Source organism: Bidens hawaiensis, unplaced genomic scaffold (genome assembly GCF_021521415.1).
Source record: "Bidens hawaiensis isolate Kalapana, Puna unplaced genomic scaffold, B.hawaiensis_p1.1 tig00017158_1, whole genome shotgun sequence".
NCBI lineage: Eukaryota > Viridiplantae > Streptophyta > Magnoliopsida > Asterales > Asteraceae > Bidens > Bidens hawaiensis.
Window position 1 is genome coordinate 173,209 of NW_027492595.1, and position 60,948 is coordinate 234,156.

Sequence of the window (60,948 nt, forward strand, 5' to 3'; positions counted from 1 at the left end):
AACGATCGAACCATGCCCTGGCCGCTCCAACCAGTGTCATCTGGAACATATAAAACCACGTGGGTTCCGTCCAGTTACTGACGGTTGCCCCCGCAATGAATCTGTTCAAGTGGTCGTCTGGGTCGGATAGACCATCATAAGTGCCGATGTTGGACATTTGTTTGGCACTTCTCGGGGCGATTGCTTCCGCAATGTCCCTTGCAAACTTGGACTTTCCTGCATTTGCAGCAGTTGGTCTAAAGGTTTTGGAGAAGTCACGTGGGTTTCTCCCCGCGTTCGTTGGTTTAAAGGTTTCTCCAAAATTCCTTGTCGGTTGGAAGTCCGTTTCCTTACGCTTCCCTTTTGCCTTATGGCGAGGGTTTGTGTCGGTATCGGATTCTTCCCGCTCATCGTCCGAGTACTCGCACTCACTGTTCATGTTGAGATGTTGGCGAGTACTGCCGAATTCGTCAGCCTGTTGAAGTGAACGCAAGCGTTCATCCAACTCAGCTTGGAACTCTTTCTGACGTGCTTCGGCCCACGCCTTAACTTGATCGAGTGTTTGGCGAGGGACCCTCGTCCGTTTCTCCAACTGGGCATCAGTGAACCCCAGTGAAATATTGTTTACTGCACTTGTCCCGGCTTGGGTAACCGGGGTAGTGTTCGTAAAATTTGTATAACCGCCGGTGTTCCCCCCAGTTGCTGGGGTTGTGGTTACCGGGGTTTCTTGGTCACTTATTGGCTTTGGGACCGGAGTAACGTTAACCATTTCTTCTGAAATTTTGAAGAAACTAAGAATTAGTTCTAGCTTTTATGCACGGATGGCGCCAATGAAGAAACACTAATCGACCCCGGGCAGATTACGGATAATCTGGGGGTTAAATAGATGTTTCCCACGAGGATGAGGTCCAGCAAAGAAAGTTGTTCTTCAGGTGACCTGCAAAACAGACACCGTAAGCTCGTCACTGAGAAGGGGGGGTTCCTCCTTGTGACCACCCTCCGGCGTGAGAATCAGACTAGATTGCTCTGAATATAAGTGTATATTAAGAGATTGCTAGAGAAGATAAGGTAATGAGATATCAGATAATGTCCTTACCATTCCAAGGTGTTGGAGTATTTATAGCCGAAGGTAGGTTTCCAAGAAGGTATAGCCGGCTGAATAGTATTCCTGTTCTACCAACAGTGGGCTACGCACAAGCCATGCTGGTTGGTGGATAGGCTGCGGCCGATAGTGACAAGGCCGGCTGTATACTGTTCCTTTACTGCCGGCTATGCACTGTTCCACCAACTGTAGGCTACGCACGTCCCACAGTGAGGGTTGGTGAGTAGGCAGCGGCTAATAGTGAAACAGTACTAGAGGGTGCTCCTCCTCGTACTGTTGTCGGTGAGCTGTCACCCTGTGATTGGTTCTTGGGCTGTTTTGGTCAGATCGTCTATTTTGCCCATACCTTGGCAGGTATAGTACAAAAGATCTTCCAGAAGCATACGGACTGGCTCATTTGGGCGGGAGTATTCCCGCTTTGCTCATTCCTTCAGGTGACATTACTGAAGTATCAAGAGTTAGTGCCTTGTGCGTGTAGCTTTGCTATTAGTGCGGGTAGCCTTCCCTGATGGCTTGTATCCGCAGCTGCGGGAACAAGCGGGGTACTTCACCATTGGGAGGCTTTCCCTGTGGGAACAGCTGGCGTACTGCGCGTAAGGTCTTCATCTCTGAGCATGGTGGGTCCTGCGGAAGCAGTTGGTCCTTGCGCAGACGTCCCTCTTCAAGGTGAGTCTTGCGGGTCCAACTGGACTCTGCTGGGACCTACCTCTTCACGTACACGACATAAATATTTGTTGGTTAGCATAAACATGACCTGTTTAACACAGTTTTATTTCTATGTTATCATTTAAAAGTTACAACTTTAAAAGTTGTGTATATAAAACAATTACATTTATATTATATGTCATCTACCATTTTAAGTTCTAAATTTTGACTCAAAATATAGCCACCAAACTATTTTATACTATAAAACACGTTTTAAGATGGTTAGACGAGACAACTCGTGAACTTGGCGGGTTAACTCATACACACCTTGTTTGACTAAACATGTGCATGTGTTGTGTTTATATTCACAGTTTCACACCCTTCTATTTAAATATTTTCAGCTAGTATTTTTGTTGATTGATAATTTCATTGTTATAAGCTATTAAAACTGAAATGAAATGTAAAATTAATTTATTTTTCTAATATATATATGCTTTAAGCATATTTGAATTGTGAAAACGTCATGTCTATTTCAGAGAAAAGTTTACAATATAAAATGACTTTGTGTGTCACATGATATAATATTAATAATATCTACATAACACGCAAAGAACATGTGGTGTCCAAAATAATTGTAGATATACAAGTCACCTTGTGTTACTGTACTTTAAAGATCCTACTAACGTAGCTATATCTATGTCATAATTTATTTTAGTATAGTTAAATGATAATATGATATTTACTCGCGCAACAAGCTTATACAATTTTCAATAACTAACTTTTTCTTAAACTTTAAAAGTGTTTTTTTATGAGGCATACGAGCATCTACAGCACAGAAAATGTATTTTATGACGAATGTATTTTAAATGTGTTTTTAAAGAAGTGTTAAACTCATACACACCTTATAAAATAAAATGTTATTTTAAATGTACCGCTTCAGTGATTTAAATATATCTCATCATTGCATTATAATACATATAATGCAATTCATTCATGTGTTGGAACGTGTTGGAACCCTAATTGAATCGTGAATGATTATGTGAGGGTTCGTGTGTTGTTCTAGAGAAGAATGGGTGTTGTGTGTGTTTGAGTGTTATGTGTGTGCATGTATGAGGTTCCCCTGAGTTAATTTCAGTGAGATTCCCTTAACAAAATAGAGTAAAAGAGAGTTCTATTATTTTTTGTTGTTTCCCTTTACAAAGAGAAAATGTACATATATAATAGTCTAGGGGAATCTCCCTTCCAGACCGTTACTCATTGAGTTCTCTCTATTGACCGATGGTCCCTTAGACCCATGCAGGGGACTGGCTATTATCCACTGGACACTCTTTTCCCTCTAAGACTTGACACTCTTTTCCCTCCAAGATTCTGTCAACCTCATCTCTATGATACTCATATCAACAAGGACAGATCGATAGTTGACCTTGGACCTTGCCTGAAGTACTTGGGCTGCTGTTGGGTTGGGCTGGACTTCTTGGGCTCTGCTTGGGCTCAGTTCGACCTAGTCTCTTCAAGTCCCCCAGTCTATTATTGTTGTTATTTATGACAACGGTAATATACTTGTTTCAAGTCCGCCTTCCTTCTCCTTTTTTCTTTTTGTTGGGTCCCGTGGGCTTTCCTTACTGGTCTTATGTTAACCTCTTCATCCATCTGGGCCGCCTCCGAAGCCCAAGCCCGAGGTAGGCTCTTCAAGTCTCCCCAGTCTGTTGTGCTCATTATTTATGGCAAGTATAATGGACTTACAACAAGTCTCTATTCTACCTTTGTAGTGACATCTTGCGTGATCCACCCTAAACTTCAATTGGATGTTGATTCTTGACCTAGGAGCTTTCTTTCGGAACAATTGCTCTCTTTGACTTTGCCTCATCTATTCCAACAACATGGCCTGGGACATGTGTTGTTCTAACCATTTCTTTTAGGTTGATATTACCAACTTGTTTAGATCAATTGGATAAGACCTTAACACCCCCCCCCCCCCCCTTAGAACCTTTGATTTTGTTTAGTTATTTTGAGAGATCTTTTAAATACTCTCTTTTGGGCTCTCTTACTTTAGCCATACTTAACCAGGGCCAGTGTTTGCCACTGGGCATATTACTCTTATCATTCGGAGAACCCATTTCTAATGTAACCTCTTCAGCCCATTACTGGCCCACGCCTGAGCCGACGACATTTTGAAAAAGCCTCTCATACTTCCCTCAATATATCATGATACCTTTCGGATCGTCCGCATTTCTCTTAACTGTTGGCTCCCTTTTCCCACTTTCAAATTTACATTTCATGTCTCCTTATCTGTCTAGTAGGATGTTTGGTTGGAGTAGTTGGTAGTCTCCATGCATCTTGGTTTCTCCTGGGCTTTCTTGACTTGGTCCCAATCATGGGACGGAGACCCATTTTCATAGGAGGCTTTACAAGTCCCCTTAGTCCTTATTTTTTATGATAAGGACAAAAGACTAATGTAGTTCCAGCTCACCTTTCTCATAACATACGGGATAGGTTCCTCCCTTCTAGACTCATTCATTAGGCTAGTTTCGGACGAGATCATTTTTCGGTATATGGCTGAGGTAGATGATATTTAGTTTCCATGAGCCTGACCCAGTTCTCATGGTAGTTTAAATCTACCATGACATAAATGCACAGCCCCTCTTCTATATAATAAAGGATGAGTAAACCATAAACACCATGGGTTGATTCCATTTTGACTCATCAGATTTGGACCCAGTAAGGTTGAGATGGCGGAGTCATGGGGTGAAATAAAGACCAAGCATTATGCGCTCGTCTCCACACAATGGCCCCAGTTCTGTAATTATCTCTTCAAGTCCCCCAGTCCCTTATGCTAATTATTTATGATTGGGATAAGGGACTTTGGACCCGAGTTTCTTTGACATAACCAAGAAAAGGTTAAGTTTTCTTTCTTCGGTAGTATGTAATCTCTTTCTTTTTGTTGAGCAACCCTCCCAAAGTTGTTAGCAGCCCATTAACATACTCTAATAATGATCTTGCTATTCTTGCTTTACTAGTAGTGGACATAGAACGAAGACACATACAATTTCCAATGCGATAATATATGATGAAAATGTATCAAACCACCGACAATAATCATGATGATTTGAATTATTTCTATATATTTCTCCTCTTGCTCCCGGATGTATCATGATGTTTTCAATCTGTATGCGGATGGATTATAAGGTTTCCAACCTGTGAGGTAGATGTAGTAGGTTAGCTATCAATTTGAAGTCGGGCTTTCCTTTCACTCGTTGTGAAGAAGATTCGATTGTCTTTTTCTCTTAGGGGGGGCGTATATGCATGGTGCCCCATTTGATGGGAAATATATAAGTTGTGAGCCTTATACAAGGGGCCATATCTCACTTGGGGGTAATACAAGTTCTAAGAGTCTTAGAAGGGGCTATTTTCCCCTGGGGAATTATGATTATTGAGCCTCATGGATGGGGCTATTTTTCACAGGGGTAATTTTAAGTATTGAACATAATGGACTAGGTTAATTTTGTATATGGATCCAAGCCCCTCAGCCGGGCCTTCCTTTCACACTTGTGAAGGAGTATTGATGTCATTTTCCCATTACCGGGAAATTATAAGTGATGTGCCTCTTAAAGAGGGCTTTATCCCATCTAGGGGAGTTATAAGTATGGTGCCTCTTTCAGAGGGCTTTATCCCATCTGGGGAATTATAAGAATGGGGCCTCCTTTGGATGGCTTTATCTCGTCTGGGGTAATTATAAGTATGATGCCTCTTTTAGAAGGCTTTATCCCGTCTGGGGTAACTATAAGTATGATGCCTCTTTTAGAGGGTTTTATCCCATCTGAGGAATTATAAGTATGGTGCCTCCTTTAGAGGGCTTTATCCCGTCTGGGGTAATTATAAGTATGGTGCCTCCTTTAGAGGGCTTTATCCCGTCTGGGATAATTATAAGTATGATGCCTCCTTTAGAGGGCTTTATCTCATCTGGGGGAATTATAAGTACGTCGACCCATTATATTTGTTAATCATAAATATAAAAAGCATAATTAGTTTTAATACCTATTAGAAGTCTTACACATGAAGATGATGGAAGGGGCTACTGGTAGGGGCCCATTCCCTTCTTATAAAAGTTAATAAGGATATGAAAGTTTCTTCTCCATGGAAAATTTTTGGAATGTGAAGTGTTACCACATGAGACTTCTTTCCTTTCATAGCGACTTTGTCAATCTTTAGAAGGGAACTCTTCTTCTCATTCATTGGAAGGGAATTATTTTTCTTTGGAAGTCTCTCTAAAATGGTGATCTCTTTATGAGATAAGTCTTCATGCATAGAAGCTGATGAACGGGTCCCTCTTGTCGTATTAAAGAAACTTCAATGACGAAGACCCACGACACAATGACAAAATGTCAAATTAGTCCCTCAGCTCCATGTTGGTGTGGGGGGGAGGGTTCCTTCTGAATGGAATTGACCTTTCACATATGTCGTCCCCTTCAAACATTCCATCCCTTGGAGGGGGATTATTCTCCTTCAAATAAAATTTTTGTAATGCAAAAAGCTGTTGTAGAATGCTCTCTTTCCTCACATGAGGGGTTTCTCTAATACCTCGTCCAATGGAAGGGGATTAATTTTCATTTGAGGACAATCTTGCCATTTAAGAGATGTTGTTGTAGAATGCTCTCCTTCCACATGGGGAAAAACTTTTCAAATACTTCCTTAACTGGAAAGTGATTACTCTTCTTGAGAAGAAAATCTGGAAGAGGTTGCTTTCCTTTGCAGGGAACCCTTGCCCAAATGATACTTTATTTTCTAGAGGAAATTTTTAAATACCTCCTCCCTTGGAAAGGAAGTCTTATTCTTTGAAAAAGATTCTTGTAATATGGCAAGGGGCTTCAGTAGGGATTGTATGGGAGGAGTGTTTGTAATGAAGGGATTGTTTTGGGAGGAGCCTCATTATATACAGATTATCTTGAAATGAGGTTTCCCCCTTGGAAGGAAGCTCTGTTGTGACTTGCTTATCTTGGAAGGGGTTTTGGTAAGAAGGATTGTTTGGTAAGGGACTTTGTCTAAAGGAATTATATTACACGGGGGTCAGGTCTGCATCACAAGATGAGCTTTCATATTAAAGTAAATGTCCCAAGACACCCCCTGGCAAAGTGCTCGGGGGCTTTGTTTTGGGGCATTTGTTCAGTAAGGGGCTTTATCTTGGGGAGATGGTCTAGTAAGAAACCCTTTTCTAGAGGAATTATTCGATAAATGAGTTTGTTCTGGAGAGTAAGGGACCTTCTGAAAAAATGATTTAATAAGGGACCTATTTCTAAAGGAATTATATTGTAAGGGGGTTTCATTGTGAAAGACCTCGTTCTGGAAAGGTTGTTTTGAGGCTTGTTTAGTTTTGGGTTGTTTTGTACGTGATTTCATTCTGAAGGGTCTTCTTATTAAAGTAACAGTTCAGTACACCCCTGGGAGGAGCTCACTTTCCAAACTTTTATAATGTATAAAGTACAAGTAATGTTTACATAATGCATAAATTGAGTAAATGTTTACCCAAAAGACGAATCAACTCTTAAAAAGAAATTTCCATTATCTCCTGTCACTTTTTAAAAGTGGCTTCCTATCAACCCACTTTTTTTTATATATACAGTAGGTGGGATACAGTGCACCTATTTATGAAACTTTGAGTTTATTTTATGTTTTTTTATAACAAAACACTGTGATACCCGATCCTCTAGATTTTAAGTATTATTGATAATCTAAAAGAAAATTTGGTTTTTTATCACTAAGGTCAAACCCTTTGACCCTATATTCACCTAGACATTGTTCTTCCTCATTCTTTGGTATAAGAACAGAAAACATAGTTAAATAGATAAATGGTTAATGATACCTTTTATGTGTTTATCCATATAGGGTCGTTGACCCTTTTGACCCCCCTTTCTATCTCGAAAAATTAACTGCAAACAACCGACTACGACTCACTAAGACATGCCTACGAGCATTCATGAAACCTTCATCCCATCTTTAGAGTTCAAACGTGTAACGATTCCGACGAAACCAGGGATACCCTAACCGGTAGACAGTAGTTACGTTATATTTAATGTCGGGTACATGAATTACCATAGTAATTATACGAGAATGCGTGGTTCACTGTATCGATTGTACGTGAATATATAATTCATCGTATTGAATATGCGATTAATCGATCGATAGTTATTGAAACCCGAACGAATCGAGGGTTCAATTATAGACGATATCTATAATAATTAGTGATGTTACGAAGCATTAATGCTTCGGGATAAGTAAAGTACGGCACAGAAAAAGAATTTTCGATTTAATGGTATATTGGTACATTAAACGAAACCTTTAATACCAAACCGAGCAAGAGACGATCGATCAAGCCGAAAAAGATGCGCAATTATTAATAATATAATGTTTTAAGTTAATGAAAGTCATGGTTTAAGTTTTTGAAGTTTTTAAATCGGTTTTATATAAATTTCATTTTTAAGCCTAAAAACGACCGTTTTAACCTCGTTTTAAGCCGAATTAGACATTTAACCGAAAAACGAACTTAACCAGATTATCCAAAACATTATCCGGATATCCGAAATCCAAACATGTGGCCTAGAATGGAGAGGTGGGTCCCACCCCACCCCCCTTGAAGACCGATCGGACCACCACCCCACAAACCCCACTTCATTTCTTTTTTTTACACAAACACTCCAACATTCTTCATCTCCTCTCAAGATCATGATCCAAAACCGAGATTTTGTAGTAAGAAAACAAGGTAAAGAATCGAGTTAATCACGTTTCCTTCTTCGTTTCTTGAGTTTATTTGCAAGAAAATGAGGTTTCAATGATGAAAACCGATTCTTGCATGAACAAGTGATGTATACGGGTTATACAAGGGATCTTGGTCCAAGAAAGGAGTTAAACGAACCAAGAACGAATTTTTACGGTTTAAATCTTTGTTTTTGAATCATAACCGAAACTATAGTGTAAGAGGCTTGATCGTGAGTGTAACTTGCTTGGTATTGTGGTATGTTGGTGGTAGGTTCTGTATTTAGTGGTAGATAAGGCGGAAAGACGAGTTTGTAGCTTGTAGTGGCGGAAAACGAAAGGTATATTCGGTTTATGTTCGGTTTTGGAGTTTTTGGACAGATTGTTGATGGTTTAGAGTTAGGTCATGAAATTTTACAGAGGTGTTAAACACATGAAAATAAGAGTTCTGTGAAATTTTGGTAATTTTTGGACAAAGGATGAATATTTGGTGAATTTAATGCTCGGTTTTGGCTAAAAATGGTGAAAAATAGTTAAATATCATGAAAAATTCTGGAAAATTGCAGATAAGCTTTTTATATCATGTATAAGTCACACACAAAATTTTAGGTCAGTTGGAGAAGTCTAAGTAGGCTTTCCGGTTAAACGAGTTCTAGGGTTTTCTAGCTCGGTTTTAGTGAAAATGGCATGTAAAAAGAGATTTTGGTTCTGGAAAAATTACAGGGGACTATGTGGATGGCAGGGGACATCCAGGAAAAATTTGGGATTTTTCTAAGGTCGTTTGGTATTTACGACATATTTAGTGTTTAAATGGTGTTTAAAAATAGATAAATAAATTTTAAATATAAAAATTATTTCTGGAAATATTTTTATAAATTTCCCCACTGTCAAAATGTTATTTGTGCAAAATCTCAAGATCCGAGGATGAACAGATATTTATTTGGAATAAAAGTGAACTTTTATAATATAAAACGCGTAAACCAGCAAAGTTCGGGTAGACGAGCTGATTGGTGTATAAGAACCCTAAAAATGAACTATTTTCATATAACTGAGTTAAACAAGTAAAAATAAATCATCCGAAAATAATTCGGATGATTTGGGTAATTTTAAACGATTTAACAGTTTCCGGTGCGCTAAAGACGGAAACGGGTCCCGCGGCCAAACGGGGCGTCTAAACCGAGCTCTAATTTCACAACTTTAACTAAATTATCAGTCAACAACTATTTTCGGGTCGTGTGTGACCAAACTCATTTTTGGAACGTAAAAACGGATAACCGTGCTAGGCACGCAAAACGGGAAAAACGACTAATAGTAATTTTGACTAGTAAACTCTAAACGAAATCACAATCTGAGTCCGGAGAAGTGTTTCTGGGTTAACATTGCCCCCGGAATGGGTACAGTACTGGGTTAACAGTGTCCCCAGATGTACCGGTTGATACGGTTAAAGTTATATTAATAATGAGTGTATAGTAACGATCGTAGGGATCATATTACAGATTGGACGTGTTAACTGATAATGATTGTTGTTACCTGCTTGCATGTGCTAAGGTGAGTTTCGCGAGCCCCCTTTTCTGAATTGTTTTCAAATATTTTCCCGGGCGGAAGCATGTTACTATTGAAATGTTTAAATACATACTGAACGCATGGATTTGCGTGTATTTATAAATATTTGATTGTACGGGAATCGTACGGAATGGGTACAGTACTGGGTTAACAGTGTCCCCAGATGTCTCTAGAAGTGTTTATGGGTTAACATTGCCCCCGGAGTGGGTACAATACTGGGTTAACAGTGTCCCCAGATGTCCCTAGAAGTGTTTCCGGGTTAACATTGCCCCCGGAATGGGTACAGTACTGGGTTAACAGTGTCCCCAGATAATATTATATTATGATATTGATTCATCAAGGTTTACTCAAATTGTGAAACTCACCAACTATTCGTAGTTGACCCGTTTTCTCACATGCTTTTCAGGTACAATTAAGATGAAGTGATTGCTTACGTGCTAAGTGCTTGATGTGTGTAAGATTTGCGTGCGGGATGTTAGGATACATTATAGTAAATAGAATTATGTATCGTATGGTATGATGTGTGTATCACCTAGACGGTAATGAAATACGAGATAATGTAATTTGAAGTATATTAATGTATTCAGTTTTCTTTATAAACAATGTGGTTGATATCAGAGGTGTCTGTTGCATCCCGTTTACGTTTCCGCTGCGGTTACGGGGTGTTACAGAACGTAAGCCTCACATCCTTCAAATGTACCTCATTAAACCGATTCACGGGACTCCGACAAGGCAACAGGTCCAGCAACCCTTGTTTCATTAAAGCATGTCTATTAATTACAGCCAGGTTGGACTATATCAGCCGTTATTAGCTCCGGCAGCCGGCGACGTCTACATCATATTCAAAAGTCTGGCGGCGAAAGCATAGTTGAACCCAACAAAAGAAGATGGGTATGTTTATTGTCGGTTGAAGGCAATCATCATGTCCGACTTTTCAAGGCACGCCGGGGAATATTAAAGACTCTTGACTTCACGGAATATTCCAAAAACTCGCAAAAGATTCCGGCAACGGAAAAACTCCGGCCACGGAAAAAGGTCCCGGCAACGGAAAAGCGCCGGCCACAGAAAAAGGTTCCGACGACTGAAAAACGCCGGAGAAAACTTGAACTAGGTTGGTACTTGTTTACCGAAACAGTGGACGAACAATGCCAATAACCTTTTTCCGGCTAGACAACGACAACAACGGTGTATTTGGTGGCGGACGTAGCTTGAGCCGGTAGGAAACGGTAGTGACATTCCCTTCAAGCTTTGATCATCCATTCTTCCAAGATTTTGGTGAGACCTTCAATCAAAAAGGTCCCACGGATGGCGCCAATGTTGGAACCCTAATTGAATCGTGTACGAGTAGGGTCGGGTACATGTTCGGGTAGTAAAAACCCGGGTATAAAAAACCCCGGTTTCAGTTTTTATTTAAGGCTCGGTTTCAAGTTCGGTTTTTTTTTCGCCTCTAGTGTAAATAAACTTAAGAATAAACACCAACGGCCCAACGTATATTCAATATAGGCAAGCCCAATGTTTAGCCTGCTTAGGCCCTTTTACCATTAACAAAAAAGAAAAAAAGAAAAAAAAAGACGGAACTATTAGTATTATTTTGGTATGTACTTAATTTATATACATTTTATAAAAAACGAAGAAACAGTTTTGGGCTTCTAAAATTTTTGGGCCTTAAATACACAAACCCTGATTTTGCAGAATCACATGACTGTTTTAACTTTAACCACAACTTGTTTTTTACCCAAAGCAAAAATTACCACTCCATAAAACGACCTGCATGTTTTGAGCAATATTTTTGCCAGGTATAATTGATAGTTAACAAGTAGTCCATGTAAGTTTGGTGTAGGTATGGCTTATTTAGTACTTAGTAGTGTGTATAATTCAACAAAACTTTATCTTAAATCCATATTTACACTTTACAATAAGTTGCTAGCTAAGCCTACTAAAGTCGGATATGAGATTTTAGATAAATTTAAAATACGGAGTTTATATGTGAATATGAATATGAGGGGAACGGGCCCAGGTGAATTATTATTACTTAGTTAACGAGTTTATATAAACTGTAACATTTTTTAGTGAATGAGTAACAAGTTTGATTTGAATGCTGAAAGAAACACCGAAAAGTTTGCGGATGTTGTTGCTGCTTTAAGAGTTCAAGGTACTTTAGGGAGATTGCTTGCTGACGAGGCAATATAGGCTGGTTGGTGGGCTTTGTTATCGGGTCTAAATGGACCTTTTTCTTAAAGTTGAAGTAAGACCGAACGGGTGTAAACGAGCCGAGCCCGTCTAGACTCAAGCGCGGCTCGTTTAACTTTCGAGAGTTTGGCTTGTTTTATTTATCGTTTAATTTATTTAGTTATTATCATCATCATTTTATGTATAATAATGATTATTATAAAAATATGTACTTAATATAATAAATACTAGATATAAAAATAATAGGCTCTTTTAAGCTGGCCTCACAAGCCAACTCGAGCTTTATAACTGAAGCTTGGGCTCGTTCATCAAACAAGCTTATTTTTAGGCTTGAGCTTGTTTAAGCTTTGTTTACCCCCCCTTGTTCAAACACTTTTTTTTATTTATTTTCTGTTTTTAATGTTTTCAGTAAATAATGAATTTGTTAATTTTGATTACAAAAACAATATTTTTATAATAATACCCTAACTCATTAATAATTCAATGTAGGTAGTTGTATGAATAGTGCATTAAAACATACATGGATGAGGAGTTCAATCAATTTGACCTTTTTAACCTACTTGATGTATGTGTTGAGTATTTGAGTCAAAGAAGTCAATTTCTAACTTCTGCAGTTATTTTTCAGATTTGAAAAAAACCAAAAGTAACTATTAGAGAATTTTATAAAATATATTATTAGAGTTTTATCATTTTTCAGATTTAAAAAAACCAAAAGTAACATCATATGTTCTGGACTTGCATATGACTGCAAGAGGCAGAAAATTATACCATTTCAGGTCAGCCTTCTTTTATTATCATGTTATGATAATCTTCATTAACATGTGACATGGCGTTTGCTATTGATTTTTTTATAGATTTTAAGTACACGCGCTCGCAAAAACGTTGTGATGAGTCATGAAATAAGAGGAACAACTTGTTACTAGTAGAGATGAGAAAACATGATAAACTTTTAATTATTATAGTTGTTTGGTAGCCAATAATATATGAATTTCATTTTGTTGATTTATAGTTTTTGTCAGTGGTTATATGAATGATTTGAAGAAGAATGTGGATATTTCCAGTTTGCAACTGCATAACGCCCAACGATAATTGGAGAAAATATAGACAGTTTTGGATACTGCTGTGAATGCAAGCCATGCATATTGTTAACTACAATCAACTTGACTCGTATTATAGTCTTGTTATTTAACCAGTTGTGAAGGTTAATCATTTTAAAACATTAATTCAAGATGCGACATACGAGCCTGCAAAATGATCAAATAACTGGCTCAAGTTAATGAAAGACTATATGTACAAGTATTCATGATTCAACAGTTTTTCTTCATTATTTCGTGTTCTCAATTCGTACCAATCGTACGTGTCTGACCCTTTAATAGTTTTCAGGTTGCTGATATGTATAATGCTCATGCAAGATGAATGAAGTCAAGTGGAACTTGATGGCCCTATAGAGGTGACACATTAAACGTCGGACCAGTCAAATTTTCAATTGGTATAATCATTAAACAAAGCGCGTTTTAAAGGAAATAACTAGTTTTATCTGTGGCAATTTAGATATAAAAAGCAACCATCAGTGTGATTTATCATTACTATTATTGCATAGAATCTTATAATGATCTTTGAGTCATGTCTGGTTTTTGTGTCGGATTGGACTAGACTATAACTATACTATGTAAACCTTGACATTATTTATAAAAATGGTATAACATAAGTAACTAAAAATAATGAAAACAAGTGACTTTTTGTTAGATCTTTATTCTGATTCGTTGGTCCCACATTTCCTACCTTCCGGTTGTTGGCACATTCATCTTGTCAAATCCCAATTAGTATCCAAAGCTTAATTAAGTATTGAATCCATCATTCATAATTCATCTTCCATCATGCATAATTAAGGACGGATACGTCTTTTTAGAACGATTAACTCACACGTCATTTAAAACTACTCTCAAATCTATACATACTATTATAAGACTAGAAACCTTAGTTATTTAAAAATGAAATAATTTTATTACACACCTTAATACTGTTGAGCTGCATACCTTTGATATTTGATATCTGTAGAAGAATCAGAAGAGCCTTCTGGAAATCCTCTTTTCTTATTAAATTTCCCAAGAAAGCCGTTGTCCGGTGGTGGAGATGGTAGCACCACCACCGGTGGCGGTGGAACCTGATACGTCTCTAGTGGTGGTGGAGGGTGCCGCCAATGTGGGAGTGGGCCCGACAATAGTAGGTTTTGTAACAAGGGCCCCGCTTTTATCACTGCTTCCAAAAACTTTCCCTTTTCAGGCAAAGCCTTCACCGGGAACCCCAATTCCCACTCTGGCATCACCACAATCGCCGGTGGCGGTGTAAACTGAATTATCGGTTCCACCACCGGCGATGAAACAATACTTTCTTCACAATCCGATGACGAAAACCCGCCATTGGTAATATGATCAAGATCATCTTCAATGCTTGATACCGTGGCATGTGGCTGTGGCACGGTGGTTTGAGCTAGCCCGAGACACTTAACGAGTGTTTGGTATCGATTTTGAGCTTCGAGATTTTCATTAATGGCAATGTTCAAGACTTGTTTGAGTTGAGTCAACTCATCATCTTTTTGCTTCAATTCTTGTTCAGCTTTGAATCTTGCTGCTTCAAGCTCCATTGTTGTGATCAAAAGAGACTCACTTAGCTCCTCCACACTCTATATCAAATTTCAATCCAATTCAATCAAAACACATAGAAAATGTACAAAATTTAACTAACATATATAACTGAAATTTGAATATAAAAAAAGATGGAATAAAACCTTTCCATTGCAGAAATATGTCCAATCAAGAAAATTGGTTAGATCTTCCATGTTTACTAGCAATTTTGCAAATGTTGATGATTTGATATGATTAGACTAATAAAGAAAGTGAATGGGTTGAGGTGAGTTATAAGGAGTGATTTTGGCGCTAAATGACATATTATATATTAAGCTACTGTATGTCTACAGTTTAAATGTGTTAGGCTGAGGGGTGTGGGGCTTCAGCGGGGGCGCGAGAGCCCATCCGCTCGCGCCCCGGGGCGCGAGCACCACACCACCGAGGCGCGAGAGGGGCGCGAGAGGGGCGCGAGCGCGGAATTCAAAGCAGGCGCAAGGCCGGTAGCGGGAGAAAGGGGGCGTAAAGGAGCATTGGGGTGCGTGAAGGAGCCGTTGGGATGAATAAAAGAGACGTTGGGCTCTTTAATTTTTTAAAAAAAACTCTGTGTATCACTATATATAAATCTAAACCAATTACCACACCCAAAATCACATACCACACCCAAAATCACATAAAACAATTACCATAACTTCAAAAAAAACCCAAAATCAACCCATCTTCCAAACCTTTTTTTTAAAACATGGCTGGAAATTGGTATCCAAACCTAGATTCAGGTTATAGTTACGACGATTTATGGTCGTCACCAGACCAATCGATGTTTTTTTCGGGGTCGCAAGAAACATCCGGCTTTCAACCATCCAACATACAACCATCTCCTAACTTTGTTGTTCCGGAGACACAAGAATCACAAGGTGATGCTACGGGAGCAAGGAGACGCGTCCACCGGAAAAAACAAGTTGCAACGGACGGGTCGGGTTCGGCTTCGACTCCGAGGACGAAACGGAAAACCAGTCCGTGGTCATCGGATGAGAAGGAAGCCCTGTGTCGGTCTTGGATAGTCATTTCTGAGGATCGGCGTTGCGGTAATTGTTTTAACGTTTTTAAAAATGATTTTTAATAAAAAAGTTAAATAAAAAAGTTAAATGACTTACAAATTTATTTATGCATTTTGCAGCCGACTACCAAAAGAGCAAGGTCTTTTGGACAAAGGTTAGGGAGACGTTCTATTCGCTCGTTGGGAGTACAGAGCGGAACGCCGATATGATTTCGGGTCGGTGGTCCGAAATCAGAAAATTTGTCGGCTTGTTTACTAATCTTTTCAACAGGAACGCCGGTCGTATGAGACCAAGTGGCAGTGATGATTTGGCGGTTTACAATTTCACTGTCGAAGAGTGGAAGCAGGAGTGTCTGCGGAGGTATGGGACGGTGAAGACGTGGGACGATGTAAAGTTGTGGGAGAGGTTGAGAAAGTGTGCCAAGTGGGTTGAGCTGGTGGCGCCCGACCATGATGCGGAAGTAGGGCCGAAACGGACTAAAACTAGTTCGTCTGGAGCGTATAGCACTTCTGCCGGGTCGGATTGCCGCGTTGGATTCGACCTAAACATTGCGGGGGAGGAAACGTCTTCACCGCCGAGGAGGCGGCCATTGGGACGGGACGCCAAGGGGAAAAAACCGGCTGAGGGGGGGAGCCGTAAACATCGTCGATCTTGTTGAATCCCTCAATAAATTCAACAAAACCATGGAGGTGGTCTCTAATGACAAAAAGGAAAAAAGCCGAATGAGAGATTTGGACTTCCTTACAAGAGACTTCAGTAACCTAAATCCGGTCGATCAAATGCTGATGGAAAAGCAAAAGGAACGTATCCGAAAGAGGTTGATCGAAGAAGACCAAGCCGAAGAATAAGAATAATGTTTTTTTAGTACTTTAATTTTTATTTTATTTTTAGATATTAATGTGTTTTTTTTAATGTGTGTTTTTTTTAATAATGTATGAGTTTTTTTAATAATACGTTTTTTGAATATATTTATAAAAAAATAAAAAAAAAACCCGCTGGAGCCCCTGCTCGCGCCCCTCCACACCAGGGCCAGGGGCTCCAGCGGGGGCTCCAACACCCATCTTATCCAGTTTCTCTCTCTGCCACACGTCACAATATTATTGGCTGGAGCCCCCACTCGCGCCCCCGTTAGAGCCCCCCACACCCCTCAGCTGAGGGGTGTGGGGGGCTCTAATGGGGGCTCCAGTGGGGGCTCCAGCCAATAATATTATGACGTGTGGCAGAGAGAGAAACTGGATAAGGGGTGTGTTGGAGCCCCCGTTGGAGCCCCTGGCCCTGGTGTGGAGGGGCTCCAGCGAATTTTATTTTTTTATTTTTTTATAAATATATTCAAACAACGTATTATTAAAAAAACCTATAAATTATTAAAAAAACACACATTTTTTTTTAAATTCAAATTACAAAAAAAAACATACTAAAAATTAAACAAACAATAATACTTAATAATAACACTAATCTAATACAAGATCATCGAGTATGACGACATTTTTTTAAAAAAAAAAGTTGGGAAGATGGGTTGATTTTGGGTTTTATTTTGAAGTTGTGGTGATTGATATGGGTGAAATGAGGTATTTTATAGATGAAATGGGGTATTATTTAGGGAAAAAATATTTTTTTTTTTTAATTTAATCCCTTCCCCAACGGCTCTTTTTACCTTCCCAACGTCCATTTTCTCTCTCTTCTCCCGCGACCAGCCTCACGCCTGCCTGGATTTCTGCGCTCGCGCCCCTGCTCGCGCCCCGATGGTGTGGGGTTAGCGCCCCGGGGCGCGAGCGAAGGGGCTCTAGCGCCCCGGTTAGCGGCCCACACCCCTCAGCCTTACATATTAGTATTATATATTATCGTAGCTATCAAATACCGTTATGACTTATGAGTACAACTTGTTATAATATTAAAAAGTAATAAACATATAAAAGGTTTTGATATACTAATTGTCATATATATATGATTATGTGTGTGAATATTTTTTTGAAAATAAGTGAGGGAAAGGTAGTGAAAAAGGACAAAGATTAGAGGAAAATGGGTCCATTTAAGAGAGTAGGAGCATAAGTAGGTTAGTGGTCATATCTTTGTCTATATATATTTGAACCCAAAGTCAAAAATAGATCTTTTAAAGCCATTAAAAAAATCAAGTTGAAGACCCGTTATTAATATTTCTATATATAGGAATTGTTAACTTTCATTAATCGTTATACATGTAGTCATTGAAGTTTCAAGATGTGCTATATATATTGTCGCACTTATGATATATGGTTACTTATACAACCGGTGGCATTAATAATTTTGACTTATTTGTTATTTTATGTGTTCAAATTGAATTTTTCATTCTAACGTGTATTATTGTTGACAAATTTAAGTAAAACACATAAACACCTAACATAGACAAAGTAACATATTACACTCACCAACATATTAAACACACAAATGCAAATACGCGTGTATGGATGGATACATGCACCTCGATCTTTATATGGTCTTTATGTAACTTAAATATACGCCTCTTTATTTGTTTTTCATGGAGTTATCTTATATATATATGTTGTTCTTCACCATCTCAAGCCACACCTCCATCTTTAGTAACATTAACACATATTTGTTCTTCACACAAATTAAACATGCACATGTCCGTATGATCTTCACGCATTCTCAAAACACACACTGACACCTCTACGACAACACATACACCTACACCGATTCTTCTTAGTTGTCTTAAAAGTTAAATCACCTCAGATATTATACATATCCATTAATTCTCACACATTAACATTGTACATCTTCATCTACTCCTACTTGTTACACAATAGTTTTCAAACCAAAAGTTAAAAATTCTACATAGAGAACCCCTCATTTACTTATCCAAATGAACATAAGACTGGAAACTTCATAAAAGTTCAAAACTTTAGTTGTAAAATTATTTCTAAAAAATAAGAAACTTAATATAAGCTTTTAGTATAAATATGAGGTGCATAAAGTGATATCTACACTCATGATTCTAAATCATATCATAAAAAAGTAATCTGATCTTCACAAGTTTCCACCACCATCACAACTTCACATGTCTTTTACATTGGGTCCTTCCCTTGGTAATGTTTGAGAACTTTGATTTTTTCAATCATGATATTGAGCTCTACAATTCTCACAAATGTATAAATGACTCCAAATTATGTGAAGTATATGACTTCTGGTCTCTGGAAAAGTATACATGGTAGGATTACCTAATTGCAATATGCCCAAAATTTGTCTTGTGAGTTATAATTTTTTTTGTGTTTATGTGAGTTTTGATCTACGTTAAGTGCACCATTATGTCTCTAAAACCTTTAGTAATTGTCTCAAACTGATACTTGATGAATTTTCTTAGATCTAATTTTGACTACCGTGGTGAAGTGAAATGAGTAGTTAATTTGGTTTTTATAGTTTAGTATAGGTAAAATATAAGATCAAGTATTAGACAATGGTAACAACTAAATATTCTCGTAAGGGTGGAGGGGGCAGTTTAGTCGGAGGGTATGTACTTTGGCCAAGTAGTCAAGTACCCCTAGTACACCACCCCAGGTTTATCGAGTAGCTAGCCAAGTAGTTGATTCGAGTATATATACTTGGGTGAACTCCATAGGTTGTAGCTGGTATGGTTTTGGTTGACTTGAGTTATCATTATCATATTCGTTAATTGTTAAGTGGGTACTTAGGTATACCACCCCCTGTGGTCTATCTGGTATGTTTAATAAACTTTCTCTTTTTTGAATGACTAACAAAGCCCGGCCACTCGGGCACACTCGTTGGCAACGCCCACTCTCACCACAATCTCAGACAACGTCGGTGGCCCAGCTAACCACTAATTCTAAAGGAAACCCACTGTCTGGAGATTCACTGAGGTAAACTCTCTGACTCGTGTATGACATTTTTGTAACGAATGAGACTTAAACTCACGACTTTTCGTAAGGAAAGCCATGGCTTACTATTATACCAATTGACTTTTGGTGGTATGTTTAACAACGTAATTAGTAGTTGTAGTTGACAACATTAATAAATAATATAAAATAGCCGTATATAAATATTTATTGGATAATTTTTTTAAAAAGGCTTTTGAGTAATTTTATTTTCAAATGCTTGACAATGCAACAAAATAACTATTTCTATACATAATTACATTTTCTTTTATTCAATGTTTAAAATGTTTACTTACAAATATAGACAAAAGTAATGTCATATGTGGACCCAATATAATACAACATAAGTTATGTACAACGAAGAAAAAATAGTATATATGTTTATATTCATATTTTTATCAGCAGATATGTATAAAATAATCACTTCTTACGACTTTTCAGTCATGGCTAATTTTAGTACACATAACATTAGATATCGTTTTCTTATAATTAAATTATAATAAGTCTGAATCTGTAACACTATAACACCCTAGATAAATTCAATGCTAATGGTTGACAAAAGATATGATATATTAATATGGAATGTCTAATATTAAATATCAGCAACCCGTCTTGAATGTAATGGTTGTGGATGATATTAAAGCTCCACAGTACAAAAATAAAATCGCAAGCTTCTGGCGAGAAAACGGATAACATTACTTGATAACAGAGATGGTTGTGTTACAATGGGTTTAATTTTTTTAAGTTCTATAATAAATAAATATAGATGTAAGGGTATAAACGAGTCAAATGTAATAACACCTTTTTTTTGGGCCTGCGGTGGGTGCAAAGCTTAAAGAAAAATAAATACTAAATAGAAATAAAAAAAAACATGTATTTTTATTTTAACATCTATCGACTATCGCCACATGTAGGGCTGTTCACGAGCCGAACCGAACCGAGCGAAGGCTTGCTCGTTGCTTGGCTTGTTTACAACCGAACCGAACCGAACGGCTGAAATTCGAACCGAAACGAGCCAAAATCGAATCAAGCATTTTTCGATCGAACATCGAGCGATTTCGAGCATTATTATTTCTTTTTCACTTTAAAATTTTCAATAAGAAACAAGTTTAAAGGTTATAAATTATATATTTTATAAATAAATTAGTAATTTTTAGACAAACGTGTAATAGATTGCAAGTTTTTATTAAAAGTAAGTTTGAAGTTAGATAAATTGATCATGTAAACACACTTCTAGTATTCTAAAAACTTGAAGAGAACAAATAAAACTATAAAATTGACGAAATATGAAAAATTTAAAGGGGTTAAAAAAATCGTAAGCTTATATTTATGTGTTTTGTCTACATATTTATATATTTGTTCATATATAATTATATAAAAATAAATTAAAAACATTCGAGCCGAACCGAATCGAGCAGACCTTTGCTCGTTGCTTGGCTCGTTTGCAAACCGAACCGAGCAGAGCGGCTCGTTTACAACGAGTGAAAAAACGAGCGAGCATTTTCCGAGCAATTTTCGAGCGAGCGGCGAGCGAGTTCAAGCGACGAATGGTTTGGACGGCCCCAGCCACATGGTCTTTGGGCCCTTTACTTAAAAGAGCTGGGTTTTAAAAAACCCATCGTTAAATATATTGGACTCTTACATGTGGTCTGTTTATAATGATAATCAAAATGGGCTAAACATCTTAAAACTGAGCACTTGAAATCTTGGAACTATGCACATTTTATTAAAAGCATTCATGATTCATGTTAAATTCTCTATTCTCTATCTAATAACAAAGAAACATCTCATTCGATCTCGTTTCATCTCCTCAGGAGCTTTTCGATAACCTGCACTACCGATTACGTATGCAAGTTCAAAAGTTTTCAGAGCGTCTTCACAGTCCATCATATATGTTGAATTTGAAACCTGTCCCGTAAAATCGTTTTGAACCCTAATTGTAAACTTCGTGAAGTTTATCTATATTTTAAGGAATGCGATGGAGGAATAAATTGAAAATTACCTATATTTTTCTTCAAATTTTTGAGGATGACATACGAAGTAGGTACTTGAATAGGAGGACTCCCAAGAACAAATTAATTTATATATTTTGAGAATGATATGTGAAATAAACACTTGAATAGGACTCTAAAAACAACTTAATTTATATAAGAATATAACTTAAACTTTATAATAATTGATTTGACTGCAATAATTAACCATATCTCTATTTATACAACTTATGGAAAAAAACATATTTTTTCTCAAAAATTTGTTGAATTTTTAAAAACCTCACGCATCCTGTTCTCTCGGTCTTTATCATACTTACCTAAGCTTTTTTTTATTATTTTCTATATACATACCATAATTTATAAAGATTTGACTTTGTGTATCTATTAATAGAGTAGAAATTTAATTTCTCTAAAATATACATGCAATGTTTTAAAAACCGGTATTTTACGTGTACGGGATTGAGATAAAAAATGGTAAAACCGGTTGAACCGGGTTATACCGGGAGGTTCAACCGGTTTAATAATTTACCTTATAATTTCTTATAAATGTAACTTCAATCCAAAAATAACCCAAATTTAAATGATTTCATAACAAAAAATAATCCAAAAGTTAATCTATATTAATAAAATAATGCAAAAGCACTCAATTTTTTTTAAAAAATAGTATTAAAGTTTAGACGTTTAAATGTTAATTGTTGAGTTAAAAGTAATTTTTGAAAAAATGTGTGCAAATATAAAAAATTTCTCGGACTTAAAACCGGTTTGCCGGTAAAAACCGGTATTTTAGACAAAAACCGCCGGTATGATGTTCTAGCAAACCGGCCAAAAATACCGGACTCAAAATACCGGCCTGTTGTGCGAAATCCGGTTTAACCGGTTCTACCGGCCGGTTTGAACCGATTTTTAAAACACTACATATATGTACAATTTTTTTTACAACTTACAGTAATTTATAGAATAATTTATAGAGATTTGACTTTGAGATGCGGGGGTACATTAGACACTTTGTTTACAATTTCAATATAATTTAGAGATATAGTAGTTTTAGAGAGTGAGATCTGAACGCTCTGATACACATCTCAATAGTTTTTTTAACGTCCAACGAATTCTTCAAATGAGGTACTGATTAAATTTATTACATCGGGACACACTCGTCTTTCGATTATGAGAAATCTCTCACCTAAGGCCAACGCATGTAAACGCTCACCCGAAAGCACGACAGTTCGGTGAGATAAAACCCGTTCAGTTCAATAATCGAACTGATGAATATCACCTACTCACCTAGTTTCCCATCATCACCTGATGTCATCAAAACAAAGTCTTTTTCTTAAAACTCTTCCCATTGACATATCTATCTAATAGTGATGCACCCATTTAACATGTAAACTTCTAAACATTTAATATATGTATAAACCGAAGACCTAACTTCAAATATGCACTTAATCCACCATAAATGTTAACAACGAACCTTGAATTTACCATCTGTAAACATTTAAACATGCATGCACCCTATTCATATAAAGAAAGCACCATCTCATCATACTCTTTTGAAATCTTATATTTATTGATTATAGTACCTTTTTAGACTTTTTACATCATACTCTTTAAATGATTCACATCCTGCTACAATTTAAATAAAACTATACACATTTATTTATTTCTTTTAAATAGCTAACACTATTCAACTTTATTAAATGACTCGTATCTTGTACACTTCACAAATTTAACCAAAACTAATTTAATTTCTTCTTTGGTTTAAACAATTTTATACACATTAATTTTATTTAAATTCATTTAACATTACTCAACTTTAGAAACAAAAATATTAATCTTATTTCCTAAACCAATTATTTAATTTATTATATTTCAATGCAAAAATGCATAACCAGCTGTTTTTAAACAACTTTTCAGACTCCACTTTCTTGATCCGTTCAATTCCCACCATACTTTCTTCTTCCCAAAATACCCCAACCAATTCCCCCACAAAATAAAACACTCCAATCCATCCTCAAGGGCAATTTAGTCATTTTCCCATTCTCTTATCAGTTTTAAATTTGTTCATACTCTCTCTCTACACCTGAACTGCAACAAACCAACAACACAAACATCCATCCATCCATTAATAATAATAATAATAATAATAATAATAATAATAATAATAATAATAATATTTTCAAATTCAACCAAATGAAGACGATGAAGAAGCTATTGCGAAGCAGATACAGACCCAGATTCTTCAAATTCATCATCTGGGTATTATTAATATCTTCTTTCTTCTTCGTAACATTCACCATCTTGATACACAATCAACCAACCACAAACTCATTACGCACAACCTTAGTCTCTCAATCCGACGTCGTTTCAAACATCATCTCCGAATCCCTCCTCCAACAACCCCACGGTTCGTTTCAAAAATTAAAAAAATAATAATAATAAATTCAATTCTTGCTGACGTCATTCGTTTTGCAGGTCTATTAAACGGATTGAAGCTGAAGATATACATATACGAACTTCCATCGAGGTACAATGCGGACTGGCTAACCAACGAACGATGTGGGAACCATTTGTTTGCGTCGGAGGTTGCGATTCACAAGGCGTTGATGAACAGCGGTGTACGGACGTTTGACATGTCTGAGGCGGACTTGTTCTTTGTTCCGGTGTACGTATCGTGTGATTTTGGTGGGCGTAATGGGTTTCCGGTTATTGGTCACGCACGAGCGGTTGTTGCGTCCGCGGTGGATGTTATCTCGTCCGAGTATTCGTTTTGGAATCGGAGTAATGGGGCGGACCATGTGTTTCTGGCTTCGCATGATCATGGAGCTTGTTTTCATGCCATGGTAATCGTTTTCGGGTTCGGTACAATATCACGAGAAAGAGACGTTTACAAATAAATAGAGTATAATTTTAGTCACGCTGCAACAAACAAAACTGTGATATTATAATTACTATAGTTATTTATACGTTTTTGCGTTGTAAACATTAACTAGGGTTATTATTATCACGCTAGATCAAAATTAAGTAGCGTATTAGTAACTAATAATTTGGTTTAAAAAGATATAGTGGAATAATAATTCCTATAGTTATTTGTTCGTTTACATTAAAACTGTTTTAACTAGGGTTATTATAATCACGCTATAACCAAATGAAAGTGCGTAATAATAGATAATATTATTCAAAAACTTATAGCTTAATCATAATTTAATTTTTGATATCATAATTACTATAGTTATTTATACATCTATGTTAAAAACTGTTTTAGCTAGCGTTATTATTATTATTATCACATTACAACGAAATGAAAATGTAGTAGTGTAATAAATTTTTCATAATCCAATAATTATAGGGTCTTAATAGTTAGTGCTAATATAATTATTCTAGTTAAGTTTTTTCTGCATTAACAGCCTATTTTATTTTATTATAATGCCTAGTTTTATAAACCTTGTAGAAAATTTTTATTTATTTTGTTGAAAACTTGTAATAGTAAGCTTATGAATGACTTGTCATAATATTGCAGGAGGATAAAGCTATGGTTAACGGGATACCGGAATTTATGAGAAACTCGATAATATTACAGACATTTGGCGTTAAACAACGTCATCCATGTCAAGATGTGGAGCATGTTGTCATTCCGCCTTACGTTTCGCCGGAAAAAGTTAAGTCAACGTTGATTGATTATCCGGTCAACGGTCGTCGTGATATATTTGCGTTTTTTAGGGGCAAAATGGAAGTCCACCCTAAAAACGTTAGTGGGCAGTATTACGGCAGGTCACAATCAATTTATTTTGACTTTTTAATTGTTAATTAATTTAATTTTTTTAATACTGAATTTTGACTTTTACTTTAATTTAATTTGTTAGGCGTGTGAGAACTGAGATACTGCGTAAGTTCGGCAAGAACAAACAGTTTTTCTTAAAACGGCATCGTTTTGATGGCTACCAGTCGGAAATTGTTAGGTCGGTTTTTTGTTTGTGTCCGCGTGGATGGGCGCCGTGGAGCCCGAGAATTGTTGAAGCTGCAGCTTTGGGTTGCGTGCCGGTGATTATTGCTGATGGGATTCGGTTGCCATTGGAGTTTGCTGTGCCGTGGCCGGAGATATCGCTCACGGTGGCGGAGAAAGATGTCGGGAAGTTGGCTGGGATTCTTGATGACGTGGCGGTGACAAATCTTTCGTTGATTCAGGAAAGGTTGTGGGACCCGAAAGTTCGGCAGGCGTTATTGTACAACGATGAGGTTGAGGTAGGTGACGCTGCCTGGCATATTATCGCCGCGTTGTCAAATATTGTGAGTAGGTTTGATCATAGACGAGTTTCAAGATCATAGTATAAATAATATTTGTCGTTAACCAGAAAAGAAAAAAAAAGTATTGTGAGAGGCTGATGGTTTGGAACCAACGAGGTGTTGCAAATGGAAAGTGTTATTGGAATCTGAAGTGCCAACGTGGAAATGTTGTTGGAGTACAGCTGGATTTGTGATTGGGACAAGACACCTGAATTGTGTGCAGCCGCGTAAGTGGGCCAGTAGTTGCCAATTGGAGGCCTTGCTGGCAAGTTTTGTTGTTATATGGTGTGGGTTGTGGCTGATGTGGCAGGAGGTCATTGGTGGAGGTGGGCGGGTGTGAAGGTTATTGCATGCGGTGTGAAGTTTTGGTTGGGCTATCGTACGGTGGTCCTTAATATGTATATGATTGTGACATACGTGTTAGCCGTGAGATATATGTTGTTACGTTTTGTGAGGTATATGAAGTTTGATGATACCAAATTTGTGTTGTACAATTGAGAGAATAAATGTTGGGTGTCATGTTATTAAATATATGAAAAGGAGCTAGAAGACAAGTAATCGTTATTTGATTTAATGTGTAACGTATTTAGAAGGTTTGATTTAGTTTCTACCCATAAGAAATGTATGTGTGAAGAAGTATATAAAGTATTGAACTAAGCCACTAACTAGGTCAAATATTTGTCTTTGGTGAAGAGGTTAAAAATAACCGTTTTTTATGTCACGCCAATGTCAAGTAAGCGTGAAGACCGTTTTTATTTCAATTTTATGTTTAGTGGTTAAAATACACAAGATTGAGATTGCGAGTTTCAAAGGTGGCGAAGTATAGTGAGGGCCTGGGGTGCCTCGCTCATTCTATTTTTTTGCGCAGTAATATAAATTTACCCGATTTTTTATCCGAAAATTTTTATATGTAGTGTAAATTTACTCGCTTCAACTGAAAATTTGAGCCCCCCCTGTTTGTGCATGTTAATACATTTTGAGTCCCCCAATTTCCGAAGTTTTCGTCCAAGTGTCGCCACTGTGTATGTACTTAGCAAAGTTAACTTATAAGTATCATGTATACTTTCATCAGATAAGTTAACGTCAAATTTGGTAGATCGAAGGACCAGTCTTGATTGGAAAAGCTAATGTTATTCTTTTGTTAAACTAATTGGTTGTTTGTAGGACAAGTCTCGTTGGAAAAGCTAATGTGGTGATGTTAGTCTTTTGTAAAACTCGTTAAACTCAAAACTGTTTTGGTTTAATGGTCATATGATAAAGACAAAACACAGTTTATTTTGTAAATGATAAAAAAATAAATTTATCTTTTATAAACCTAGAACGTTGGTGATGTCACTACAACTGACATAAGTTTGTTTAAAATCCGAATAAAAGAAAAGAAATTGGGGATTCATTTTTTGAATATTATTCTAAAAATCTAGAGTTTTACATACTTGTTCACACGTGCGGCGGACATATTCTGTTGTAAGAGAGAGTATCAATTACAATTTTTAGAGTTTGTAAAACCATAATTTTATAGGATATATATTTGGTTGAGTAACGCGATAAAAACTTAAAAACGGGTTGGGGAATGGTACATTATAAAAGATGCACCAAATGGGTATAATTATTAATTACAATGAACCACTTCACCAAATCACGTGGGTAACTTCAATTTGTACGAAATAGACAAGAGAATGAAATGAATCATGTTGAAAAATATTTTTCTGTTCTCACTTTGAACTATCTCACGTTTGGCAATTTTTTTAAGAGAACGTTTGGTTAGAGGTAATGTAATTAAGGGGTAATGAAATAGAAGAATGAACGAAATAGACAAGCGAATGAAATGAATCATGTCATTCATTTGTCTTCTTTGATTAACCTATTAGAATGAAATAAATTATTATTTTATGTTGTTTGGTATCCATAAAAATTGTATGAATGTAATAGAAATAAAAAAACACTCATGTCAAAATACTTTCTTTTACCAAAATAAAAAAACGACAATGGCGACGGTTGTGGCGGTGACGAAGGTGGTTGTGGTGGCGGTCAGGCGACAGGGGCGTTGGTGGCAGTTGTAGCATTGATAGTGATGAGAATGGTAGGGTGGAGGCGATGGTGGTGGTGGTCAGGCAGCGATAGTGGTGGTGGTGATGATGGTCAGACGGTGGGTGTGACAATGATTGTGGTGGTTGCGGCGGCGGAGGTGGTGATGGCGGTGACGGCGATAGTGGTGGTGGTGGTATTGAGAAAGTATGTGAATGAGGAATGAAATGAAAAAAAGGAGGTGGGAAGAAAATAGTTTTGATGGAATGAGATTACATGTGTAAGGAATGATTTATTTTATTGAACTAAACACTATTTTTTCATTTCTACGCAATGAATCTGTCACACCCCCATTCTAGGCCTAGGAGTATGAACCATTGTTGGTATCGTATTTGTAAATAAATCAGAGTTATGGTTATTAGCGGAAGACTTTAAAATATAAGGATCGATATTATAAATATTTACAATACAAAAGACGAGACAAAAGTCTCATTTAGTTTTACTTGTTTATATGTTTTACAAAACCACCAAGTTTTAATATTTACATAAAACTATCCGAGCCATCGGATACTTGAGCTTCTTCGTTCTCTCAAGCTCTAATCTTGATTACCTGCACAATGTTAAATAAAATACGTCAGCAACGTATGATGGTGAATATGCTGACGCTAAAATATTTTCTTTACTTAATTACCCCTCGAGACCACGTAAGCCTCGACCCATCTTGGCTTAGGAATAATCAAGTTAAACAATCATCATAAATTCGAGTCTCTGCACTAGGTCACCTCAGCGAAACACCGCAGCGTTTATGACATAACTTAGGTACTATAAATATACACGTGACCATTCCCCACTCGGACGTAACTTAGGTCCGGCCCATCGTGGCTGGAGGTCGTGACCAGGCGTGGTGCGATGTGCCCACCGCGTTCCATATATGAAAGGATCCAGACAAACGTATACCATAGCCTGAGGGCTGGCTTATACTCTTATTTATAATGTTTTTAGAGACACGTAGCCTCATGTAAAGTTTTTCATATAATCAAATTGACTCGTTTGAAAACAAGTTTGTAAAAGTGGGGCATATTCACCTTTCAATGGGATCGGCTTCCAACACCGTCCGTTAGTCTTTCCTTCGCTATCTCGCACCTATAGTACGAGTATAACATTCATTAGTCGGATACACGATCCGGCTTAAGACCTTTAGTCTTATCATCTCGATGAACCTTTAGTTCATTATTTTATTTTACTTTAAAACCTTTAGTTAAAAAGTAATCTTTATAAACCTTTAGTTTATTTATAAAACCCGACGTTTCTCCTTCTTTAAGAACGCATTTTTTTTCTTCATTATACTTAAATAATATATATTATAACAAAGAATAATCTTATATATATCTATTCATATATATATTTTATCTTTTCTTTTCTTTATTTTCTTTGTTATATCTTTCTTTAATTATCGAGAATAACTTCGACTTAGGGTATTAAGCCCCTTTCAAAATTTTATTATTTTGGTTGGGCATTATGCCTACCTTGCTTGGTTTAGAAATACCCTTCATACTCGGGCAGCACTTCAACTCTATCCTTCTTATCAATATCCGCCTGATCAACCCTTGGCACGCACTTCGAGGTAAACGTCGAGACTTCGGACAGCACTTCCTCTTAATTCGGAACGTTGACGGAAAGTGGCATGAAAATCGAGGTAACGGGCACGGAAAACGAAGTTTCGGGGCATGTTTAACGAAGTGGATCGATGGCACGTTTTACGAGGTAGTGAGAGAATCTAGAAAGAGAGTATGTGTGTGAAAATTTGGTGTGAATGAGTCAAACCCGGAGCTGCCTATTTATAAGCTAAAATCGGACACCATCGCGCTACGCGATGGGTCACTTGGCAGGCCTATCGCGTAGCGCAATATAGGCCTGCTGTGTCAGACCCTAGACCTGCCACGTGTTGACACGTGGCAGGCACCGCCACACGTGTCAACATGTGGTGACACGTGGCAGCAGGCGCTGCCACCGTGTGCCACGTGGCACACGTGTCACGTTGTGTCAGACACCCCATCGTGATACGCGATGGGTGTCTTTCTTGACCCTATAGCGTAGCGCGATGGGTCTAGACAACAGAAATTTCAATTTAGTCCCTGGAGTTTGGAAATTGGCAAAATTGGTCCATTGACTATGAAAATTTTACATTTTTGGCCCGAAATTTACGTGATGTTACAGAATCATTCCATTCCGGCCTTTCTTGGAGTATTGCTTGCCAACTTTGGGCTTTGGTCTTATTTCTATGGGTCTATCCTCCAACGGGCTGCAAAGTGCAAGCCTAAGTTTTGAGAGGAAAAAAGAATCGAAGGTAGAGATTAGCATTTTACATATTAAACAAGTTGTATCGTTGAACTTGAACACCAAACGCAACCTACATATTTATTCGTAACAAAGACATTAACTCTAACATAAACACACTTACAATTCGTATACCCAAACAACCATCGAACAATGTTTGTTTTAACTAATTTATCCAAACGGGTTATAATGGGGCCGATTTTAATCAAGGTGTAATACCATTCACAACCCTTCCCCTACTTTTTGTGAGTGGGTTTTTCATAATTTAGGTTGTTGCTATGAATGGAATAAAGAGAAAATGTTACTATCCATATGGATATTTAAAAAGTTCATGTTCCGTCATATTAATTATTTAACAAGTTTTAAAAGTGGCTATAAGTGGACAAGGAGGAGAAATGAATTATAAAAGTATTAAAAATAGTATTTTTTAATTAAAAATTAGAGAGATAAAATATAGTGATTTTTAATGTAATTACAGGTTTGGAGATAGATTAAGGGATGCGAATGCTCTAAGAGCATTAAACAAGTTGACAGGCTGTAATAAATGAGTTAAACATAGAGTTGGTCGTTTACTTGCTAAAGTAAACCGGTTGACTTGAAAATTAAAGGGTTAACAGATATACCTATTTAATTAAATGAGATAGATAACATGTCCTATATATTAAACGGATGGGATATATATCAATAATACATGAATATTTCATGTCGTTTTCATATCATGTTTTGAGTTTAGAGAAGATAGTAAGTGATTCATACATCAAATTCATAATTTCTTGTTCCAAATGTGGCAATAATCAATCAATTTTAATAATCCACTCACAAATCACACTACACACAACCAAAACAAAATTACAAACAAACAAACAAAAAGATATTTAATAATTAAAGCTTGGACAACATTTCCACACATCTCAAGTTTCTATTTCCTTTAAAACTAAACTTCAGCACTCAGATTACATCCGTTTCATTACAACTCAAGAACTAGTGATGAACAAGGGCTAGAGTACGAAAGTGTATGTAGTGAGTTGCAAGTGAGTGTCTTATTTTATTCATCATAACCTCATTTATATAGTAATTGGTATGCCACAATTAAAAGACCAAAAAGCCCTCATATGCGACTCGTGTGACAATATTTAACTGAGCTTTTCTAACCCAGTTAGCGTAAATAACATAACGTGTAGGAAAAAAATGTTTAAAGGTCACCGCCTATAAACAAACTAAAAAAGGAACACGATCCACAAATTGGCTTTGTTTAAAGGACAAAATTTGTAATTCTGTCTTAATATTATTAATTTAGTCTTCAAACTAGCCGTTGGACCTTAGTTTATACGCAGTTAGTACTTCATCTAGAATTAGTCTTTTAGCCGATAGGTGGCCATTTAGATTATCATTTAATTAAGATAATCTTCATAAGCGTAACTAGGCTCATCCCAGATGTTTGACCATGCATTTAATGAGCTTTTAATGTTAATTAAGTCACCAATGATTACCTACAAAATATATTCGATAGTGAAGTAAATAAAAAGTTAAGGATACCAAACATGTATGCGATCCCGACTGGAAAGATAACAACACTCAGGAATATAAGCGAGATTTTTACCCACAACACCCATATATACCCGTATACATGCATCGGCTTAATGGAAGTGTAGCGTCACTTTTCCTAGGGTACCTTCTAATTGGCACATCATCCACAAAAGTTATGCATTATTCCCTAACTTTACATTAGTTTTCTTGTTTCATACGCGTATGAATTTTTGATGTGACACGAATGAAGCTAACATGAACTTTTAAAGCTCAAGTTTAATGGTTGATCCTGCTATATATAGTGCTTTGTAGTTAAACACGTGACACACTGACACATTGAAGAAATGTGTTTTTTTGTAACATAAACGAGTAGGGATAACTCCATAGTTTAGTAACCAACTTTGAAAGTTGTTCCGATCAGGTCACTGATACAAACTTTTGTTCCAATCAGGTCATTAAACTTTTATTTTTGTTCCAATCCTAGATATTTTACCTGAATAACAGGTCAGGGCCGGCTATAAGGGAGGGCCGGGTGGTCGACGGACCCCGGCCCGACACCCCGATAGGCCCGGATTTTTTTTAAAAAAAAATTATATATATATGTTTTTATGAAAACAGTATGTATATATAGTGTTTAGATATAATTACACAATCATTAGCTTGGTCTAGTGGTAAAGATGTGTGGCTTTCAACCAAAAGGTTATGGGTTCTAACCTCACTTGTTACATTTTAACCTTATTTTTATAAAAAAAAAAATAGTATTTTACGCAACCAAATTATAAGGCCCAAAAAATTAAGGATTATTTAAAAACTAAATTGTTTAACCGAACAAGATACCCCTTTTTATAAAAGCCCAAAAAAATTTTCGCCTTCGGCCCAAAACCTTTTAATCGTTCTCGGAGCCGGGCCTGTAACAGGTAATCTAGGTTTTTTTTTAATTTTTCAATGTTTTTACTTTAAATAATAACTTTTAAATGTTGCGAAAATTAGTAAAAATACAGAATATAATTTTAAAACTCCAAATATTTGAGAAAAAAAAGTTCGAAAAATTGTAATAAATTGCAAAAATTGAAAAAAAAATGTTCAAAACGGGTTAGGGTCAATAGGTTCGGGTTAGAATGGGTCAAGGTCGGAACAGGTCAAAACGGGTTTCGAGTCGGTTTATTTGTTGGACCAACAAATCAGCACGTTTTCAACACGTTACAACTCGTTGTAACAGCAAAAGCTCGTTTAAGCGATTTTTTCAGTTCGTTTCAGCATTTAAAAGCTCGTTTAAGCGATTTTTCACTTTGTTTCAGCACCTAACAGCTCATTTAAGCGATTTTTCAGTTCGTTTCAGCACATAACAGCTCGTTTAAGCTATTTTTCAGTTCGTTTCAGCACCTAACAACTCGTTTAAGTGAGTTTTCAGTTCTTTTCAGCACCTAACAACTCATTTAAGCGATTTCAATTCGTTTCAGCACCTAACAAATCATTTAACCGAAAACCGTCCTGGACCATTCCGACCCGAACCCGTTCTGACGCGAACCAAAACAACCCATTTTGGTCAAAACGTGTTAAAACAAGTTGTTAAGTGCTTAAACAAACCGAAAAATCGCTTAAACGAGCTGTTAGTGTTGAAACGAACTGAAAAACCGCTTAAACGAGCTGTTAGGTGCTGAAACGAACTGAAAAACCGCTTAAACGAGCTTTTAGGTGCTGAAACGAACTGAAAAACCGCTTAAACGAGCTGTTAGTTGCTGAAACGAACTGAAAAACCGCTTAAACGAGCTGTTAGGTGCTGAAACGAGCTGAAAAATCTCTTAAATGAGCTGTTAGGTGCTGAAACGAGCTGAAAATTCGCTTAAACGAGCTGTTAGGTGCTGAAACGAGCTGAAAAATCGCTTAAACGAGCTGTTAGATGCTGAAACGAACTGAAAAGTCGCTTAAACGAGCTGTTAGATGCTGAAACGAACTGAAAAGTCGTTTAAACGAGCTGTTAGATGCTGAAACGAACTGAAAAATCGCTTAAACGAGCTGTTAGGTGTTGAAACGAACTGAGAAATCGCTTAAATGAGCTGTTAAGTGCTGAAACGAACTGAAAAAAACGCTTAAACGAGCTTTTGCTGTTAAAACGAGCTGTAACGTGTTGAAAACGCGCTGATTCGTTGGTAAAAAAAAGGGACCCGAAACCCGTTTTGACCCGTTTTAACCCGAACCTGTTGACCCTAACCCGTTTTAAACAATTTTATTTTTTTTCAATTTTTGCAATTTATTGCAATTTTTCGAATTTTTTTTTTTGCAAATTTTCGGAATTTTAAAATTATATTTCGTATTTTTACTAATTTTCGCAACTTTTAAAAGTTATTATTTAAAGTAAAAACATTGAAAAAAAAAAACCTCGATTACCTGCTATCCAGGTAAAATATCTAGTATTGGAACATAAATGAAAGTTCAATGGCCTGATTGGAACAAAAGTTTGTATCAGTGACCTGATTGTAACAACTTTCAAAGTTGATTACTATTTTATGGACTAATCCCAAAAAAGGTATCAATTAATTACGACTTTAAATTTTATATATATTAAGCCAACAATTCATAGGATTTACAGTAGGGTTGAGTAACGCTTTAAAAAGGGTTGGGAATGGTCCATTTTAAAAGATGTACCAAATCACGTGGGTAAAAAACTTCAATTTGCTCCTGGTTTTGGACTTTTGGTCATGCTGAAAAATGCGTTTTTTGTTCTCACTTTGATCCATATCACTTTTGGTTTTATTGTTTATTATTATTTTTACTATAGACTTAGTTTTATTTGTTGTTTTTTTTGCCTTTCATGGCTATCTGATTTTAAAATTAGTAGCCAACTTTGGGCTTTTGTTTTATCTCCAGGGGCCTGTCTTCCAATGGGCTGCAAACCAAAGTTTGGAGAGGAGGAGGGAATCAAAGGTTTTAGTTTTAACTTTTGAGAGAGATTAGCATTTTACATATTAAACAAGTTGAATTGTTGAACTAGAACACGACCTACCTATTTATTGGTGTCAAAGACATCAACCCTATCGTGAACACACTTATAGTCGTATAACCCAAACAACTATAAAACGTGTAACCCGAACTCAACCTATTTTACTAATTTATCCAAACAGTTTATATATGGGCCGATTGTAATCAAGGTGTGTATATATGGACCTTAAACAGGTTGTTGAGTTGTAATAAATGGGTTAAACGGAGAGTTGGCAGTTAACTTGCTATAGTAAACCAGTTGACGGGCCTGTACAATAGACGTGTTTAGTTAAACGAGTTAGATAATCCATTTGAACGCATCATGTTTATTAAACGAGTTAGATATAACAACAAAACCTGTATATTTCATTTCGTTTTCATATAATGTTTCAATTCAAACAAGATAGTAATGGCTTCACAAATCAAATTCATAATTTCTTGTTCCAAATGTGACAATCATCAATCACTTTCAACAATCCACTCACAAATCACACTACACACAAAATCAAAACAAATTTACACAAACAAACAAAAGCAAATTAAATAATGAAAGCTTGGACAGCATTTCCACACATCTCAAGCTTCCATTTTCTTTAAAACCAAAACTCTAGCACTCGGGTGTTTGAGTATGGTCTCTCTTCGGATCCCTACAATAGTCATACACCTTATAGTTCTTTCGAACCCACAACATCGTCGCCACCTGCTGGCGGCTCAGCCCACCCCGGGCAGATTATAGGTAATCTGGGGGCTAAGTAATGTTTCCCACGAAGGTTAGGTCCAGCAGAGTAAGTTGTACTTCAGGGAACCTGCAAAACAGACACCGTAAGCTCGTCACTGAGAAGGGGGGGGTTCCTCCTTGTGACCACCCTCCGGCGTGAGAATCAGTCTATATTGCTCTTTGAATATAAAAGTATATGAATACTATTAGAGCAGTTATCAAGTAAGTTATACGAGATAGTAGATGATGAAATGATAATACCATTTGCTGTCTTTTATAGCCGAAGGTGGGTTTCCAAGGGGTTTAGCCGGCCCAACACGCTACCAACTGTAACCTATGCACGTGCCCTACCTGTGAGTGGTGGATAGGTAGCGGCTGACACAGAGCAGGCGTGCCGTGCACTCTTCGTCTTCTACCAACTGCAGGCTAGGCACGTGGTCTGGCAGGAGTTGGTGGGCAGGCGGCGGCTATTGGTCACAGTGCTGTGGCGTGCTGTCTGCCACGCTGCTGTCAGTGAGCTGTCGCATTCTTGGTCAGATCTTTTGTCTTTACCTCGTCAGGTATCACGCAAAAGATCCTCCATCATACGGACTGGCCCATTTTGGCGGGAGTTTTCCCCCTCCCGCCTTTGCTCATTCTTTCAGGTGACACTGAATATTTGTAAGTGTTAAGCCTTATGCGTGTAGCTATGCTGTGCGGGTAGCCTTCCCTGATGGCTTGTATCCGCAACTGCGGGAACAGGCGGGTTACTTTACCATTGGGAGGCTTTTCCCTGCGTATGCAGCCTGCATACTGCGCGTAGGCTTCTCTGAGCATGGTGGGTCCTGCGGGAGTAGATGGTCTTTGCGCAGACATCCCTGTTCAAGGTGAGTCATGCGGGACCAACTGAGCCCTGCTGGGACCTACCTCTTCAAGTCCCCCCAGTCCAATGTTCTTCTCACGAATGTCTAATAAAGTGAGGTGAATTTTTGGACTTAAGCAAAGGGTTTTGAAAAGGGGTTTTTGTAAGGTTTTCCATGGGGGTTCTTCCCGCGGAAGTCCTTGTCACTTGCAGAAATTCCCGAGTTTCCTGCTTGGTCTTTGGGTATGATGCGGGTAGGTCTGTAACCTCCTCGCAAGTCAGGAGCATTGAGTCTTAGTTGTGCGGATTCTCCCTGTGGTTCTGGTAGTTTTTGAACATAGTGATCAATTATGTTTAAACCACCAATTCCATCTTGGAGCCTCAAACAACGTAGTACTCGATGTTCCCGCAATGCGGGGATATTACTTCCGTTTTCACAAGCATTGCCCAGAAGATCCTTCCTGGTTTCAATTCTCAGCGGGTGCTAGGTATGTGAAGGGTTTTGCCTTTACACTGTACCTGCGTCCGTCTTACGGTTACTTTACTTCCAAGGTATTCCTGGCGTCCATTCCCTGCGGGTGCTAGGTATGTGAAGGGTTTTGCCTTTACACTGTACCCGCACCCGTCTTATGGTTACTTGGTTGCCAAATATTTTGGCTTCAATTCCCTGCGGGTGTTAGGTATGTGAAGGGTTTTGCCTTTACACTGTACCCACACCCGGCTTATGGTTACTTGTTTGCCAAGGTAAGGGATATTTTCCCGCTTACTTTTTTGAACCTTGGTCTTCAAATTTTTAAATTTTGAAATTTGAAGAGTTGGATGGATAACAACCCAATACCTCAAACGTCGTGCGACGGTTTCTTCTGACTGTGTCAGGACGTGCCAGAAGTTATGGCGACATGACATTATGTGGTCATTCCAGTTGCTTTTTCAGGCGCGTGGGCACGGGATTTCGGGCGCGTAGCCGCGAAATCTCTGACACGTCCTTTTTGACAGCTGTTGCCAGTTCGCTTTTGCCACGCGTCATAGTTTCATTGCACCTTTGATTTCTCTCTCTTCCGTATTAAATTCATCGCATTAATTGCGATTGCTATATAAAGGGGGAGAAGGTTATTTGCAATTCACACTTTCCACTTTCATCTCTTCTTCTCCAGTAATTTCCGGCGAATTTCTCTTTTTCAGTAAAGCATTGCTCTGAAATCTCTTCTTTCTTCCACCATGTCTTCTCACGATGCTGATGATCAGAAGACTGCTGGCGAATGCCAGTGTTATCTTCCTGTCGAGCTGTACCAGTATATCGTCAGGAAGTTCATGCTCGAGTCTCTCGAGCCTGAGTTTCCTGAGCCCCACCATACTGTGTACGATGCCCCTAGTGGCAAAATCGGGGTTTATGCTGCATTCTTTGTCTACGGGAACCTTAGGTTTCCGTTGACAAAGTTTGTGTACCGTGTCCTAGAGAGGCACGGTGTGCACCTGACAGAGGTGCACCCCATGGCCATTGCCAAGGTCCGGCACTTTGAGTGGGTGTGCCGGATACTGGGCCTTGAGCCTCTTGTTGACCGCCTGATGACCTTCTATACTTGGAGGTGCATCCAAGGGTGGTACACTCTTACAACCCGTATCAAGGGTTTAAAGATTTGTACCACCGAGCGGAGTCTTCGCTCATGGAGAAGAGAGTTCTTCTTTATATCCGCTCGAGCCATCCCCATTGCCATGAAGTTCAAGAATGGCCAGCCGCTTCCGAACCTTCCCGCCATCAACTACGAGGAGGCGGAATGGTTCGCGAAGATATCCCGGGTCCAGTCCCCGGTTTTCCGTTTTCCGGAGTCGGCGATGGTGATGCTGGGGATGAGCCGGGTGTGGAAGGCGGCGAATGCGGATAAGGTTCCGATCGTCCTTGAATATGGTTCGAACTCTACCCCTTATGGTATGTCTTGTTTCTTTTTTGCTGACTACGATTTTTTCTAACTTTCTTGTTGATTTCAGAGGGTAACGATCTTCAGTCGCTCCTGAATCCGCGGGAGGAAGATGGTCCTGCGCGGATGGGTACTCGTGCTCTGGACGAGAACGAGTTGCCCATCTTAGAGCAGACTGCGGGTCGGTTCGTGGAGGTTTACCCGCCAGGCCAAGAGATCCTGAGCCACCGACGGCCAGGTAAGCCTATCTTCTACCCTGAACCTCTCAATGCTGTGCCTGCTGCTGGAGTTCATGACATTTCTTCTTCTGAGGAATCCGCAGAAGGTCCTCCACTGGTGCGGAAGAAAAAGGCTGCCGTCGGGAGAGGCAAGGAGAAGGTGGCCTCTACGGCCGACCCGGTAGTCCTATCTGACTCGGAGTCAGATAATGCAGAGGTGGCGGGGAAGCCCGGTGGTGAGGAGACCACCGCTCCGGAGGCTGCAGGTGTTACCTCCGGGGAGGCAGCGACGACGACGGTTACCGGTGTCAAGAGGCCGGCTCCATCGGGTTCGCCCCCGCTCGTCCGTGCGTTCAAGCTCAAGAAACCCCGTAAGTACCCCCATAATTCTTGTCTAGATTTGTTGTTTCAAATAAATTTAACACTTTTGCTTGTGCAGGTGTGGATGTTGACGCATTCCAGGGTGGAGTTGGAGTAAGTATTCCCCCGCCAATGACGGTAGGCTCGGTCAGCCTTCTCGAGGCGTCGACCCAGGCGTCTACGCTTGCTTCCGCTGGTTCCAGCCTTCCTGAGGCTGTTCCAGCTGAGAAGGTGTCTCCGCCGGCCGTGAGTGCAATTTTTACAGCATCTTTCACGGAGCCGGCGGTTACTGTTGCTGAGGAGACGGCGCCAACAATGGCTACCACGGCGGCTGCCACTATACCTGCGCCACCGGCACCGGCGGCCGGACCATCAGGTACGCGCCGGGCTTCCCGCCGATCTACGCCACCTTCCCGTCTGCCTGACCTGTTGGATGGATTTCCTTTAGGTTCAGGTGATGGGTTTGGCGGCTATCGGCCTGTTATTGACCCTACAGGTACGTAGGGTTCTTTTTTCTTTGTATATTTTTGTCATCTTTTCCTAACTGCCTTTGTTTCTTTTGCAGTGTCGGATTCCAATGAAGTGTATGTTCCAAGATGGAACATACGCCGAGGAACAACCCTTCGCACCCCTGTGGAGTGCGTGGATTGGGCTCGCCACGCTGCTCCTCATGGTGCGTTGGGGGAAGCCATGGCTAGCTACCAAGAGGGTAGGCTAACCAATGAGCTTCGGGTTCTCCAGGCCCGAACGCAGCCCCGCGTCGAGCTGCTTTGTCGTGAAAACGACAAGTTAAAAGCAGCTCGCGCCAAAGATGTATCTGAAGCGCGGGCTCTTCGGGAGGAGAACCGGCAGTTGGCCGCTGCCGCAGCCGAGAAGGAGAAGGCATTCAAGGCCCTCGAGGTTGAAGTCCAGGCGCGACTCGAGGCCCGCTCCAAGGCTGCCCAAGCTGTGAATGAACAGCTTCGGCTGGCCAAGGAGACTGCGCGAAACTCAACTGAGAGGGCTGCCAAGGCTGAAGCTGTTGCTGAGCCACTTCGCGAAGAGAATGAGCAGCTTAAATGCAAATTAAAGGCTCTTCAGCATGCTCATGACGCCTTGGCAATGGAAGATGCCAAGAAGCTGCAGGAGATCCTTGACCAGAGGGGGATGCTCGACCGTACTGAAAGGAAACTCAAAAGCGTCGAAGAAGCTGCCGCCAAGGAAGTTCAACTTGCCAACCTTGATAAAAGCGGAGCCGAACGTGCTTACAAAGAAAGTCAAGCTACCCTCCAATGGCTGCTTCGAGAAGCGTTGCCTGAGGTATCTTCATCTTTTTCTTCACGCTTTCCGCTCGTAATTAGAAAATGTTCTAACTTGTAATTCTTTTGTAGGTTGTGCGTCGGGTCCTTTCAGAGACCTCTTACGACGATGCAATGAGCGCAGCCCTCAACGCTTCTCACGAGGATGGGCAGAAGACTGGCTTCCTGCTTGGTCTAGGGTTTGCTGAGAGAGGCTTTCCGCCCTCCAACTTCCCTTTATTCAATGTTAATACTGAAGCTGCTTATGACCAAGCTGTGAATCAGTACGCTGCCTTCCCGCATCCAGTGGTGGAGAAGGTGAATGAAGCTGCTGCTGCTGATGATGGGCTAAGCATCCTTAAGGCTTTCCTTGGGCAGCCGCGCTCTGACGGTGCTGGTCCAAGCGGAGGTGGCCCTGAAGCCTGATCTTGAAGATCCCTTCCCCCTGCTAGGATAGCCTTGTATAGATTTCTTTTAGGCGGGTAGTTACCCAGCCATTCTTGTAATTGATTGTGAAATATTAATCTCTTTGCGTATAAGATTGTTATTTCCTCGGGTTCTTTGCTTTATAAACTTATGACTTGTATACTTAGTTTAAATTAGCAATTTCCCAAGTGTTTAGAATAAGAACCTTTGAACGTGGTTGATGATGGGTTAAAGTTTCGCCTCCTCCCTCGTGATTGTGCGGGTAAAACCGTCACTTGCACTTGGTAGGATGGCTAATCTTTACCCTCTATCTGACCTGCGTGTAGGTTTTCCTTTTCGAAATTTCTAAGGCATTAAGTTAAACCTTTGAACGTGGTTGATAATGGACTAAAGTTTTCGCTTCCTCTTTCGTGATTGTGCGGGTGTAACCGTCACTTGCACTTAGTAGGATGGCTTTAACTTTAGACCTATATCTGACCTGCGTGTAGGTTTTTCTTATCCTTTTAAGTGTTCATAAGTTAACCTTTTAACGTGGTAGACGGTAAGTTAAGTTTGGCTTCCTTGTTCGTGATTGTGCGGGTAAGACCGTCACTTGCACTTACAAGGATGGCTAAACTTTACCTACATCTGACCTGCGTGTAGGTTTTCCTTAGAACTTTTTAAGTGTTCATAAGTTAACCTTTTAACGTGGTAGACGGTAAGTTAAGTTTGGCTTCCTTGTTCGTGATTGTGCGGGTAAGACCGTCACTTGCACTTACAAGGATGGCTAAACTTTACCTACATCTGACCTGCGTGTAGGTTTTCCTTAGAACTTTTTAACATTTTGGCGTTGTGTTTATGCGGGTATTGCCGCCTTCCACACGCAACTACTTCTTCCCGTAAGAGAAGTTCATAGGTTACAAGCTATTAATACATCATGAAAGGAGAATCATTTCCATTAGAAGTGGCTCTAGGCCTTTTCTTTACAAGTTGGAATTGATCTACATATAACATTTGCGTAATTGAGCTCCATTCCATGTTCTAGGGATGGGAGTGCCATCGAGCCTTTCGAGCCGGTACGCGCCCTTTCCCAGAACTTCTTTGATAATGTATGGCCCTTCCCAAATCGGGGCCAACTTTCCTGGGCGTTGTTGGTTCGAAGCCTCGTTGTTACGCAGTATGTAGTCTCCTTCCTTGAAGTTGCAGAGTTTTACCCGCGTGTTGTAGTATTTTTGCATTTGTCGTTTGTAGTTTTCTTCACGCACGGCGGCTAAGTCTCTGCGCTCTTCGGTTAGCATAAGGTCTAACCGTCTTTCCGCATCATTGTCTTCTGGTTGGATTAAGACCCTTGGTGAGGGTAAACCGATTTCGACTGGGATCATGGCTTCAGTGCCATAAGTGAGACTGAACGGGGTTTCTCCCGTACTGGTCTTCTTCAGCGTTCTGTTTGCCCAAAGGACGTGTGGAAGCTCGTCCACCCAACCGGATCTATGTTCCAAGAGTCTTCTCTTTATGCCTTCGACGATGCTCTTATTTGCTCTTTCCACCTCACCGTTACCTTGCGGGTGTGCCACTGAGGTAAAGGTGTGGGTGATTTGAAGTTCTTTCAGCCACTGCTGTAGCTTCTTGTCAGCAAAGTTGGTGCCATTGTCGCTTACCAAATTCTGTGGAAGTCCAAAACGACAAATAATAAATTCCCAAATAAATTTTTTGATATGCTTTGCGGTTGTTTGGGCTAAAGGTTTCGCTTCTATCCATTTGGTGAAGTAGTCAATGGCTACCACTAGGAACTGAACATTCCCAGCTGCTGTTGGAAATGGGCCTGTCACGTCAATGGCCCACTTCTGAAATGGCCACGAGGAAGTGACAGGAACAAGTTCATTTTTCGGGCGATGCGTGTTGGGTGCGTAAAGCTGGCAAGATCTGCATTTTCTGATGTATGCCAACGCGTCCATATGCATCCCCGGCCAGAAGTATCCCGCGTTGTTTAGCTTGGCTACCACAGCGCGGGGGCCTGCGTGTACTCCACAGATGCCTTCGTGAACCTCCCTTAGGAGGTAGTCAGCATCTTGGTTGTCCACGCATCTTAACAATGGGCCAAGAAAGTTACGTCTTTAAAGGGTGTCATTGACCAGCTGATAATTCAGTGCTTTACAGCGTAGTTTTCTTGCATGTGACTTCGACTCTGGTAACGTTCCTGCTTCAAGGTATTTTATTATTGGGGTCATCCATGTTTCTGTACCGGTTTGGATGACACAAATTTCCTTGTGCGGGACTGATGGTGTTTCGAGGAGCTCCACGCGGATGTCCTTTCCCAAGTGGGTGAAGGCCAGTGATGCAAGCTTGCTTAACGCATCCGCAGATTTGTTTTCGCTGCGCTTGACGTGTATCACTTTACAATCATTAAAATCGCGCATGATGGCTTTGGCTTGGGCAAGGTACAGGGCCATTGTGTCGTTCACAGCCGTGTACGTCCCGTTTATTTGGTTTGCCACTAGCATGGAATCTACGTGGGCTTCCAAATTTTTTACACCCATCTTTCGCGCAATCCTCAATCCGGCCAGGAATGCTTCATATTCAGCTTCGTTATTCGTACTTGGAAAATCCAGCCGAATAGCATAAGTATATTCCTGGCCTGCTGGATTTGTTAATTTTAACCCTGCGCCTGAACCCTCGTTACTAGCTGCTCCATCAGTGTAGAGTCGCCAGACTTCATCGATTTCGTGTGCTGGGGAGGGTTGAACCTCCTCCTGGCACTCTTTCTCCCGTGAAGCGGGGACTTCTGCAATAAAATCAGCCAGGACCTGACCTTTAATGGCTGGTCTCGGCTTGTATTGAATCGCATATTCTCCCAATTCAATTGCCCATTTAGCTAGACGTCCCGATAACTCGGGTTTGCCTAGAACATTTGAGAGTTTGAAGTTGGTGAGAATAGTGATTGGGTGACCCTGGAAATATCGTCTCAACCTGCGTGAAGCGTGTATAAGTGCCAAGACCAGTTTTTCCAGGGTAGAGTACCGGGTTTCCGCGTCTGCCAGCACGCGGCTAACATAATAGATTGGCATCTGGATGCCTTTTCGTTCTACAAGCAGGACTGCCCCGGTTGCTCTATCTGTTGCGGAGAGGTATAGGATTAACTCCTCCCCCGCTTGTGGTGCCGTGAGTGTTGGGAGTTCGATCAGGCGTGATCGAATCTCCTGAAAAGCTGCTTCCGCTTCTGGTGTCCAGCGGAAGTGCGTTTTCTTTAAACAATTTCTTAGCGTTGACACAAAAGGGAACGACCTATCCGCATGGTTTGCCAAAAAGCGGTTAAGCGCGACTAGTCGTCCATTAAGTGTTTGAGCCTGTTTTATGGTGGTAGGTGATTCCATTTTGACAATGGCTTCGACCTTTTCAGGGTTCGCTCTGAAGCCATCTTTAGTAATAATGACTCCTAAGAACTTCCCTTCTTCCACCCCAAATGAACACTTGCTCGGGTTGAGCTTCATGTTTATCTTTCTGAGCGTGTTGAAAGTTTCCTCAATGTCTTTCAACATCGCCTCTGGCTCGGGGCTTTTGATGACCAAATCATCCATATAGACTTCCAAGTTTCTCCCAATTTGGGCGTGAAACTCTTTGTCCATTAGTCGTTGGTACGTGGACCCCGCGTTCTTAAGTCCGAACGGCATCATTTTATAACAAAATGTGCCATCGGGCGTCCGAAAGGCGGTTTTGTCCTGGTCATCTACAGCCATGTGGATTTGATGGTACCCCTTATACGCATCCAAGAAGCATTTAAGGCGAAATGGTGCCACCGAATCCACCTTGAGATCAATTTCTGGCAACGGATAACAATCTTTGGGGCATGCTTTATTCAAATCTTTGAAATCTATGCACATGCGCCATTGTTTGTTATTCTTCGGTACCATTACGGGATTTGCAACCCATGTTTGATATTTGCTGACGCGCACGATGCCCGCATCAAGGAGTTCCTTGACTTGGGTTCTGCACGCGTTGGTTTGCTCGGGCCCCATTACTCTGCGCTTTTGTACGATCGGCGTAACGGCCGGATCGCATTTGAGCTTATGCTCTGCCTTTCCCCGGGGTACACCAGTCATGTCGGCTGGTGTCCACGCGAAGATGTCTGCGTTTCGCTGCAGTAAGCGCTTGAGTAAGGTGCGTGTTGGATCAACAATTGTCGGGCCAATGGTAACGGCCTGATCGGGATATTTCCCATTGAATGCCCACTGTTCAGGTTCAGTGATGGTTTGTTTGGCCATCTTCGGTTTGGGTTTAGAGGAGACAGATGCGATGCATACCTGGGGAATGCCCGTGATCATCGCTACGCCTTCAGTTGTTGGCCATCCCATCATGCCGTGGACTGAGGATACCACGGCGTTGAATCTTGCCATCCCTTCTCTCCCGAATAGGATGTCATACGTATGATGTGGTTTTTTCATCACAACAAAATCCACATCCTCCGTGCGTGAATAATTCCCATCGGTGAGAGTGACGGGGAAAGATAGGATGCCCAAGGGGGTGTTCATGCTGCCGTCAAACCCTTCCATTGAAGCGTAGACCGTCTCCAGGCGTTCCTTGTCTTCATCATCGAGCTTGTCGAAGAACTGCCTGTACATCACTGTCGACGATGCGCCATTGTCAACGAGGGTGCGGGAGGTGATGTAGTGCCCCAGCTGGCTTTTAATGATAATGGGGCCTTCTTTGTTTGGGCCTCCCGGCACTCGCGGGAAGCGCACTTCTGCTTCCTTCCATGCGCATGGTTCGGTCATCGGTCTCTTCCTTCCTCTGACCTTACCATGGACCATGTTGATGCTGATGTCGACGGGCTTTCGTCCGTTACCCCTGTACCTGTTGTCGTTCCTTCCTCCCTTCTTGATAGATGCCACGAGGTGTGCGAGCCTCCCATCCTTGACGAATGTCTCGACGATGTCCCTCAAGGATGTGCACTCCTCAGTGCTATGGCCCTTTGTCCCATGGAAGTCACAAGACTTGCTTTGATCCGCATTGGGTTTCTGTCGGATCGCTGGGGCTTTTGGCCATGGCAGTTTTTCCGTGGCGAATATCTCCGTGACGCTCTTGGTGAGTGGCGTCCAACGGTTTTTCCGGTTCGAAGGGTGCGTGTTGTCCCTTCCGCCAACCAGAGGGCGAGAGCTTGAGGGGGTGTCAAAGTTTATCCTTGACTGCCAAATACCTTGCCGCCTTTTTTTGTTTAGCCGGGCGGTTCTCACATTGTTCTCCCTTGTCCTCTGTGTGTAGAGGTTTGTATTCTGGGGGAGATCTCTTCCCAGCTGTTTCTCCGTTTCGGCGAAGCGCTTGGCTGCCGTCATTATGGCATCCCATGTGGATGGCATGCCGTCTTTACCCGTCAGAGTGCGGATAAGTTCTGGGTACTCAGCGCCCTGAATGAAAGCGGCGCGAACGAGGTCTTCGCTGATGTTACCCAGACTCAGCTTCTTGGAGTTGAAGCGGGTGATGAAGTCCAGTAAGGATTCATCCTCTTCTCTCACACAGTTGAGGATCGTCCACTGCTCCTCAGTGTGCTTCCTCTGTTGACTAAACTGTTGACTGAACTTGTTCTGGAAGTCTGCCCAGTCATAGATGTGGTGGACCGGTAAACGGTCGAACCATGCTCTGGCTGCTCCTACCAGAGTCATCTGGAACATGTAGCACCACGTGGGTTCCGTCCAGTTACTGACGGTTGCCCCCGCAATGAACCTGTTCAGATGGTCATCTGGGTCGGATATACCATCGTATGTGCCAATATTGGACATTTGTTTGGCACTCCTCGGGGCGATTGCTTCTGCAATGTCCCTTGCAAATTTTGACCTTCCTGCGTTTGTGGCAGTAGGTCTAAAGGCCTTGGAGAAGTCACGCGAGCTTTTTTCCGTGACTGGTTGGAATGCTTCCCCAAAATTCCTTTTTGGCTGGGGATCCGTTTCCTTACGCTTCCCTTTCGCCCTATGGCGAGGGTTCGCGTCGGTGTCGGATTCTTCCCTCTCGGCGTCTGAGTACTCGTACTCACTACTCATGTTGAGGTGCTGGCGAGTACTACCGAATTCCTCAGCTTGTTGGACTGAACGCAAGCGTTCGTCCAATTCAGCCTGAAATTCTCTTTGACGTGCCTCGGCCCATGCCTTCACTTGATCAAGTGTTTGGCGAGGGGCTCGAGTTCGTTTTTCCAGCTGGGCATCAGTGAATCCCAGTGGAATATTTACTCCACTTGCCCCTACATGAGTGACTGGGGTAGTGTTCGTAAAATGTACTTCACTTGCCCCAGCTTGGGTGGCTGGGGTAGTGTTTGTAAACATTGTGTTGCCGGTGTTTACCCCAGTGGCTGGGGTTGTGGTTACCGGAATTTCTCTAGTCATCTTGGAAGTTTTGAGAAACTGGAGAAAGATGTAGTTCTAGCTTTATGCACGGATGGCGCCAATGAAGAAACACTAAGTGACCCCGGGCAGATTATAGGTAATCTGGGGGCTAAGTAATGTTTCCCACGAAGGTTAGGTCCAGCAGAGTAAGTTGTACTTCAGGGAACCTGCAAAACAGACACCGTAAGCTCGTCACTGAGAAGGGGGGGGTTCCTCCTTGTGACCACCCTCCGGCGTGAGAATCAGTCTATATTGCTCTTTGAATATAAAAGTATATGAATACTATTAGAGCAGTTATCAAGTAAGTTATACGAGATAGTAGATGATGAAATGATAATACCATTTGCTGTCTTTTATAGCCGAAGGTGGGTTTCCAAGGGGTTTAGCCGGCCCAACACGCTACCAACTGTAACCTATGCACGTGCCCTACCTGTGAGTGGTGGATAGGTAGCGGCTGACACAGAGCAGGCGTGCCGTGCACTCTTCGTCTTCTACCAACTGCAGGCTAGGCACGTGGTCTGGCAGGAGTTGGTGGGCAGGCGGCGGCTATTGGTCACAGTGCTGTGGCGTGCTGTCTGCCACGCTGCTGTCAGTGAGCTGTCGCATTCTTGGTCAGATCTTTTGTCTTTACCTCGTCAGGTATCACGCAAAAGATCCTCCATCATACGGACTGGCCCATTTTGGCGGGAGTTTTCCCCCTCCCGCCTTTGCTCATTCTTTCAGGTGACACTGAATATTTGTAAGTGTTAAGCCTTATGCGTGTAGCTATGCTGTGCGGGTAGCCTTCCCTGATGGCTTGTATCCGCAACTGCGGGAACAGGCGGGTTACTTTACCATTGGGAGGCTTTTCCCTGCGTATGCAGCCTGCATACTGCGCGTAGGCTTCTCTGAGCATGGTGGGTCCTGCGGGAGTAGATGGTCTTTGCGCAGACATCCCTGTTCAAGGTGAGTCATGCGGGACCAACTGAGCCCTGCTGGGACCTACCTCTTCACATACACCTTATAGTTCTTTCGAACCCACAACATCGTCGCCACCTGCTGGCGGCTCAGCCCACCCGTCCTAGCTGGAGAACCAGATGGTGGGCGGCATGATGCTGCTGAATTTGCGGCACAGGCTCCTAGCTTGAAATTATTATACCTAGCATAAAAGGTTTGATAGCGATAATCGGCTTTGTATCGACCGTTTTCAGTAGCCCATGATGAAGCATCCCATATAGACCCGTACACATACATCGGCCTTGATGGAAACGTGGCATCACTTTTCCTAGGGTACCTTCTAATTGGCACATCATCCACAAAAAATCTGCATTATTCCACAACTTTACATTATTTTAATTGTTTCATACGTGTATGAATTTTTAAGACGATACAAATGAAGCTAATTTGAGTTTAGTTTAAATAAGTTTGGGACGGTTATGAGTTGATCCTGCTAACATATTTAGTTAAACAGGTTACCTTCACGTCGAACTTCTAGGTTAACGTGTTTACCGCTAATACTTATAAATTACAGAAAACTTGTTCTATGCTAAAACTAAAACTAGCCGGGAATTTTATACTAAAATCCGATAGATAAAGAGAATGATCATGTTTTATAGTTTCGACGCAAAACCTATTTATATATATTTTTGTACCTTTTTATTATAAATATGTAAGAGAGAATCTATAATTAAAAAAATAGTGATTACATCAAAACAAAAGACCAACAGACGATAAGCTGCGTCATAACCATAACCCGAGATATTGTATATCGTATATGGTGTCTTATTTGGGTTCATGTATTAACTAAAGTGGGATTCCAAGTTTCCAACTACCTATCTGCATATAGGGGTGCAAACGAGCCGAGTCGAGCCCGAGCTCGACTAGGCTCGAGCTCGGCTCGTTTAACTTACACAGAGCTCGAGCTCGAGTTCGGCTCGTGAGTAGATTTTCAAGCTCAAGCTCGGCTCGGGCTCGGCTCGTTTATCATTTATTAGTTTTTTTTAAATAATATAATTATTTTTATATATTATTTAGTTATTTTTATTTATTTTTTATAACAATATATATATATATACATTTATATATATAAATTAATAATTATTAAATATATATTTTAAAAAATTAGATAAATGGCAGGCTCGTTTAGGCTCGCGAGCCGGCTCGAGCTCGAAAGGTGAAGCTCGGGCTCGGGCTCGTTTATTAAACGAGCTTACTTTTAGGCTTGAGCTCGGGCTCGGGCTCGGGCTCGATTAAGCTCAGCTCGTTCGAGCTTTTTAACGAGCCGATCCCGAGTAGCTCGCGAGTAGCTCGGCTCGTTTGCACCCCTATCTGCATACACGACCCATTTATTTTGGATATATTTATTAAATAAAAACCTTTTCTTGCTTACACTTTTTTAATATTGAAATGAAACGGACAAAAGTAATCATGTATTATTTGTTTTCAAATATATCTGGAATAAAATAACTTACATGATTTCAATGGGGCTCCACAAGATAGCATAGTTGTGAAAACCTTTGGTCGGATCAAACCACAGGTGAATCTTTTCTTCCCGCCCGACGATATTTCTGTCGCCGCTTCCTCTAATGTACACGTTCGTCTGCAACGTATATGGCTTCCCAAACGTCGTACCAAGAAACTCGATATCAACTTCATCATGGTTCCCAGGATAATCTTCGTTATTTGAAAGCGGTAAAACAATCGAAGCACAAATAAAAACAATTAATAAAGCCCTATAATGCTATAAATAAAATTAAAAAGATAAGTAACTTTTGCATGCATGCATGCATGCAAATTAATCAATCATGTGGTAATATTGCTTGTGTCACAAGTAAATATGCATGCATGCAAATTAATCAATCATGTGGTAATATTGCTTGTGCCACAAGTAAATATTAAGTTCATACGTAAAATGACGTAATAACCCCTGCGGTGTAGCCAGGGTGAAGCTTGATCGTGGTCCCAAAGTAGCCTGATCTCGCTCTTTGTGACTTGAACCCGCTTCCTGAAGACTTGTCAAGCCACAACACCAGCGAGTTCTGCTCGAACCGCTGGTGCTGTGAGCCCCATAAGCTCCTATAGGCTTGATTGAAGGGTATTGTGGGAACTTTGGAACTAGGGTAAAAACCAGGTGAAGGTTGACCGTTGGTCAAAGACGAAACAGTGAGCATGAAGCAAGAAAGAATAGGGAGGAAAAAAGCCATTATACTTTAGAAGAGGAATAAAATGATTTGTATGCCAAGTATGGGAACAAATGATACTATATATAGTATTGTGATTTACTCAAAATAACACATGGACCCTATTTATAACCAACCAAATTAAAAATTACAAGAAATTCAAACAATATCAAAGACTTATACTTTCGAATACACTTGGATAAGATTACATTATTAAATATAAGTCTATACTATAAAAAAAATGCATAAAGTAAAACAAGCAAATTAATCTAATTAACTTAATATTGCAAAGAAAAAGGTACGTACAAGTTTATGTTATTTAGAATATCACCCCGAAATGACGTTGGTACCCTTGGAACGTTTTCGTTTAGGATTACTGTTGTTGGTCTAACTGATTTAACAGACGAACCTCGACCAAGTATATATATTTGTATTTTTGTTAAACCTTTTTAATTTTTGTCAATATATATAATTATTTAGTTTCAAAGGTTTGACAAGAAGTATATGATTGATAGCACAATTTTGATATAATTTTTAGAGATGAAACAAATATAGAATAAAATGATAGATTTGGTGAGCAATTATTTTCAGTTGTATTTTTCTTTCACAGGCCTCTTTTGTAGACCGATGATTTAGGTAACGATGGGAACCCGACAAAATGCATATGTATATGTAAAATATAAAGGACCTACCCATGAAATTTATTCGGTTTAGATTTTCAATGCCGACAAATGTATTTATACTTGCACCATACCCTACCAAGTTAAATTGTTTTGATCAATTTATTTTAGCAATCACACCCCTAAATGTATGTAGGATAGTGTTTATATAAGCTAACAAGGTTATAAACTAATGTATTATATGAATTAAATAAATGTTTATATATGCTGTTCTAACATATAATACAAACACGTTTTATGAAAAACAAAAATAAAGAATATAAGTTATGGTGTAATTATATTATTTACCAACTCAAATAAAAAAAACCATTTTTATTTAATAAGAGACAGACATAAATCAAAATCTAGACCGCATTAAAAATCGACACGTGACATCCAATGTTTAATAGAAGAGATATAAACAATAAAACAAACTTTTAGGTGGCACATATAGGTGTCCCAAATTGTTTTTATTTATTAAATACGAAGGATATAAAATAATTTATGTGGTTTAAGCTTATTATTATTATTATTATTCAATAATGTGTATAACTGTAAATTAATAAGGCCACCCGAGGCGTATCCTAGATGAGACCCGGGTTCGCGAAATGATACGAGATCAACGCCACAATTGCCTGAACACGTTCCTAGATAGGGATTCATAGGTTCACGAACTCGTTCCAAAATGGGAGAAAGTGGGGGTAAGGTGAGCATGGGTAAAGTATTGGAATTAATGCAAGAGTTCAAGTGGTGGGTGCTTAGCTTTGATTCTTCCGGCTAATTCCTAACACAATTTTCAATTTTGTGACTTCCTTAGCATTGATTCTTGCCAATTCGACTTTCTTATTCATCATCTTCACAATAGCAGGGATTGCTCTTTCACATCGGGAACAAGTGAGATTATTAGCCCACTTTGGTCATCCACAAGTTCCCTTTTGTGATAAGTTTCACATATCAACCGATTACAAAAATCCTAATCTTAGTTTTCTTAATTCACATAAAATTAACCGTTAATTGAAATAATTTAAATCAAATTAACATCAACAATTATCATTATTTGTGAAATTTGAACAATTGAAAGACTTACACAACACACTAATCTTCGACCGGTATGCATTTGTATGAGAAATCCAATAGAAGGTCCCTGCACTACAAGAGCATTACAATTTCGATGTATCGTAAGTGTGTGACTTCAATTGCGTCGAACATGAAGACGAGAGTTGTGACCTTAGGGCTCCAAAGAATTGACTGGTGTGTTAGATAGTCAGGACGGATATGAATGGTGTGTTTGAAGGTTTGAAAAGGTAAGTAATGGGTAAATTGATAATTTAATCACTGATTGGATGGAAAACCTAATAACAATCATACAGAAGGATTCAAAGTGTATCTACCAAGAAACCACAGGGATGCAGTCACGTTATGTTGACTTCTAGGAGCATAATGTGCTCCTGCTCATAAACCAGAGGGACACAAATAAGAATTCCCTCTTTTTTATTTTAATAGCAAACTATAATTCCACAATACCTTGTATCTACAAATATTTAAACCCACCATCACACTTGTTACTTGTGAGAAGGCACACAACATACCATTAAACTAATTTGTCAAGAGTAACTGCTTCTAATAATGAAATCACGTACCGTTGCTAGATATAATTTTGAAAGTGACCATCATTGGGGATTTTCAAAACACCTAGTTATTTAAAACTACACATTGGACATCAAAGAATTAAGTAGATAATACTAAACAATTTTGCTTCTATCCAAACACTAATATCTACTTATCTATTATATCAAAATAAAAAAAATTAAGCAAATGAACATTTTTTTTATTTAACATAATTATAATAATACGATATAATATACAATTTCCGCTAAACATGCACGTCATTGAAGATATGAAAAAACAAATACAAGATCATGGGTATCCAAGTAACTATCAATGGCATATATATTTTGTTTCTTTCTTTTTGAATTTTATCTTGTTATTATTATTAAACGGCTAATTGGGATCACTGATGGGCTACTGGTCCACCCACTCATCTCCATTCTCCAAGTACCTATGATAGATAATTTAAAAAGATATATCCGCTCTAAATTTGAGATTTTTCATTGATGGGCATATCCACAGGTTATTCGTTAGGACCCTGTTAGGAAAACCGGCGTGGGTAAGCATTCCATCAACATATCGACCAATCCATATTACATGCATATCAACGATCGATGACATTTCACAGGTGAATCACCGACGAGTAAGTACTTCGCCATAAAAATGTTAAATGTGGATGACCAATCACCTTATCTTTGACAGAGCTTTCACTAGTGGAACTCTTTTTGTAGTAGTGATATGATAATTTAATAGTACTTAAAACACTTTTAACCTTTCAGAATTGTAATGTTGATCTGTTTTATTAAGTACATGCAATGCATGAAAAAGAAATAAAAAGAATTTATAGATATAAAATTATATCAATGTCTTATCAATATTAATTATAAGTTAACAAATTAATAAAATTATATCTCGTTAAATATCATTTTTGTTGTACGACCAAAATAAATTGAGATTGTATTTAAACGCAATTAGTTTAACTAAAATGATATTAAAAAGAGAATAAATTAACTACACAACAAAACTTATAAATTGAGCATCCAAGTTTGTCATCAGCATAAACTGTATTGGAAGATGGTAATGAATGTCAAAATGAGTAAACATCAATCTAGACTCTTTTAACAGTTTTATATCTAAAACTCAGCCTAATGTCAAGCTCGGGCTCAAGCATGTTTGCTATGGATGATAGGTTTGGTTAGGCTCGTGAGTCTAACCGAGTTTGGTATATGAAGCTCGGACTCAAGCTCGCTTGTTAATAAGCTTAATTTTAAGTGTGAGCTTGAACTCAAACTTGTTATGCTCAACCACGAGTAAGGCAGCATGCCGATACCGAAGATATTTAGGATGTCAAAGGGTGATGGTGTAAATTGAACAACTCAGTTTAATCTATAAAATATCTCTCACCGTGGTAGTTATGTAGGTCTGAAATTTGTTCTTCTTACTCGTTTATTATTAATTACTCCCTTCATTCCGGTCAAAGTGTCTTAGTTTAAAAAACATAAAGTTTAAGGTAGATTAAATTATTGTTTTCCTTGTTTACCAAATGACAATAATGCCCTTAAAAATTGGGTCTATAAGTACTGTTTATTAATGTTAGTTATGTGTGTTTAATTGTAAACTTGAAAATTGATTAATAAATTTTGAAAGTAGATATTTTTAATGAGACAAATAAAAAAAGAAATATGAACTATTTTAATGGGACGAAATTAAACTTTTTATATGAAATACTAAATAAACTTTTATATGAAATACTAACAATATGTTGTATGTACTGAGTTATGTTGGTTTGTTAAAAACTTAATCAAGTTCAACTCTATCTAGTTGACTTGTTTAAGTTCTCGTGTCGAGTACAACTCCAACGAGTAACATATTAACATCGTACATGATAATAGCTAGTATAAACTTCGAAACTCACATTTGATTTCTCATTTACTTTCCTTCTATATTGTTCGTTTCGTAGTGCATTACTAAAGTTATATAGTATCAGATTATTTTTAACTTATTATTTAATATTCGTATACATAAAAACATACAAAAATTATTATTAAATTCAATTCACCAAGTCACAATCCAACTCTAGCTCCCCACTCATATTAATATTAGCCCTAGACTGAATTAATATATGATTTGATTCTTTCTGTACCTTCCCGGGCATATTTTGCTAGTGTCTAGAGCACACCATGCATAATACACTATCTCCATGCAAGTATATGTATATATACTACAATTTTAAATAAAGTCATAACAATATCTAAATATTTGTTTTCACAAATTAATATTCTAAGGAAATATATATAAGCAGTAGTTAAGTTACATACGTTTTAGTAGTTTATATAAAATAATATTGCCATTATTAAGAGTGTATTATCTGTTATTTTTAAATGGTATTTGAAACAATAATTGCAATATACTTCAAACATCAAGAATATATATAACTACTCTAGTAAAGTGATGAATTTAATTATTTATCTAGTATAGTGGGGAAATAAATTCAAAGATAAGTGGAGAGACATGTAGGTGATATGATAGAATGGAAGGGAAATATAGTTTAAGCTAGGGATGAGTATATTTTATATCGGGGTGCTGATTGGTATCGGTATCGTCTTGAATTTGGTACTGATTTGGTACTCTAGGTATCGAATCGGTATCAGGTTTTTAGTTTTTGGTATCGGTACGGTACTGGCACCGGTATTTTTTGAATTTTGCACGAATTACTGGTACCGTACCAGTACTGAACCGAATATTTCGGTACCGGTACCACATATTTAGAATTTTTGGGATTGTACCGATACCATTCCGAGCTCATCCCTAGTTATAGTTAAACAAGATGTGATTTAATTAGTTCAGGATGATTGGTTATAACATCTGTTATCAATGATCAATGCTGCATGTCTAAGACTACTCATTATGGGACAATAACGCCGGATGTTGAGGTGGTGCACCTTTAACACAGTTATATTGTGCCACGTTTTTAAGTGACCAACAGTAGGCTTGTTAGCTGACAATAACAAATGTGAGTCATAAAAAGGTGGGGCTATCAAAAAAACAACCCATCGAACCATCCATAACTAGCTAGTTACATTTAAGTTTGTTAGCCCACAACACCCTGATTAACGGATATGTTAGCTAAAGTCATATTGCCTACGTGACAATGACGTGACATTTTACTAACCCTTATTTGCTAAACCAAAACATATAGCCTTAGTATTACTAGGTATCTTTATTGACAATTTGAACGTTTTTTAAAGTACTCGAATTTATAGCGTAAGTTACTAATAGTAAATGGATTAAAATCAAATAATTATATAAGTTTTGATTATTGCTTAATATTTTTAAGAAATCTGGAAAAGCATCTCTAGACGTCAATGCAATTTCTTAATAAAATTATTTGAGATTCGAATGTAAATGGCTTTACTTAAAAAATGCAATAGTTAATTATAAAATTAAGGATAATGCATATATATTGTAGAAACGTGAAATGAAGCTGACCTGACCCATGACGATGTTTCCACGGACTTCGAGATGAACGAACCACGACTTGCTTGATTCTGCTCCGACCGCTGCTGTGATCTGCTGTGACTTTTGGGGGTGTGGAGGTGACCGCTAAGAAATCCAGAGGATCTCTTGTTCACAGACACAAAAATATGGTGGTGGCTCTTATTGAGCTATTTTTACCCACCCTAGATAAGGAGGTGGAGACCTCCTTATATAGGGAGCCTCATGGCCACCATCATGGTACCCTAATGGGCCTAGCCCAGTTAGGGTTACCTCCACAAAGCCCCCTCAGCCCAATAACAAATGTATTAGCCCATATAATAAAATAAGCCCAAAACATAATAAATTAGGGTTCTTAGTACCATACCCCGACATATATAATGTTTAAGTACTTGATATAATAATAAAAAAGGACGATTAATTATATTATTCAAAGCTGAATTTCCTGAATAATTCAAAAAAGTGAGGTTAGACTATTAGACCAATTGTCGTTATAAAAAAAGACTATTAGACGAACGAACGTATTTAAGTTATAGATGACGATTTTTATTGGTGAGTTGAGACTTGACAAAATGTACATATAGACTGCCCTACCGACACTCATGTATGGTACCTTTGACTGTTTTGTTACATATGTTCCAAGGAAAACTAAGAAATCATTTTGTTGTATGCAAGCTTTTGGATTACGGACATAAAGGGAGTGTTTGTGATTCCTTATTTTTCCTCCCTACATAAGTTACAAGTTGTAACTTACAACTTATAAACTCATAAAACCTAACTTTTTTAAACGTTTTATAACTTGTATAACCAATAAGTTAAGCTATAAGGAGGTAAATAAGGAATCCCAAATGCCCCAAACTTCTGTAAAAGTTTGAAACCTAGTAAAGCACCAAATTCTAATTTTGCTTTAAACTATAAACTCTTCTTAAACACTAATCATGCATCAACTAGTAGAAAAACACATCTACCAGATCTTTGCAAACAATCAACCAGGTAAATTAAATTGAGCGTTTGTTTTAAATTAATTATAAACTAGCATGCATCAACTAGAAGAAAAACACGTATAATGAAACAATGAATCCTAGAAAACATCATAACAAACAAGGAAAACATAACAAGTGACCATCTTTCCAAATCATAAAATATATATTCAAGCAACTTTAATAAGCATTTAGGATTTCCTTCAATCATTCCTAGATTAAAGGCCACAAATTGCATAAACATCATACAACTTCATGAATAAATGATAAAGCCTAGAGTTATTCGACATAAAAAGACATTAACATTTACAAGTCTTGAACTACTTAATCAAACACTTGAACATATAATTTCATCAAAAGACAATCATGGACATGTCATTACTTCAACATAATCAGTACCAAATATTTATTACAATCGTCACGAAGGGTCAAGCTTCATCATGTATTAAGGTGATACAAAGATTTTAGCTAATACTGAGCAAGAACAAGGCATCAACAAAGTAAGAAAACATGTAAATCATGGTAAAACCAAGATGATCTAACCAAAAGTCTAAGCTGGATAGATATGGTGATGCTAGAGCTTCTTCCTAGTGATGTATGAAACTCCAAGGAACTTCAAACAACTAAATATCTATGGTTCTTGATGTACAACAATTCATACGATTTTTCGGCACTAAAATATCTCCAGATAAACGTAATATCTATATTAGAATAAATAACCACAAATGTTCATAATTTCTATCTGTAGGTAAATATAGCCTTAAAGAATAAGACGAACTGATATATGAAGAAAAGCATAGACAAATGGTGAATACAAACTCAACACACTCCATGGTGAATCTATGGTCATGCCTAGAACATACAAAGAAAAGACAAAAAATAAGGAAGTTATAATATGACCATATTAACCAAAACATACCTTATGTTAAAAGTACAAGAGCAAAAGACAAAATAAAAGATTTTGAAGATACATGACCATGTTAACCAAAACACACCCTTGTTGAAAGTACAAGAGAAAACGACAAATTTGGACTCTTCTGGAAGTCACCACTGTAACACCCCGGCTAAAGCGGAATACGCCCGGGTGTGACGTACATATTGCCCAAAACACATGTGACACTATTAAGTGACAATAATATCATTAATTCATTGATGATTCAAATAACAAGTACTTTTGCAAATAAGAAAATACAAAGAAATAAACAAGTCAAACACTTTATTATTGATAAACCTATGTCTAGTGTCTTCGCTTGTTTCATCCTCTAATAAGCATACTAGTAACATATGTACAAAATAATGTCAACTAACTTAATAGTTGGTGAGTTCACACATTTTTTTTATATAATACATAAAAACAATACAATTCCATGAAACTCGTGAAAGCAAATAAGGTCCTTTCCAATTGGAATTGTGCACCAATGTACTCGGCTAATGAGGCCCTTTTCCACTCATAACAACAAGGTCTTGAGTGCAAAGGGGGGCGTATGATCATACTATATTGAAGTAATCCATGAGCAAGTAATATTGAGCAAGTAACAAGTAAGCACACAAGTCCATGCATGAATTGTAGTTTGTAAGCAAAATCATAAACAATTGAGTTTTTGTAGGATACATATGCTACCCCCAAAACAATAAAAGAGTAAAAAAGGGGGTGTGAGAAACTCACATTTGAAACTGAAATGACAACTTGGAAACGAAACGAAAAGCACGTTATATGAAACCGAATGATCGAATCTCATAAACATCATAATTACTAACTAAACAATGGAAAATAAAAGGTTGGTTTTAAGGATCGTGCTTTATTATTTATAAGTATTTTGTTATACATTTTTAAGTATATTAATATTTAAGTTGACGGGTTTTTCATGAATTATTATTATAATATTACTTATAATTTGAATATTAGATTTAAATTATATTTACGGAATTTATCATTGTCGGTTAGAATTTAAATAGTTACAACGTTATTATATATATATATATATTATCCACATAATTATTCAACGAGTTTTAACGAGTGATTTGGTTTTTAAAAGTTGGTCTTTGAACAAAATTGCTAACGGGAATTAAAACATCTTTTATCTAACTATAAAAATAAATTTATTTGTTTTGTATGATTTATAAATATATATTTGATTTAATATAAATAAAAATAGTTTTAAAAGTATACATATATAAGACCTGCTGTAATCCGGGTTCGAACCCGGGTCTCCGTGTCCACACCAAACATAAACTACCACTGGACCAAACCATTTTTGTTGTAAACAGATGGAAATAATAATTTATAAACATCAGTTCAACTTCATCTTCTCCACAGAAAACCCTAGGTGTGCAATTCTCCATATCCAGGCCATGTTTGTTAGATTTAGGTTAAGGGTTTTGTTAGACGGATCAAACTAATGAAAACCCACCTATCAATTACCTCTAATAACACCGGAAAGTGGGTGAACGACAAGTTGGCCGGAATAAACTTGGACGGAAAAATTGATGATAATAACGAGTTTGTTTGTATGATTTTATGTCTGTAGCAAGTTTAGAAGAAGATTAGGGTGCTATTTATAGACTCAATTTGTCCGTCGGATGATTAAATCAAGTTAATGAATTTTCAATTATTAGCCGACGGTTTTAGGGTTGAATTCGAACGTCGTAGGGTGTTATTACGCATAATGGGTCTTGATTAAGCATTAATATGGTGGATAAACGAGTTTATAACCTTAAAAGTTGATTAAAATGGCGTTTTGATGTGGTTTTAAAGGTCGCCGGAGTTTCTACCGTTCGCTAGAATTTCGCCTCGCCGGTAAAACGTGAATATGAAGGGGTGAAGGGGCTGGGCTGGTTATAATATTATTATAATATAGTTTGAATTTAATTTACACTTTAAACCCTTCATCTTTGGATATTCTTATGTTTTATTCTTTAAACTTTATCTGCATATTAAACCTTGAACTTTCAAATGTTAATAATAACTTGATATAATTTTATAACTATTACTTATTTGTTTATTATACCCACATATTTTGGAGATTAATTATTTTATTAGCTTTAAATGCTCGGAGATTCGTTATTTGAACAATACAACTAGAAGGTGAACCTAAACGAACTTTAAATTATTGAATATGATATAAATTGATAACTTTAAAAAAAAATCAAGTACATTGAAATGACAAACGGTCCGGTTCAACAAATACAAATACAAATACGAATACGAAAAAATTGACAAATGTCACAACCACGGCCGTGCGCAAGCCACCACAGTCGTGTTCCCCTTTGTTGTACGATCTGACAACGAGCATTAATTACAGCATGAACAAACACGACCGAGTTTTGGCGACCTGTCAGCCTAAAAATTGAATGCTCATCTTCCACGTTCAATACACCTTACACACCATTAAAGTCAATTCACTCGCCTCATTCACCACCATTAATAAGGGAATTATCTCATTCATCCAACCTTTGAAGATTAAGGAGATTAATGATTCTTGAAAAGTTGACTTTTAAAATTCAAACTTGAGACTTGAGAGAAATTGACATGTAACATCCCTAAAATTTTGGTCCAAATTTGACAACTTAGTAAAGTTGAAGAATCAAAATCATTCTCTAAAAGAAAATAATGAGAAAATTTAAATAATGAAAATATAAACATTCTATAAGGAAATAAAAATATTCCATAAATAAAGTTATCTTATGTTAAGGATATGGAATAAGGAAATTCTATCAAACATTGAAAAATGTAAGAAAGTGAAAGATTTCCACATGGGTATACATAAGGAAAATGGAATCCATCCCACATGGAAAGTGGTAAAGATTTGGAAGCTCTTTATAAAAAGATAAAATTCCATAGTAATATTCTTTTATGCCTAGCATGCACCCAGTGGTCCTAGCGGAGGGTGCAAAGCACCCGACGTCCACGTGCACAGGCTCGGGCTCAGGCGATGGGCGCAATGTGGCACTTTGATGGCGCACTTTGCACTTCGCAACGCCGCGAGCCGCCTTAGTATTTTTGGACAATGGGA

General features: G+C 38.6%; 2 protein-coding genes and 1 long non-coding RNA gene across 3 annotated transcripts; 1 reads left to right on the plus strand and 2 right to left on the minus strand.

Moving 5' to 3' along the window:
* Positions 1-13,677: 13,677 nt before the first annotated feature.
* Positions 13,678-15,188, minus strand: LOC143553206 (uncharacterized). The gene is made up of 2 exons (XM_077043242.1): positions 15,015-15,188; positions 13,678-14,909 (listed from the first exon to the last, which is right to left on the minus strand). Exons 1-2 carry the CDS (start codon positions 15,063-15,065, stop codon positions 14,241-14,243), a joined length of 720 nt encoding a protein of 239 aa, XP_076899357.1. The 5' UTR covers positions 15,066-15,188; the 3' UTR covers positions 13,678-14,240.
* Positions 15,189-24,258: 9,070 nt separating this feature from the next.
* Positions 24,259-26,106, plus strand: LOC143553223 (putative glucuronoxylan glucuronosyltransferase F8H). Its single transcript, XM_077043257.1, has 3 exons — positions 24,259-24,623; positions 25,301-25,551; positions 25,644-26,106. The coding sequence occupies exons 1-3, from the start codon at positions 24,387-24,389 to the stop codon at positions 26,104-26,106; spliced, it is 951 nt and encodes a 316-aa protein (XP_076899372.1). The 5' UTR covers positions 24,259-24,386.
* Positions 26,107-35,212: 9,106 nt separating this feature from the next.
* On the minus strand, positions 35,213-49,803 carry LOC143553207 (uncharacterized). The gene is made up of 3 exons (XR_013138792.1): positions 49,486-49,803; positions 48,035-48,338; positions 35,213-35,596 (listed from the first exon to the last, which is right to left on the minus strand). It is a non-coding gene; the product is annotated as an uncharacterized LOC143553207 (long non-coding RNA).
* Positions 49,804-60,948: the final 11,145 nt, after the last annotated feature.

Coding starts and splice junctions, on each gene's coding strand:
- LOC143553206 (XM_077043242.1), bottom strand. CDS start 15,065: ATGGAAGATCTAACCAATTTTCTTGATTGGACATATTTCTGCAATGGA. Junction 14,910..15,014: donor CATATTTCTGCAATGGAAAG/GTTTTATTCCAT, acceptor AATTTGATATAG/AGTGTGGAGGAGCTAAGTGA.
- LOC143553223 (XM_077043257.1), top strand. CDS start 24,387: ATGAACAGCGGTGTACGGACGTTTGACATGTCTGAGGCGGACTTGTTC. Junction 24,624..25,300: donor GAGCTTGTTTTCATGCCATG/GTAATCGTTTTC, acceptor ATAATATTGCAG/GAGGATAAAGCTATGGTTAA. Junction 25,552..25,643: donor AGTGGGCAGTATTACGGCAG/GTCACAATCAAT, acceptor TTAATTTGTTAG/GCGTGTGAGAACTGAGATAC.